General features: G+C 38.1%; 1 protein-coding gene and 2 pseudogenes across 1 annotated transcript; 2 read left to right on the forward strand and 1 right to left on the reverse strand.

Moving 5' to 3' along the window:
- Positions 1 to 2222: 2222 nt before the first annotated feature.
- Positions 2223 to 3766, reverse strand: LOC118003918 (annotated as a pseudogene).
- Positions 3767 to 27099: 23333 nt separating this feature from the next.
- Positions 27100 to 27585, forward strand: LOC118004076 (annotated as a pseudogene).
- A 15990-nt stretch (positions 27586 to 43575) lies between these two features.
- LOC118004320 (cytochrome c oxidase subunit NDUFA4-like) lies at positions 43576 to 44051 on the forward strand. The gene has a single exon (XM_034995636.1). The coding sequence runs from the start codon at positions 43650 to 43652 to the stop codon at positions 43896 to 43898; it is 249 nt and encodes an 82-aa protein (XP_034851527.1). The 5' UTR covers positions 43576 to 43649; the 3' UTR covers positions 43899 to 44051.
- The last annotated feature ends 27625 nt before the right edge of the window (positions 44052 to 71676 follow it).

Raw genomic sequence — 71676 nt, forward strand, 5'->3', positions numbered from 1 at the left:
GAAAGAAAGAAAGAAAGAAAGAAAGAAAGAAAGAAAGAAAGAAAGAAAAAGAAAGACAAACCCATACAATCATATCAATTAATGCACAAAACCCATTGTCAAAAATCCGACATCCGTTATTGATAAAAACTCTTAAACTAGGAATAGAAGGGAATTTCTTCATTGTTATAGACCAGGTACAAAAACCCTACAACTAACATTATATTTAATGGCGAGAAAATGAACATTTTCCCCCTATGAACCAGAAGAAGACAAGGTTGTACTCTCTCATCATTTCTACTCAACACTGTACTGGAAGACCAAACTAGTGAAATGAGGCAAGAAGACAAAAGAGGAATTAAATATATACAAAACTGGGAAGGAAAAACAAAATTGTCTTTGTTCACAGATGACATGGTTGCCTCTGTAGAAAATCTCAAAGAATTACCCCCCAAAATTAGTAGAACTAATAGCAAATTTGCAGAAGACAATGTTAATATACATAAGTCTCAAATGCCCTTCTATATGCCAGTAATGAACAAATGGAATTTGAAATTTATTTCTGTGCCAGTACCACACTGTCTTGATCATTACAGCTTTGTAATATAAATTGGAATCTGGAATTGTGATGCCGCCAGGTTTGCTTTTCTTTTTCAAGGTTGCTTTGGCTATTTGGGGTCTTCTGTGGTTCTATACAAATTTTAAGATTGTTTGTTCTAGCTCTTTGAAAAATGCTGTTGGTATATTGATAGGGATTGCATTAAATGTGTAGATTCCTTTGGGAAGTACAGACATTCTAACAGTTATTTGTTAATCCATTTATTTCTGTCATCTTCAAGTTCTTTTATCAGTGTTTTATAGTTCTCAGAGTACAGATCTCTTACCTCTTTGGTTAGGTTTATTCCAAAGTATCATGATTTTTAGTGGGATTCATTCCTTAATTTTTAGTGGGATTCATTCCTTAATTTAAAAAAGAATAATAAAATATTACCAAAAAAGTGAAGTACCTGGATATAAATCTAATAAAATATATACACAACTATATGTGAACAACTACAAAACTATGAAGAATAAAACTACATAAACCTACATAAATGGAGAAATATTCCATGTTTATAGGTTGGAACTCAATATTAAATGTCAATTCTTCCCAATATGATCTATAGAGGCAATATAATCTCAATAAAAATCCCAGAAAACTACTCTATAGATACATACAAACTAATTCAAAAGTTCATATGTAAAAGCAAGAGACCTAGAATAATCAACACATGCTAAAGAAGGACAAATTTGAAGGACTCACACTCTCAGTTTCAAGACTTACTATAAAACTACAGTAATCTGAAAAGAATGATATTGATGAAAAAAATAGATATATAGATCAATGGAACAGAATAGAGAGACCAGAAATAGACCCAAACATATAAAAATCAATTGGTCTTTGACAAGAAGCAAAGGGAACTCAACAAAGGTAGTCTTTTCAACAAATTGTCATAAAACCTACAACAAAACCACACACACCTTGATACAAACCTTATACCTTTCACAAAAATTAACTCAAAATGGATCTTAGGCCTATATGTAAATTAAAACTATAAAACTTACAGAAAAAAAAAAACGGGAAAAAATCTAGATGATCTTGAGTTTGACAATGAGTCTTTTTTTTATTGTGAAAAAATCTTTATTTTAAGAAAAAAATTTAGTTAACAAAAAAAATTGAACAGGTTTCACTTAGCAAAATACACCCAAAAGGAAATCACAGTACAAAGAAAGTTTTAAGTCAAGGCCTCACCAATTCCTACAGTATTAGTAATGTGTCTCGATTTTCAAAACTAACTTATATTTAAAAGCTTAAACTTAACCTAAAAGATTTTAAATGAAAACAAACTAGAATGAACAAACATAAGAAATGTTCTTCTTTGAATCAGGGATCTGCACCTTGAGTTTTCCAAAAAAGCACGTCTCCCCAGTGTGTTCACAGTGATGTGGTGTAAAAGATCCATTTAATGTACTTAAAACTACTTTAACTCAGATAACATCACTCTGAAGTACACTACCAAAATGTTAATTGAGAAAAGCTGAAAATAGTTTTAGTTTACTCAATATCACATGCTAGAAGAAAGTTTGCATGAGAAAACACTGAAGAGGTAATTTTTTTTTTTAAGATTTTATTTATTTATTTGAGAGAGAGAGAATAAGAGAGAACACATGAGACGGGGGCGGGTCAGAGGGAGAAGCAGACTCCCTGCCGAGCAGGGAGCCCGATGTGGGACTCGATCCAGGGACTCCAGGATCATGACCTGAGCCGAAGGCAGTCACTTAACCAACTGAGCCACCCAGGAGCCCGAGGTAATTTTTTAATACAGATTTCACAAACTCATGGTGTAAAATGGGTCCCACAGCTTCCTCTAGAGTAATAATTGCTTTTCACTGCTTGTTGGCTGCCTGTGAAAATGACTGCAGTAACTCAAATGCTCCTACAAAAGTAGTCATATCCACCCATGCTGTTCTGGCCTCCATAGCCAGCCCCATAACAGCCACTCAGACTGGCTCTCAAGGCCACTGTAAGTGGACTGGGCTGACACCCCCATGCCTTGCATCATCTGGCTGCTATATGCCCCATTGCTGGCCCCAGTTGTGGAATTCAGGAAAAGTTCTGTGTATCTGTGTTGCATGTTGGCCCGGTCTTTGGACATAGCTGCCACAGCTTCTTCGTGAGTGGCAAACTTGACATCGGCTTTGCCCATCACTCTTCCATCAGGGCCAATCTCAATATGGACTCTCACAGGGTTGAGTGGAGAGAAGAAGTTGTAAATGTCGTTCTCTGTGGCTTTGTATGGCATCCCTCTCATGTGGACGCAGTGTCCAGTGGTACTCTGGACAGTGAACTTGCTGTCTCCGTATCTGTGGTCATACATGCCTGAGAGACATTAACTGAGGTCTCTCCCGAACAGATCAGTGGTGAAGCCGTAGGCATTGCTGAGGCCACTGTACTCCTCATAGTCCCCATAGCCTGTACTATATGCACCAGACCTCATCCTCTCCAGGCCCGCTTGCTTGACAGTGCCAATATACCTCCTGGCTGTGCCGGGGCAGTCATAGGGCCCCGGCCGCTGTACAGACATGAATTTCAGAGTGGGATCTGAGTATGACCTAACTTCTTCCTGACTGCTCTTGAACACTTCAATATTCCTGTGCCCTATTCTCTCCTTGTGCTTCCCTAGGGCCTTCTCAGCTCACTCCTGGGAGGCAAACTGCACAAAGGCTTCTCCTGTAATCTTGCCCTCGGGGTCCACAGGCAATGTCATCCCATTTGGCACAATTTCCAACCCTGAGAAGAACTGAACAATTTCTTCCTTGGTGCATCCAAATGGGAGTCCTCGAAGCAGAATGAAGCCATCATTGGCAGTGTCGGCACTGTTTGGACCACTGTGCTTCAACACCCAATCCATCTCGGTTCTGTGGGATTTGAACACCTCAGTGTACTGGTGTCCCATGCTTTCCCTGTCTTTTTTAAGGGCCATTTTACATCATCTTCTGATTCAAGTTCAACAAAAGCCTCACCACTCTGCCTGCCTTCTCTAGTGTAGATGAAATGAACACCTGCAGCCCTATCATGAATTGTGCAGTCAGAAAGGAAATTCTGCACATCCTCAACAGAGCAGGACCAGGGCAGGCCATGGAGCTTGACCACAAAGCCTTCACCTCTCTCGGGGTCCAGCATCATGGACATTTGAGAGGACAGATGTCAAACAAGCTTGGGTGCAGCTTTTTGTGGCTCTAAAAGCAGGAGACAAAACTCAGACTGGCGCTCAGGACATGCACGCCCTTTTTTAAAAATTTTTTATTGAAATTCAATTTAGTGTATATATTTTGTTGGATAAACCCCTTTATTATGATATGGTGTCCTTCTCCATGTCTTATTATAGTCTTTGGTTTAAAATCTAGTTTGTCGGGGGGGGGGGGGCAGTTGGCTCAGTTAGTTAAGTATCCACCTCCTTATTTTGGCTCAGGCTGTCATCTCAGGGTCCTGGGATTGAGGCCCATATCAGGCTCCATGCTCAGCAGGGAGTCTGCTTGAGATTCTCTCTCTCCTTTTCCCTCTCCCCTGCCCCTCCCACCACTCACACACTCTCTCTCTAAAATAAATAAATAAATCTTCAAAAAAATAGATAAAATCTAGTTTGTCTGATATAAGGATGGCTACTACAGCTGTCTTTTGATGTCCATTAACATGATAAATCATTCTCTACCCCCTCACTTTCAATCTGGAGGTTTCTTTGGGTCTAAAATGGATCTCTTGTAAGCAGCATACTGATGGGTCTTATTTTTTTATCCATTCTGATACCCTATGTCTTTTGATTGGAGCATTTAGTCCATTTAGAGTAATTATTGAAAGATACGAATTACTGCCATTGTATTACCTGTAAAGTTGTTCCTGTAGACTGTCTCTGTTCCTTTCTGGTCTATTACTTTTGGGCTTTCTTTCCACTCAAAGTTTCCCTTTAATATTTCTTGCTGGGCTGGTTTAGTGTTCATGAATTCCTTTTAGCTTTTGTTTGTTTTGGAAACTCTTTATCTCTCCTATTCTGAATGACAGCCTTGCTGGATAAAGTATTCTTGGCAGCATATTTTTCCCATTTAGCATGTTGAATACATCATGACAGTCCTTTCTGCCCTGCCAGGTCTCTGTGGACAGGTTTGCTGCCAGCCTTATATGTTTACCCTTGTATGTTAAGGACCTCTTGTTTGGAGATGCTTTCAAGATTTTCTCTTTATCTTTGCAATTTGCAAGTTTCACTATAAATGTTTTAGACTTGACCTATTTTTGTTGATTTTGAGCGGATTTCTCTGTGCCTCTTGAACTTGAATGCCTGTTCCTCCCACATATTAGGGAAGTTCTCAGCTGTAATTTGCTCAAATAAATCTTCTGCCCCTTTTTCCCCACTCTCTTTTTCTGAGAACCCTATAATATGGTTATTATTTCACTTTATGGAATCTCTGAGTTCCCTAAGTCTACCTTCATGATCTAATAGTTTTCTTTCCATCTTCTTTTCAGCTTCATTATTTTCCATGATCTTATCTTCTATATCACTAATTTCTTCATCCTCATTTTTATAGCCTCCACTTGGGACTGCAACCCAGTAATAGCATTTCTAGCTCTAGCCTGACTAGATTTTAGTTCTTTTATTTCTGGATTCTCTGGTGTCTTCTATGCTTTTTTTAAGCCCAGCTAGTATTTTATAATTGTTGTTTTAAATTCTAGTTCAGACATCTAACATATCCATACTGATTAAATCCCCGTTATGAGTATTACCTCCTGTTGTTTCTTTTGGGGTGAATTTCTCATTATTTTGTCAAGGAAAGAAAAAGGAAAAAACACAGAAACAACAATAACAAAAAACAAAAATAAAACAAACCCTATATCCTGGGTGTGTTTTGGTTTGCCTGTTAAAAGAAACTAGATATGGACTCCGAGAAACAAACTGAGGGTTTTAGAGGGGAGAGGGGTGGGGGCATGGGTTAGCTCAGTGATGGGTATTAAGGAGGGCACGTATTGCATGGAGCACTGGGTGTTATACGCAAACAATGAATCATGGAACACTACATCAAAAACTAATGATGTAATGTATGGTGACTAATATAACATAATAAAATAAAATTTAAAAAATAAAAGAAACTAGATCTGAAAATGAAAGAAGAAATATATATAAATATATATAAAAAATACAATAAAAGGAAGCAAAAAATAAAAATATATATAAAGTATACATGAAAATTTAAAAAGACTTGAAAAATAAGAAAACTAAAAAAATAATAAGACTAAAGAACAGAAATGCAAAGGATGTTATATACTGTTTTCCCCTAGAGCTGAAGCTACGCAGCCCTCTATGATCATTAAACTTGGTGCTAACAAATTATTTTTGCTTGTCTTCTCGGGGAGGGGCCTATTGTGTTGATTCTCAGGTGGGCTTGCCCTAGTGGTGATGTGCCTCCAAACCAGCTCTGGACTCCACTAGGCGGTGCTGTTTTGCTCCTTGAAGTCTTTCAGCACTGATGGGTGGGATGAATATGGCAGTGCCCCACTCTCTAGCCCTGGAGTTGAAAATTTGTGCCCCCCCAGCTCTTCAATGAGCCATCACAGAAGAACAATCAATCACTGTTTTCTCCCTGGTTTCCCTCAGGACTCTGCTTACCCTGCCTGTGACCAAGTGTTTTTTTATCAGGCATACAACTGAGTTTCAAAACTCCAAATTTTAGGGACTCCCGCAGGAGGGACCAGCACTGTTCTGCCAGGAGAGTGTCTTGCCACACTTCTGCCTTTTGCTGGACCCATCCCAGGAAAGCAGTCACACGACTGCACAGCAGTTTGCAGTTTATGGCAACACAGAGCAGAAAGCTAGCACGTAGACTCACTGTTCTCAGTGGCTTCCCCACGCCTATGCCTGGGAACCCTGGCACACTTACACACCACCTGTACTTCTGACACCCTGAGGATCCTCACACCGTGCCATCACACCTGGGATTCCACCCCACTTTGCCACCTGATCACCTTTAAGCCAGGCATGTCCTCACCGTAGCAGACTTCCAAAAGTTCCAATTTTGCACTCCACTGCTTAAAATACTTTGCCTTAGCCTTCTTAAGCAGCTCCACCACTGTATCCTCAGCTATATCACTCCAGATTCAAGTCTCCGCAATCTCCTACCTTCCAAATGGTGGTTGCTTTTCTACTTGTAAACTTGCAACATTTGGTTTCTCAGAACTCTGATTGACTTCTCGGATGTTCAGAATGATTTGATAACTATCTAGTTGTATATGAGGAACAAGACAAATTTAGGGTCGCTCTACGCCTCTGCCATCTTAACTCCTCCTTGGCAATCAGTTTTTAGATATAATACTAACTGCATATTCCATGAAAAAAATTATAAAGTTGCAATTTGATAAAAATTTTTAAATTCTTTGTAAAATACAGTTAAAATCTGAAGACAAGCCAAAAATAAGAAGAAAATGTTTCAAAAATGCATAGCTGATAAAAAAAATGGTATACAAACTATACAAAGAACCTCTAAAACTCAACAGTAAGTAAGCAAACAACCCATTTTAAAATGGGCAAATGACCTGAACAGACATCTCAGTAAAGAAGATATGTAAATAGAAAATAAGCAAGTAAAAAGATATTAAACGTCAATTGTCTTTAGGAAACTGCAAACTGAACCAACAATGAGATACCACTCTGCACTTATTAGAATGCCTAATTTTTTTCTAAAAAAACTGAAAATACCAATTGCCAGTGAGTATGCACAACAGTCATGCATTATTGGTGGGAATGTGAAATAGTTCAGTCACTTTGGAAGACATTTTTCTAATTTTTTTACAAAGCTAAACATAGTTTTACCCTATGATGCAGCCATCATGTTTCTAGGTATTTATCCAACTGATTTGAAAACTATGTCCACACAAAACCCAACATGCAATCTTTATAGCTCTTTTATCTATGATAGCACAAAATGAGAAACAATCAAGATGTTCTTCAATAGGTAAATGAATAAGCAAATGTGGTACATCTATACAATTGAATTTTATTCAGGAAAAAAAAAAAGAAAGAAAGAAAGAAATGAGCTACTAAGCCACAAAAGACATGGAGGAAACTTGAGTACACATTGCTAAGTAAAGGAAGCCAGCATGAAAAAGCTGCATACTGAACTACTACTTCATTCATAAGGCATTCCATTAAAGGCAAAACTCTAAAGAGGCTAAAAAGATAATTGGTTGCCAGGAATTCTGAAAGAGGGAAGGGGAAGTTGAATTTGAGCAGCACAGTGTGGTTTTATGGTAGTGAACATACTCTTTGATACTGTAATATAGGATACATGATACTACACATTTGTTCATTTGTTTATTGAATACTGCAGCATAAAAAGTGAACCTTAATGAACACAAATTAAAAAAAATAATAATTTAGGAGGTCAAAGGATCCCAGGATTGAAAGCAAAAATGTGATAAAACAGCCTCACTATATGTATGAAATACATGAAATAACACCACTGAAGGGATTGAGGGGGTAGGATGGGGTAGGTGCTGACCTAAGTAACTTCAGAAATGTGTGGATTCTGTAAGACTAAGGTAAAAGAGCAAAAGAAACAGTCAACAGAACCTAAAGACAACCGACAGAATGGGAGAAGATATTTTCAAATGACATATCAGATAAAGGGCTAGTATCCAAAATCTATAAAGAACTTATCAAACTCAACACCCAAAGAACAAATGATCCAATCAAGAAATGGGCAGAAAACACGAACAGACATTTTTCCAAAGAAGACGTCCAAATGGCCAACAGACACATGAAAAAGTGCTCAACATCGCTAAGCATCAGGGAAATCAAATCAAAACCTCAATGAGATACCACCTCGCACCAGTCAGAATGGCTAAAATTAACAAGTCAGGAAATGACAGATGTTGGCAGGGATGCGGAGAAAGGGGAACCCTCCTACACTGTTGGTGGCAATGCAAGCTGGTGCAGCCACTCTGGAAAACAGTATGGAGGTTCCTCAAAAAGTTGAAAATAGAGCTACCATAAGACCCAGAAATTGCACTACTGGGTATTTAGCCCAAAGATACAAATGTAGGGATCTGAAGGGATAAGTGCACCCGATGTTTATAGCAGCAATGTCCACAATAGCCAAACTATGGAAAGAGCCAAGATGTCCACCAACAGATGAATGGATAAAGAAGACATGGTATAGATATACAATGGAATATTATGCAGCCATCAAAAGGAATGAAATCTTGCCATTTGCAATGATGTGGATGGAACTGGAGGGTATTATGCTGAGCGAAATAAGTCAATCAGAGAAAGACATGTATCATATGATCTCACTGATATGAGGAATTCTTTTTTTTTTTTTTTAAGATTTTATTGAGAGAGAGAACAAGCATATGGGAGAGGCAGAGCGAGACGGAGAAGCAGGATCCCCGCTGAGCAGGGAGCCCGATGCAGGGCTCGATCCCAGGACCCTGGGATCATGACCTGAGCCGAAGGCAGACACTTAACAACTGAGCCACCCAGGTGCCCTGATATGAGGAATTCTTAATCTCAGGAAACAAACTGAGGGTTGCTGGAGTGGTGGGGTGGGAGGGATGGGGTGGCTGGGTGGTAGACATTGGGAAGGGCGTGTGCTATGGTGAGCGCTGTGAATTGTGTAAGACTGTTGAATCACAGACCTGTACCTCTCAAACAAATAATACATTATATGTTAAAAAAAAAAAGAAGAAGAAGAAGATGGTAGGAAGGAAAAAATGAAGGGGGGGAATTGAAGGCAGAGATGAACCACAAGAGACTATGGACTCTGAGAAACAAACTGAGGGTTCTAGAGGGGAGGGGTGTGGGAGGATGGGTCAGCCTGGTGATGGGTATTAAAGAGGGCATGTTCTGCATGGAGGACTGGGTGTTATATGCAAACAATGAATCATGGAACACTACATCAAAAACTAATGATGTAATGTATGGTAATTAACATAACATAATTTAAAAAAAAGTTCAAGAATAAACCACTATTCTTTAAAAAAAAAGAGAGAAACTATACTCTCACTGATCCTATAGAAATGGATCAACAATAGCACTACACATGAATACTGAATTAAACAGCTAAGTAAAAAATGCTGAATGGTGATAGCCAGGGTCCTTACTGTAGGAGTGGGAATTTACAGATAAGCAAAGGAAAAGACTAGAATGAACCATGTAGTAATAGATTAGAATTGGAGACATGAGTAGGAATTCATGCTTGGGTTCATATAGATACACAGGATTCTGTATATGAATATCTATAGATACATATATAAATTATTATATACATATATATGTGTAAAAGACACACACTTATTTCCACGCTATGTCAGTTAAGAGGGCTAAAAGCAATGACACCCCAATAGCTGAGGTACACTGAACACCTAGATCTTGTTTTGTAATACCATTTCCCAATAAAGAAAGCCAGGGGCCCATGGGGAAATTGCTGATTCTAGAACTGAGGCAGGAAATATACAAGGTGAACCTGGAATATCTTGTAATGCCAGAAGGTAGCAAGTGCTCAAAACAAAAATAAAAAGCCAACTACGTGAGTATATGTGTATGTCAAAGGAACACAGGAATCCACTGAAAAAGTTGCCCAGTCTAATCATTAAAAAAAAAAAAATCAGACAGATTTCAACTGATGGATATGCTAGAAAATACAAGTAAACCTCAAAACTATCAGTGTCACCAAAAACAAAGGAAAGCCTAAGAAACTGTCAGAGTCAAGAAGAGCTTAGAGAGACATGATGAGAAAATGTAATGTGGTATCATGAATGGGATCCAGGATCACAAAAAAGACATTCAATAAAAACTAGGGAAATCTAAAAAAGTATGGACTTTTTAGTTGGTAATAATTTATTAATATTGATTCATTAACTGTAACAAATGTGCCATTCTAATGTAAGGTGCTTATAATAGGGAAAACTGGCTGGGGAATATTATGGAAACTTTCTGTACTATATTCACAATTTTTTATAAATCTCAAATTGTTATAAAATTAGAAGTATCTTAAAAGGTAAATAAATAAACCACCATGTAATTTCCTAAATTTTTGTTTATCTCTTACTGACCTGTGATATAACCAAACCTGCAAAGTCCTATTTTAGACCTTTTGAAGACCTCTCACAAACATTACCAATTTTGATACTCATTATCATCCTCTACCTAAAATAGCTATTATTGTTATTCTTATTTAATAGAGTAGGAGAATAAAGAGATTTTATGTGCTTTCCTTATGGGAATTCAACAAATAAGTCATAAAGATAGATTTCAGACTCTATCCATCCTCCTTTAATTACACCATTCTGTTACACACTTAGCCTAACACCAAATTACTGACATAGTCTTATGTGCATCATCAGTACCTTACACCAGGTTTTATTAAAAACAGACTCAATAAAGTATGTGTACAACAATCAATGCTTCATGTTTAGGTTTAAAGAAATTTATGACTGAAAGAAGATTCAGGAATAATCTTTGCAGCTTAAGCCATTTTACTTTGAGAGGAGGAAAATCAAACTCAGAAAGGTAAACTAACTTGTAACTTCATTGCACAACTAGTTAGTATCTGCACCAGAGCTGAAATTCCATTCTGATTTAAATCTCTGGTTCTTCCTCCAACAGTATGTGAGTTTACAGGATGTAATCCTGGAAAAAATTTCTTTATTTATGGTGAAAGACTTATGAAGCTAACTGCTATAAGAAGTGTAAGATTCTTAAAAGTTAAAGCCCCTAAGCAGATGTTGCCTGAAGAGCACGAAAATAAAAATTAATATAAACCAAGAAAGAACAGCTGTAGATAACTACTCCAGGGCATTAGGCTGAGCCATATGAAGTTGCTGGTTTTAAACATTTTTATCTGCAAAAGTGGTCAGTTTCATGTAGCTTAGCTATAGTTTCTGGCAGATGGATTAGCATAGGATAATGTAGTAAAACCCAAGGGTAAACCTGCCTATCATATTGTCTACATATTAAAATGGCACCAATTGTATGAACCTTTATGTATGTATTAAAAATGACATTTATATATTCATTTATTTAGTAAGTATTTATTGAGCATTTTCTATGTAAGATATTGAGGTTCATGTTTATATGATTAAAAAGATGAATAAGATATAACCCTTGGGCTGAAGGAGAATATTAATCTAGTGTGAAGACTAAAATATGGGCATCGACATAATAAAACAAAAGCTCCTCTTTACTAATCAAATTGCAAGAGGAACTATATTATATCCTTACATGTATATCTCATTTTAATATTTTAATAATCTTCAGATTAAACAAATATTTAATTTTCAAGCGAGGAAACTGAATTTCAGAAAAGTGCAAAGCTTCTGCACAGCAAAGGAAACAGTCAACAAAACAAAGAGGCAACCCACAGAATGGGAGAAGATATTTGCAAATGACACTACAGACAAAGGGCTGATTTCCAAGATCTATAAAGAATTTCTCAAACTCAACACCAAAAAACAAATAATCAAATCAAAAAAATGGGCAGAAGACATGAACAGACACTTCTCCAAAGAAGACATACAAATGGCTAACAGACACATGAAAAAATATTCATCATCATTAGCCATCAGGGAAATTCGATACAAAAACAATGAATCATGGATCACTACATCAAAGACTAATGATGTATTGTATGGTGACTAATATAACATAATAAAATAAAATTTAAAAAAAAACACACATTGAGATACCACCTTACACCAGTTAGAATGGCAAAAATTGACAAGGTAAGAAACAACAAATGTTGGAGAGGTTGTGGAGAAAGGGCAACCCTCTTACACTGTTGGTGGGAATGCAAGTTGGTACAGCCACTTTGGAAAACAGTGTGGAGGTTCCTCAAAAAGTTGAAAATAGAGCTACCCTATAACCTAGCAATTGTACTCCTGGGTAGTTACCCCAAAGACACAGATGTAGTGAAAAGAAGGGCCATATGCACCCCAATGTTCATAGCAGCAATGTCCGCAATAGCCAAACTGTGGAAAGAGCCGAGATGCTCTGCAACAGATGAATGGATAAAGAAGATGTGGTCCATATATACAATGGAATATTACTCAGCCATCAGAAAGGATGAATACCCAACTTTTACATCAACATGGATGGGACTGGAGGAGATTATGCTAAGTGAAATAAGTCAAGCAGAGAAAGTCAATTATCATATGGTTTCACTTATTTGTGGAACATAAGGAATAGCATGGAGGACATTAGGAGAAGGAAGGGAAAAGTGAGGGGGGCATCAGAGGGGGAGATGAACCATGAGAGACTATGGACTACAGGAAACAAACTGAGGGTTTCAGAGGAGAGAGGAGTGGGGGGATGGGTTAGCCCAGTGATGGGTATTAAGGAGGGCATGTATTGCATGGAGCAGTGGGTGTTATACGCAAACAGTGAATCAGGGAACACTACATCAAAAACTAATTATGTAATGTATGGTGACTAACATAACATAATAAAATTAAATTTAAAAAATTAAAAAGAAAAGAAAAATTAAAAAGCTTTCTGCAAGGAAGTTAAAGGCATGTGATAATGTACTCAGAGATTTAATAACTTTTAAATGAAATGTTCATGAAAGTTAACACAGCAGAATTAGACTCATTTTAAAATGGAACTACTTTGTTATGATTCTGAGATTTTTTTCATTAGTCTGTGATATGAGACTAAAAGTACAATTTCACACAACAAATTAAAACATCTTGGTACTCAAAAAAAAAAAAAAAAACAGTGCAAAGACTCAGGCAAGTCATGGAGTTTATAAATGCAGAGCCAGTGTCCAAGCTCAGGTCTACAGGCCTCTAAAGCCTTTTGTTGGAGAGGTTGATGAAAGGTAAGATGCATTCACACCACTGAGGAGAGTGTGAATTAGGAAACTGTTGGTCAATATCTATTCAATCTGAGCATATGCATACTCTGTGTTCCAGAAATCCCATGGTAAATTTTTCATGATAAAAATGTTTTCAAAGAATCAATTTTTGGCTCTGCTTATCCTCTTTAGTTTATCCTTGTTTTTTCATCATATTTTTGCTTTTGTTTTTATTACTTTTCTTTGGGTTTAATGTTATTCATTTATAAATGTCTTAAGTTGAATGCTTGCTAAAAGTTTTCAATTTTTCTTCCTAGCTAATTTAAGCATTTATAGTTAAATTTTTTTCCTCAAAGTAATATTTTGGTTGAATCCACAAGTTTTGATACATATTATTTTTGTTAGTATTCAGTTCTGAACATTTTCCAATTTATTTAGGAATTCTTCTTTGACTTCAGGTTAATGTAGAAATGTGTTTTTAAATCTCCAACTGTTCAGGGATGTATTTTCATTTAAGTTGTTGTTGATTTTTTTATTTAATTTCATCATGATCAAAGAATACAGGCTAAATGGAAAAGTCTGACACATAAGCAGTACAAAAACTCATGTCAGTGATCACCTTTGGCTGATTGGTATCAGGAAGAAAGAATAGCCATCTATGGAAACTAAAAAGGAGGTGTTAAAATAGGCAGAAAACTCAGAAGTTGTTTGCTAGATTATCCAACTTCTGAATCAGAAGTCATGAAGAGCTTCAGTCTTAGCTGGAGTTCTCCTAAAAAGCAGAGCCTGCAACCAAAACACAGATGCTTGTAGTTTATTTGGGAATGTGATCCCAAGGAGCAAGATACAGGAGAGGGAGAGTGAAAAAGGTAAATAAGAAAAGGCAATACAGAAACGTGTACCAGGTTGGCCACCCCCAGGGCCTGAATAAGGTTCCTATAGGGACCTTCACGGGATTCCTCAGAACCCTTGTGCACTATTGGTGGGAATGTAAATTGGTATAGTATTATGGAAAACAGTATGGAGATTCCTCAAAAATTAAAAATAAAACTACCATAAAATCCAGCAATCCCATTTCTGGGCATATATTCAAATGAAGGGAATTTAGGATCTAAAAGAGATAGCTGCACCCCCATGTTTACTGCAGCACTATTCACAATAGCCAAGATATGGAAACAACTTAAGTGTCCATTGATAGATGAATGGGTAATGAAAATGTGAGATAGATAGATATAGATATATATATATAAAATGGAATATTAATCAATCTTTTAAAAGAAGGAAGTCTTGCCATTTGTGAGAACATGGATAAAACTGGAGGACATTACACAAAGTGAAATAAGCCAGATACAGAAAGACAAATATTGTATGATCTCAGTCATGTGTAGAATCTTAAAAAGTCAAACTCAGAACCAGTGTAGAATGGCAGTTGTCAAGGGTTGGGGGAAGGGTGATGGGGAAATGGAGAAATATTGGTCAAAGGGTATAAACTTTCAGTTATAAGACGAAAAAGTTCTGGGGATCTAACAAAGACATTGGTGACTACTGTTAATAATACTGTACTGCAAACTCGAAATTTGCTAAGAGAGTAGGTCTTAACTTTTCTCATCACACAAAAAAGTTAACTATGTGAGGTGATGGATATGTTGATTAACTTGATTATGGTAATTGTTTTACAATGTATACATGTATTAAAACATCATATTGTATACCTTTAAAAATTACATTGTACAACCTAAATATGTACCACTTTTATTTGTCAATAATACTTCAATAAAGCTGGGGGGAAAAAACAAATACATAAAGCAAACAAGAACTCTTCCTTGCAAAATTGTTTCAGAATTGTCTGCCTTGGTTAACTAATGGGAAAATATTTATTGTTTATGCCCACCTTAGTCAAGGGTAGCCCTACACTTCCAGTTTGTACATGGATGCAGAGGAGATCCTATAGCATTAGGGGGTGGGGGGGGTGAAGGACAGAAGGTATTGGCCTGAGCCAAGACACTGTCCCATTGTACCTGCCAAAGTTTTGTCAAAAACCTCAAGATATCAGTCTCCAAAGCATTCCTAGGGTGAGGCATAGCTGAGAGGATATTGCAGTACCACAAAAGAGATGCCTAATATGCTCCTAAAGCTAACTAAATTTCACTTTGCTTTCCTTTGTCTGTTTTGGGATTATGATTTCTATGGCTCTTCTTAAGGAAAAAGGTTGGTTAACCTGAAGGATTCAAGTATTTCTGAGCCCTCTGACTATCTCCCTCTGGGAAATTCAGATGTAATCATGTCATCTTCCCATTTCTTTTGAAGTTTTCCATTTCTTTTGAAATAAAGACCAGAATCTTTTAGAGCCTTTCCACCTCAGCAAAGCTTCATTTTATGCCTATCTTCCTATCTCTCTGTGCTTTGGTCACACTGGTCTTTCTCTCTCAAAAGCCATGCTTCTTTCTCCTGAGGCCATTCATTCATACATGCTATTTTATCTGCCCCTTCTCCTATTTAACTTTATTCTCCTTCCAAATCTTATTTTACATGTCTAAGAATGACCTCCAAGAATTCATTTTTGTTTCCAAAGATTCTTTTAAGTCCTCCTGTTGTTACACATCCTCATGATATTTAACACCATTTGAAACTATGTTTATTTTCATGCTTATTTGACCCATGCTGATCTCATCCAGTAAACTGGAAACATCATGGAGGCATTAAATGGGTATGTAATTCACCATAATCTACCTAATGCCTGAACTTAGTTATATGCACCTCAAAGGAACAGAAATATTCATAGACTCAGAGATTTCTTAGAAAATAATCAGTGTCCTTCCCATCCTTACTGAGTATAGTCTCAAGTTCTTGGCCCTTATCATTCAGTAATCCTTTCTAGGAAACTTCACATGTTCAGACTACTTTCATTTTTGTTCCCTGGAACAAATTTTGTTGATTAGTTCCTACCTTGAAACCACCTTTCTCACTGTGTTTCCTCCATAGTTGGAATGTCCCTCTATTATCTTCCCATCAAAATTCTTCCACACTTTGAAGTCCAGCTCATGCTGCTCCTCTCAGACTCAGTAATTAATCTTCCCATAGAACTCCAGAATCCGATTTTATCTCTTTTGTGTTTTTTGGTTTTTGGTTTTTTGGATTTGTGTGTGTGTGTGTGTGTACCCATCTAATGGGTACATTTATTTTAGGACCTAGACCAGAGGTCTTCAGTCATCAGTATGCAACTGAAGTCCATAAGTGTATTTTCTTGAATCCAACACAACCACTCTTTGACAAATGCCAATAATAGTTAAGAATTGCAGAAATACCTGATATAGAAAAGTGGAGATAAATCAAATGTGATTTACTTATCTGAATTATATAAAATAAAATAAATAAAATAAAAAATAAAATCATCATAGTCAAGGTACCCAGTAGAAAAAAATAGAGTCTTCAACATGGAGAGATGTGTAGATTTCCAAAGCCTCACAGTTGTAGATGACAACATCTGTATGAGCAAGAATCACATGAGCACTCTTGGAATCAGAGCAGTCATCTTTCACCTAATCAGCATATGTGTCAAGGACCACCTCATCTTGGCCTGGAGCACCCATCAATCTCAAAGTTCTGCAATTCACAACATAAACATGGACTATATAATATATAGCCAAGCTCTCAAACACCATGCTCGCATTTTCCAGGTTCAGTCAGGATTGGTCTGATAACATTCCAGAACCCAGTGCTTCAGAAGTAGAAAAGATAGTGTGCCAGACCTCTCTGGCAAATATAACAGACTCTAGTCATTCTCTAGGTCCATATATTGCTTTGTTGCTATTATTACTATCTTTTTAATCTTCAATATCTAAAAATAAGAAGATAACACAAAAACCCAGATTTTCTATTTCTTTTAAAAATTCAGAAGGCAACAGTAGACAGAGCTTCCCTGATGGCTACAAAGAAGAAACTTACTCTTGAAAAGAAAAATGCATTCTCCCATTTTTCCTATTTCCCATCACTCATTATATTTCCATGGACAGCTGCATTCATTTCCATTACCTATCAGGATGATTAAAGCCTCTGTCTTTTTGAATCATGATCTAAATTATAAGCTTTTTGTGGGAAAGGGCCTTGCCTCACTTAGTTAAACTTTTCCAACATCCCCTAACACATGGTATTACCTACAAGCCCTGGTAAGAGCAGTAGACATGTAGTTCAAATCCCAGTTCTTCCTATTTATAGTTTTATGGTCAGGGGACTGTTTCTTCATTTGTCAAGTAGAAATAGATGTCATATCGATTTGATAAGGTTACTGTGAATTAGACAACATTTTGCAAAGTATCAGAAATATAGTAGGCACTCAAAAGATGCTCATTTATCATTTTTATTTTCACTTGATTGATTCACGCAAAGAAAAATGAAGCCTAGATCATCAGGCCAGCAAGAGACACATTAAACAGATGGCAAGGCAACAAGGAGATGAGGCATGAGAGAGCAATTTGAAGAAGTTCAGAATAGTGAAGTTTAATCAATATGGAGATGTGAGCACAAAAGGGCCTGGATGATGCTGAATACATTTTCCTCTCCAATAATGAGAACACAAGCCATCCCTGCAGGCTGCACAGATTTCCCAGTTTATTATACCAGGGCTATTCTCACACTATGCTGGCCTATAATTCACATGGCAAATGAAAGTAGGATCTGAGACAGGAACACAGAGCCTACTAAGGCTAGTGCACTCTTACAGGCCAGGTAGGTCAACCATCTACAAGATAAAGTAATAGACTCACATCCTTCATATCTGCTCCCGATGAGGACAGCAATTGCAAACACATAATAATAATTATTTATTAACACTCTTATAATATATGTTGTTTATGCTAAGATATAATGAGCACTTGCTATGAGTTAGACCCTCTGTTAAATGCTTTACATATTTTGCCACAACTAATTCTCAAGACTATAGAATAAGTTGGAATATGTACTATTATTAGCCACCTTTTATAAATAAGGAATCCAAGATTCATAGGAATTAAATAACTTGTTATTTCTCACATGGTTACTATGTTTGAAGTCACAGTTTGAATCAACAGCTGTCTAATTTCAGAGCCCTTGTTCTTAACTACAAAAGGAGAAGAAGAAAGAAAGAAAGAAAGAAAGAAAGAAAGAAAGAAAGAAAGAAGGAAGGAAAGAAAGAAGGAAAGAAAGAGGAAGAAGGAGGAGGAGAAAGGAGAGGAGGGGAGAGAGGGGAAGGATGGGGAGAAGAAAAGAAAAATTTCATTTTGCATGGGAAAAAGACCCAGGGCACCCAAGGTTAATTCTGGCTATCTATGGCTCATGTAAATTTTAAATAACATTTTCTAATTTTCAAGAATAGACAGTGAATATTCATAACTTTTAAGAACCAATAAAAAATATATTTTTTAAAAAACACTGTTGTCATTGATGCCATCAGCTGTGGTCATAACCATCATACTGCTCAGTTAATTATTTACTGTCCTTGACTGGTTTGTGATCTACTAAGGGAGAAAAGGCATAGATAAAAATAAATGGCTATATGACTATCTTCTCTTCCATTGATATTAATAGGTATACTGTTTTTGGTATCTGTTCTGTCCCCTTGCCCCTATAAAGGCTGATAAGAGAATCAGTTACCCTAAAGCCATCTAAAATTGAAATCCAGTGCTTTTGTCCCTCTCTGCAATACTCCCACCAGTGTTCCTCCAACTATAACATTAATACTGCCAGAGAATATACCACCTGCTAATGCAGGCTAGCTATCCCTGGAAAGCTCTGACTTCTAGAAAGCATTTTGTAAATTTGGAACAGAGCTTTGTCCCCAAACCTCCATACACTGATCCCTGCTGTTTTCTAGGGAAAACAGAGATCAAATCTCACTATACTGAAATGGAAAGAAGAGAAAATAAATAAGCTTAACAAACAAAAGGGAGAAAAAAAAAGTACAGGTAGAGAAACTAGAGCAATCCATATAAAACTTACTATCTTTTGCAAATCAACCAAAAGTACTGCATTATTAGTGTCCCTCTGTAGGCATTGGTTGGAGCAAGCAAACTGTTATTTACATAACCACTTTGAATTGTTCAGTTTGTTATACCTATCAAAACTGAGTCTGTAATTCTATGTTTTTGGCAGTTCTTCCCCAGTACAAGCCCAGATGTCCTCAACATTCAACAATGTTCCCTTCCTGAGCCAATCCTGTAGTGAGCACATCAGTGTGCATTAATTCAGTGATCAGTAAATATTTATTGAGCATTGTGCCAGGTACCATGATATGTGCTGGCAATGAAGCAGTTAAAAAACAAACGTCCAGGTAATGACAGAGTTTACATTCTAGAGGGATAGATTATAAGTAATAAATATTGAATTTGGTAAGTGTTACAACGGCAAATAAAGCATGCAAGGGGATTGAGAGTGACTAGGATAGAAATGCCATTTTACATACTATAATCAAGAACTTCCCTTTGGGGGTCTAGGAAGATGGCGGAGGAGTAGGAGACCTAAATTTCGTCTGGTCCCAGGAATTCAGCTAGATAGGGATCAAACCATTATGAACACCTACAAACTCAACAGGAGATTGAAGAAAAGAATAGCAGCAACTCTCTGAACAGAAAACCAACCACTTTCTGGAAGGTAGGACGTGTGGAGAAGTGAATCTGAGGTGATACTCAGGAAGACAGATGGCAGGGTGGGGGTCTCCGTAAGCCGCTACTGGCAAGTGATAGAGCAGGGCAAAAAACCAGCACTTTTAGAAGTCGGCTCCGCTGAGGGACATCGCTCCAGTGGCTAACCGAGGGGTAGGATCCTCGCTGGGACAGTGTGGTCTCAGGACCCTCGGGGTCACAGAAAGACCAGGGGTGCCTGAGTGCGGCAGAGCTCCCATGTATCATGGAGTGGGGAGGTCAGCTGCAGAGATGGAGCCGAGGAGTGGGCTCTCACCTCCGGGATGCCATAAACCGTGATCCACAGCACAGTTAGGCCACTGCTCTTCCAGCAGGGACCCAACAAGTGGCAGATCCGGGGAGACTCCCCTTCCTCCCCTGGGAGGAGCAGTGCGGGAGCACACCGCAGGGATCTGCTGGGTTTGGAGACTCCACACAGGGTGTGCACCAGAGATAGAAATGCTCGATCACTGACTAGGTGAGCACGGAGTGCGGCCGGAGACCAGGGAGATGGGAGTGACTGACTGCTTTTCTCTGGGGGTGCACTGAGGAGTGAGGCCCCCGAGATCTCAGTTCCTCCAGGGTGGAGGTCAAGAGGCCACCATTTTCACTCTCATCCTCCAAAGCTGTACAGAGAGCTCTCAGGGAACAAAAGCTCCGGAGAGCAAACCCGAGGAGACTACATAGCCTGGCCCCGGCAAGGGCGGGGCAATTCTGCCTCTGCAAAGACATTTGGGAACCATGGCAACAGGCCCCTCCCCCAGAAGATCAGCAAGAACAGCCAGCCAAGACCAAGTTTACCGATCAGTGAGAACAGCAGAACTCCAGCGTGAGGAGAATACTGCACATAGAATTCATGGCTTTTTTCTCATGATTCTTTAGTCTTTCAAAGTTAATTTTTTTTTAATTTTCTTTTACTTTTTTTTTTAATTTTTCTTTCTACCTTTTTCAACCAACATCTTATCAATCCCTTTTTTAAAAATCTTTTTTATTTTGCATCTTTAGAGTCATATTCTATCCTTCATAGTAGTTAACATTATTTTGGGGGTATATATATATAAGTTGCTCTCTTTAAAATTTTAGGATACAGTTCCTCCTAACAGATCAAAATATACCCTAAATCTCTAGTGTATGGCTTTATTCTAGTCTCCTGCCTGATCACATTCTCTCCATTTTTTTTTAAATCCTCTTCTTTCATTTTTCAAACAACTTCTTATCAATTCCTTTTAGAAAATCTTTTATACTTTTCATCTTTACAGTCATATTCCATCCCTTCATCATATTTACCCTTATGTTTGTACATACGTAAGCTTTTCTTTCTTTAAAATTTTGGGAGGCACTTTCTTCTAATAGACCAAAATACACCTAAAATCTAGTATGTGGCACTGATCTATACACCAGCCTGAATTTATTTGATCATATTCTGGGTTTTTGTTTTTTTTTTTGGTTTGTTTCTCTTTGTTTTCATCTTTTTCTTTTTTCTTCCTTTCCCTTTCTTTTCCCCTGGTTTCAGGTCTTTTCTGATTTGTTTAGTGTATATTTTCTGGGGACGTTGTTAACCTGTTAGCATTTTGTTCTCTCATTCATCTATTCTCCTCTGAACAAAATGACAAGATGGAAAAAATCACTTCAACAAAAAGAACAAGAGGCAGTACCAACTGGGCTTGAAAAAAGCATGGAAGTTATTAGAGAAACCCTTTCTGGAGAAATAAAAGAAATAAAATCTAACCAAGTCGAAATCAAAAAAGCTATTAGTGAGGTGCAATCCAAAATGGAGGCTCTAACTGCTAGGTTATATGAGGCAGAAGAGAGAATTAGTGATATAGAAGACCAAATGAAGGAAAATAAGGAAGCTGAGAAAAAGAGAGATAAACAACTACTGGATCACGAGGGCAGAATTCGAGAGATTAGTGATACCATAATACAAAACAGCATTAGAATAATTGGGATCCCAGAAGAAGAAGAAAGAGAGAGGGCACAGAAGGTATACTGGAGCAAATTATAGCAGAGAACTTCCCTAATTTGGGGAAGGAAACAGACATAAAAATCCAGGAGGCACAGAGAACCCCTCTCAAAATCAATAAAAATAGGTCAACACCCCAACAGCTACTAGTAAAACTTACGAGTCTCAGAGACAAAAAGAAAATCCTGAAAGCAGCTCAGGACAAGAGATCTGTAACCTACAATGGTAGAAACATTAGACTGGCAACAGACCTATCCACAGAGACCTGGCAGGCCAGAAAGGACTGGCAGGATATCTTCAGAGCACTAAATAAGAAAAATATGCAGCCAAGAATACTATATCCAGCTAGGCTGTCATTGAAAATAAAAGGAGAGATAAAAAACTTACAGGACAAACAAAAACTAAAGGAATTTGCAAACATGAAACTAGCCCTACAAGAAATCTTGAAAGGGATCCTCTAAGCAAAGAGAGAGCCTAAAAGTAACATAGACCAGAAAGGAACACAGACAATATACAGTAACAGTCACCTTACAGGCAATACAATGGCACTAAATTCATATCTTTCAACAGCTACCCTGAATGAAAATGGGCTAAATGCCCCAATCAAAAGACACAGGCTATCAGATTGGATAAAAAAAACAAGACCCATCAATATGCTGTCTGCAAGAGACTCATTTTAGACCCAAAGACACCCTGGATTGAAAGTGTGGGGGTAGAAAACCATTTACCATTACAATGGACACCAAAGGCAAATTAGATATTAAACCGAAGAGTATAATAAGAGAGAGGAAGGACACTATATCCTACTTAAAGGGTCTATCCAACAAGAAGATCTAACAATTGTAAATATCTATGCCCCTAACATAGGAGCAGCCAATTATATGAGCCAATTAATAACAAAAGCAAAGAAACACATTGACAACAATATAATAATACTGAGGGACATTAATAACCCCCTCATTGAAATGGACAGATCATCTAAGCAAAAGATCAACAAGGAAATAAAGACTTTAAATGACACACTGGACCAAATGGACTTCACAGACATATTCAGAACATTCCACCCCAAAGCAACAGAATACACATTCTTCTCTAGTGCCCATGGAACATTCTCCAGAATAGATCACATCCTAGGTCACAAATCAGATCTGAACCAGTACAAAAGACTGGAATCATTCCCTGCATATTTTCAGACCACAAAACTGTGAAACAAGAACTTAATCACAAGGGGAAAATTGGAAAGAACTCAAATACATGGAAGCTAAAGAGCATCCTACTAAAGGATGAATGGGTCAACCAGGAAATTAAAGAAGAATTTAAAAACTTCATGGAAACAAATGAAAATCTTCAAAATCTTCGGGATGCAGCAAAGGCAGTCATAAGAGGAGAGCATATAGCAATACAAGCCTTTCTCAAGAAACAAGAAAGGTCTCAACTACACAACCTAACTCTACACCTAAAGGAGCTGGAGAAAGAACAGCAAATAAAGCCTAAACCCAGCAGGAGAAGAGAAATAATCAAGATCAGAGCAGAAATCAATGAAATAGAAACCAAAACAACAGTAGAACAGATCAACGAAACTAGGAGCTGGTTCTTTGAAAGAATTAACAAGATTGATAAACCCCTGGCCAGACTTATCAAAAAGAGAAGAGAAATGACCCAAATCAACAAAATCATGAATGAAAGAGGAGAGATCACAATCAACACCGAACAAATACAAACAATTATAAGAACATATTATGAGCAACTCTATGCCAGCAAATTAGATAATCTGGAAGAAATGGATGCATTCCTAAGAGATGTATCAACTACCAAAACTGAACCAGGAAGAAACAGAAAACCTGAATAGACCTATAACCACTAAGGAAATTGATGCAGTCATCAAAAATCTCCCAAAAAACAAAAGCCCAGGGCCAGATGGCTTCCCAGGGGAATTCTACCAAACATTTCAAGAATAATTAATACCTATGCTTCTGAAACTGTTCCAAAAAATAGAAATGGAAGGAAAACTTCCCAACTCTTTTTAGGAGGCCATCATTACCTTGATCCCAAAACCAGACAAAGACCCCATCAAAAAGAAGAATTACAGACCAATATCCTTCGATGTAAAAATTCTCACCAAAATACTAGACAAGAGGATCCAACACTACATTAAAAGGATTATTTACCAAGACCAAGTGGGATTTATCCCTGGGTTGCAAGGTTGGTTCAACATTCACAAATCAATCAATGTGATACAATATATTAACAAAAGAAAGAACAAGAACCATATGATGCTCTCAAAAGATGCAGAAAAGGCATTTCACAAAATACAGCATCCTTTCTTGATCAAAACTCTTCAGAGTATAGGGATATAGGGTACATACCTCAATATCATAAAAGCCATCTATGAAAAACCTAGAGCTAATATCATTCTCAATGGGGAAAAACTGAGAGCTTTCCCCCTAAGGTCAGGAACACGGCAGGGATGTCCACTATCACCACTACTATTCAACATAGTATTAGAAGTTCTAGCCACAGCAATCAGACAACAAAAAGAAATAAAAGGCATCCGAATTGGCAAAGATGAAGTCAAACTCTCACTCTTTGCAGATGATATGATACTTTATGTGGAAAACCCAAAAGACACCACACCAAAACTGCTAGAACTCATACAGGAATTCAGTAAAGTAGCAGGATATAAAATCAATGCACAGAAGTCAGTGGCATTCCTATACACCAACAACAAGACAGAAGAAAGAGAAATTCAGGAGTCGATCCCATTTACAATTGCACCCAAAACCATAAGATACCTGGGAATAAATCTAACCAAAGAGGCAAAGGATCTGTACTCAGAAAACTATAAAATACTCATGAAAGAAATTGAGGAAGACACAAAGAAATGGAAAAACGTTCCATGCTCACAGATTCAAAGAACAAATATTGTGAAGATGTCAATGCTACCTAGAGCAATCTACACATTTAATGCAATCTCTATCAAAGTACCATCCACTTTTCTCAAAGAAATGGAATAAATAATCCTCAAATTTGTATGGAACCAGAAAAGACCCCAAATATCCAGAGGAATGTTGAAAAAGAAAAGCTAAGCTGGCAGCATCACAATTCCAGACTTCCAGCTCTATTACAAAGTTGTCACACCAAGACAGTCTGGTACTGGCACAAAAACAGACACACAGATCAATGGAACAGAATAGAGAGCCCAGAAATGGACCCTCAACTCTATGGTCAACTCATCTTCGACAAAGCAGGAAAGAATGTCCAATAGAAAAAAGACAGCCTCTTCAACAAATGGTGGTAGGAAAATTGGACAGCCAGATGCAGAAGAATGAACCTGGGCCATTTCCTTGCACCACACACAAAAGTAGACTCCAAATGGTTGAAAGACCTCAATGTGAGACAGGAGTCCATCAAAATCCTAAAGGAGAACACAGGCAGCAACCTCTTCAACCTCAGCTGCAGCAACTTCTTCCTAGAAGCATCACCAAAGGCAAGGGAAGCAAGGGCAAAAATGAACTATTGGGACTTCATCAAGATAATAAGCTTTTACACAGCAAAAGAAACAGTCAACAAAACCAAAGGACAACCGACAGAATGGGAGAAGATATTTGCAAATAACATATCAGATAAAGGGCTAGTATCCAAAATCTATAAAGAATTCATCAAACTCAACACCCAAAGAACAAAGAATCCAATCAAGAAATGGGCAGAAGACATGGACAGACATTTTTCCAAAGAAGACATCCAAATGACCAACAGACACGTGACAAAGTATTCAACATCACACAGAATGAGGGAAATCCAAATCAAAACCACACTGATATACCACCTCACACCAGTCAGAATGGCTAAAATTAACAAGTCAGGAAACAACAGATGTTGGCGGGGATGCAGAGAAAGGGGTACCGTCCTACACTGTTGGTGGGAATGCAAGCTGGTGCAGCCACTCTGGAAAACAGTATGGAGGTTCCTCAAAAAGTTGAAAATAGAGCTACCATATGACCCAGCAATTGCACTTCTGGGTATTTACCCCAAAGACTCAAATGTAGGGATATGAAGGGGTACGTGCACCCCAATGTTTATAGCAGCAATGTCCACAATAGCCAAACTATGGAAAGAGCCTACATGTCCACCGACAGATGAATGGATAAAGAAGATGTGGTATATATTTATAATGGAATATCATGCAGCCATCAAAAGGAATGAAATCTTGCCATTTGCAATGACGTGGATGAAACTGGAGGGTGTTATGCTAGCGACATAAGTCAATCAGAGAAAGACAAATATCATATGATCTCACTGATATGAGGAATTCTTAATCTCAGGAAACAAACTGAGGGTTGCTGGTGTGGTAGGGGGTGGGAGGGATGGGGTGGGTAGGTGATAGACATTGGGGAGGGTATGTGCTATGGTGAATGCTGTGAATTGTGCAAGAGTGTTGAATCTCAGATCTGTACCTCTGAAACAAATAATGCAATAGATGTTAAGAAAAAAAAAAGAAGAAAGCAGGAGGGGATGAAAAAAGGGGGGGAAATCGGAGGGGGAGAGGAACCATAAGAGACAATGGACTCTGAAAAACAAACTGAGGGTTCTAGAGGGGAGGGGTGTGGGGGCATGGGATAGCCTGGTGATGGGTTTTAAAGAGAGCATGTACTGTATGGAGCAGTGGGTGTTATACTCAAACAATGAATCATGGAACACTACATCAAAATCTAATGATGTAATGTATGGTGAGTAACATAACTTAATTAAAAAAAAAAAGAACTTCCCTTTGATGAGTCCACATTCAAGCAAAGACTTGCAAGAAGTAAGAGAGAAAAGCTCCATTAATCTCCAGATAGAGGGAATAGTCATACAGAGTTCCTGAGATAAAAGTGAGCTTGGAGTAGTCAAAAAGCAAGGAGGAGAAAGCCAAGGGGATAGGAGTGAAAGATAATAAGAGAAAGGTACCAGGGAGGGGGTGGGAACACATCATGTAAGGTCTTATAATCCATAGTCCAATATTTTAAATTTGAAACTGAGAAGCTACAGGAAGGTTTGAGCCTAGGTGAACTGCTCTGGCAGCTTAATAGAAATAACTCAAAAGAGAATGAATAAAAGTAGGGATTTCAGTTAAGAAGATATTAGTGGAGCCCTTTTACGAAGATGGCACTGAAGGCTAAGAAGGAAGCCCCTGCCCCTCCCAAAGCTGAAGCCAAAGCAAAGGCTTTGAAGGACAAGAAAGTGGTGTTGAAAGGCGTCCATAGTCACAAAAAAAAGAAGATCCGCACGTCACCCACATTCGGATGACCCAAGACACTGCGTCTGCGGAGGCAGCCTAAATATCCTCGAAAGAGCGCCCCCAGGAGAAACAAGCTTGATCACTATGCCATCATCAAGTTCCCCCTGACTACTGAGTCAGCCATGAAGAAAATAGAAGACAACAACACACTTGTGTTCACTGTGGATGTCAAGGCCAATAAGCACCAGATCAAACAGGCTGTGAAGAAGCTCTACGACACTGAAGTGGCCAAGGTCAACACCTTGATCAGGCCTGATGGAGAGAAGAAGGCATATGTTCAACTGGCTCCTGACTATGATGCTTTGGATGCTGTCAACAAAATTGGAATCATCTAAACTGAGCCCAGCTGGCTAAATCTAAATATAAATTTTTTCACCAAAAAAAAAAAAAAAAAAGGAAGATATTAGAGGAACCAAATAAAACTTGTGGTGACTTGAACCATAAGAGGAACACAGGAGGTGAGTTAGGGCTGCCTTAACAAAACACCACAGTCTGGGTGGTTAAACAACATAAATCCATTGTCTCACAGATCTGGAGGCTAGAAATCCAAGATCAAGGTGTTGGCAGGACTGGTTTCTTCTAAGGCTTCTCTCCTTGGCTTGCAAACAGCCATCTTCTTTTCCCTGTACCTTCACACAGTCCTTCTTCTGTGTGTATCTGTGTACTAATCTCCTCTTCTTATAAGGACAACAGTCATATTGAATTATGACCTCCCATGACCTCATTTTACCTTAATTACCTCTCTAAATAAGGCCCTATCTCCAAATACAGTCATATTCTGAGGTATTGTGGGTTAGGGCTTCAATATATGAATTTTGCAGGGCCACAATTCAGCCAATAACAGATGTAGAATGTCAGAAGAAGAGAAGTTTCCAGAATGCCCTTACATTTTTTTCTATCTTGAACATTAAAATTCCAGTTATCACTTATTAAAAAAGGGAGACCAAGGGAATGGGAGGTTTGAAGGTAAAAATCATCCAGGTGGCACACCTAGTAAGCTGTTGGATAGGACAGTGGAATTCAGAGAAAAGTCAAAGATAGTATTATATACTGGGATGTTTGTCAACAAATACATGACATTAAAACATGGGATGGTTGAAATCTCTTTAAGAGTGTATTTGGGTAGAGAATAAAATAAGTATGCAGATGGAGACCTCTGCCATTCCAATATACAAAATTCTAGTGTAAGACATTCGAATACAGTAAAGGAGACTGAGGAATGACCATTGAGATAGGAGGGCCCAGAAAGATGTATCTGTGAAGGATAGTGAATAAAATGTTTCAAGGAGGAAAGTATCAAATGTATCAAAGTGGGAAAATAAGACTAGTAACAATACTACTGGCTTTTTCCATATGAAGGTTATTAATGACTTTAACTAAAACAATATTGGTAACATGGTAGAGATGAAATCTTAATTCCTCACATATAATAGGTGGTTTCTGCATTACTTCTGCTATTTTACTCCCAGCATCTAGAGCTGATAAAGTGGACAGCAATTATCTGGATGTCAACCTGGATCCAGTTGTCTTCTGACTCTATGATTAGGACCTCCAATTCCTCCACTTGATTAATAACCTGATAGCTCACTTACCTCTTGCCACTTTATTCTTTCCATGAGATGAAGCCAACTTCACCTGGAGTTCTTTTCCAAATCAAATCAATCACCCCAAAACAAAAGTCTTCCACCCACTCAGACCAAGAATCCCAGCTGCCTACCTAGAAATGCTTGTTGCCATTTTAAACACTCTCTGCCAGCCAATATGTATTATTATCTGAGCTGATACTTCTGGGGAATTACCTAAAAGGCTTGCTGCCCCAAAATGATTCTAGATACAACAGAAGATTACTTATCTAGGAGGCTACCCACCAGAATAATTCAAGCCGCAAATTCTTCTAACAGAGATCTTATTTTTGCAATCAACCATTTTATAAATTAAAGCATTTTTAAAATTAAAGCATTCTTTTCCACACTGTATGGTATGTGAAAAGGTTATATCTACCAGGCCTGCTAATGGCATGGTGGTTATCTATTGCATGGATATGGTGGTGTGTTTCATAATAGATGGTAGCAAAGATTTCACACTGATGACACACTAATTGTGGTTACTGTTAGTCATTTTGTCCAGTTAAATTTATTTTTGAAAATAAATTGCAATCATGCAAGCATAAACAAACTATACGAATTCTGAACAAGCTGGGTTTATGGAATACAATCTGAAAAAAAAAAAAAAAAAAAAAGGCGTTATCCTTTTCTTCTCTACTGCCCAGTCATGCATCCTCTGTAGGCCTATCTTGTAACTGCTCCTCAGATGCCATTTGTAAATCACAAAGTATTCATCACTTAGTTAGCTATATGTCCAATAAGGTATAAGAATAAAATAAATATCTAGACTTAGAGTTGAAATTCCTGCCCTCTCCCAGCTTAGACCTGCTTTAAAGGTGTGTGTTTGATTTTATTTTCCACTTCTTCTGTGCTTTTACTCTTCTTTCCCTATTTACCAGTTTGCTTCAGTATTTCCAGGGTTGAACACAGGGGAGGTAGAAAAGTTTTAAAGGCAGAAAGATCTTAGCTTACTGGCCTACCATATGTTCATGTCTGTAGAGAATTCATTCTCTCATAAGATGCTTTCATAGGTTCTTTGGAGAAGCCCCTTGAATCAAATGCAGCAGTCTTTTCCTACAGTTCCCTAACATGGAAAATACACCCCCTTTCAACCTCTGGGTATACATGGAAATTTCCACAAATAATCTCTTTTATTTTTTTGTTGGTGTTCCACCATCCCTCCAAGGTGGTCATTGGACAATATCCCTTTAACATGGCCTGAGGTTCCATATCTCCCCTCTCCAACACACACACACGCACACACACCTTTGCTGCTCACAAAACATACTTTGACTCATTGTTGGTAGGAGCACAGCACAGGTACTTCTACAATGCAGCCACCAACCTTTGCTCTACTGTCAAACATGCAGCTCCAGCCACACTCTTTCACTTGGAGACCTCACAGACTCTGCATCTTAACAGACTCTAGGGGCACAGGATCAAGTTCTCCAAGTGGTGTCCTTGAAGCCCATTTCATTTGGCATAAAGGAAGAGCTACTGACACCATTGCTCATGAGTCTATAGAACTCATAGCACACTAACAACACTCTAGAAAGTTCAGCTTGAATCCTGGCCGCTCTTTTGGTCTCTCCAATGTCTTAAATAACTGAGGTGGGAGGTAAACAAAAAGCTGAGAAAACAGTTCTTGATGGTTTGCTTTCTAAATTCATTTGGGTAGTTTTGCACCTCAGTCTGGAATGTGGTAGTATTTGCCACCTATTTTCTTGAGCTTTTAGCTATTAATTACAGAAAAAATGTATTTTAATATCTTGCTACATTAGCATATAAATACATTGCATAATAAAAACATTTTCTTTGGGGAATTAATATATTTAAACTCTAGAAAAACTGTTCAGCCTAAAGAATCAGGTCAAAGATATTCTAGGTAAAGAAACTTCTGTTTGGCTTTAAAATGTGGCATGGTTATACAATGGAATACTGGTCAACAAAACCAAATGAAGTAGATACACACTCAGCAATAAAGATGAGTCACAAGAGCACTATGCTGACCAAAGGAAGCTAGACATAAAAGAGTACATATTTATGATTATATTTAGATGAAACTCTGGCAAAGAAAAATCTAAAATTTTAGTAAAGAAAGCATATCAGTGGTACCTTAGAAAATGTGGGGGGGTTCACTAGAATGGGACACAAAAATTTTAGAGGTGACAAAAATGTTTGTGGTGAATATATGGATGTGTGGGTGTATCAATTTGTCAAAACTCATCAAAACAGGGTGCCTGGGTGGCTCAGTTGGCTGGGCGACTGCCTTCGGCTCAGGTCATGATCCTGGAGTCCCAGGATCGAGTCCCGCATAGGGCTCCCTGCTTGGCAGGGAGCCTGCTTCTCCCTCTGACCCTCCCTCCTCTCATGTGCTCTCTCTCTCATTCTCTCTGTCTCAAATAAATAAATAAAATCTTTAAAAAAAAAAAAACTCATCAAAACATACACTTTAAATGGCTTTTTAAATTTTATTTAAATACATATAAAAATTAGATGTGAAAACTACACACCTGGACTGTACCATATTTCCCCTTATGGAACTGCTTTCATTGAATTGTTCTTTATTTTTATGTTGTGTTATAAAGCCCCCAAAAGATATAGTAATAAGTAGCCTCACCAACACAAGCTGTATTTTCTGGAGAGATGCTTTTGAGTGAGTTGTTCATCATTCCTTCCATGATGATAAACAGCAACAAAAGTATATTCATTAATATGTGAGCTACTTGCAAACAATGTGCTTATTTTCATCCTGTGGACACTAAATCACGTAAAAGATCATTTTTTCCTCTCTCACATTACTTCCACCAAACTCAAAACTTTGAAACCTCTGGGTCTCATGGCATGCTTTCTGTATATTAACACAGCTTTGTAGTTCTCTTATTTTTCCTCATGAAGATGAAAGTATCCTGTATTAGCATTGATTTATTATTGCCAAAAGGAATAAAGAAAGTAAAGTAAAAAGCAGATTCATGAAAACATCTGTCAACCAGGGAGAAAAGACTATAAAGGACTATAAAAGCAACCATACCAATAATTAAACTCCAAATGCTAAAGACCTGCCCAATCCCTTTAGAAACATACAAGACATAAAAATTTGTCATAGAATTCAGGCATACAAAAAAACAGAATCTGTCTTATGCCATGACTATTGCTAAGAAATCTGAGCCGTGGGGCCAAGGGGAGATAATCTAAGGAAATAATCCTACTAGGAAGACTCTGAATCTTGTCTTGCAAATCAAAGGAAAAAATTATGAGAAAGTAACTTCAATTTTATTAACTGGAAAAAGGATTAAAATGCCATTTCACCTTGTTTTTTAAAGTATTAATTAAAATATTGTGTGTGTGAGAGCCCACTAGTGTTGGTGTTGAAAATTAAAAAGTTAATGAAAACTAAATTATATAAACATTAGCTAAGAATAAAACAGTTGGTGGTTTATTAATGAGGAAAGAGTAACGTAAGAAGAGTATGCATACCACATACAGCTGCTTATTAGACAAGAAGGGTCTGAGATGAAAAACAGCATAACTATTTCAGTATTTTCTCCTTCTGGCAATTTCTGATTGTTATTGTGCTCATTCCTTTCACAGCTGCTCTCAAGTTCACTAGCCATCTTGTTGTGTTTTATCCTGTCAACATGTTTCTCACATACTCTTCCATCTCCCCTTCTCAAGCATTCCCAGTAGAATCCCATAGAACAAGTAACATTTTCTTCACATTTTCCTTTTATTTCTAGTTTGCTCCCAGCATGTCTTCACAGGGAGGAGGACAACATTGCTAAGACTTTCTCCAGCTTGAGTAAGGGAAACTGCTAAGCATGCTCCAATTTTTCTCTCTAGGTCCACAGGTAGTAAAGCCTTTATGTTCATTTACTGGCTCATTTGACAAGGAATAACTGAACATATTCTATGTGCTAACTGCTGTGTAACCAATGGTTGCAAAGTGAGTTCACAAACAAATACCTCAACAGTCCTCAGCATCATCTTGAAGTGGCCTTATCTGTGTCTCCATTTCACACAGGGAAAACCAACTGAGACTAAATGAGACAGAGTGACATTTCCAGCCTAAAGATTAAACTCTGATCTGTCAGGCTCTGCAGCATGACAGTTTAGAAGGACCCTTCTGTAACAATAAACTAATTCCTGGGTGTATTAAAACAGACTTCATAATAAATTACAAACATATCATGAAGTAAGGGGGGAAAAGGAAAGAAAGAAGGAAAAACAGCAGCAACAAAGAGCTAAAGCAAGATTTGAGAATAGTGGGCTGTAGGAGAATATGGAAGCTAGGTTACCTCAGGATAAATGCCCACATTAGTGCTGTGCTATCTTGAGCCCCCATGATGTACAGGATGAACTTGGGACTCCTCCACCTTAAGCCTAGACACTCAACGAGGACTAATGCAGTACTAAATCAGCAATGCCCACCAGTTTCCAATAGAAACAAATGCAATCCTCTGAAGGAAAACATCATCACCCTTGGGTGCACTCAGATTAAATTGAACCACGAAAATATTAACAAACACAAAAGGAAACAAACCACCAAATGATTCAGGAGAAACAACAAATAATAAATTTCTTTAGATGATCAAAGACCTCAGATAAGAAATTTAACAGTATGAAATTTAACAGTGCATTCAATGTTTAAAGAAAAAGTTAAGGTGAAATTAAGAACCTAGAAAGTAAAACTAAGCTACTCCAAAAAAAAAGGAAGAAGAAGTAGAAAAAGAACAAGAAAAAAAAAAGTAGCAGCAGCAGAGGTAGTATTGTAGGGTATTGTAGTACTGAAAGGTCAAAAAGGTGATAAGGAAGGACATACCCCCAGAGGCAGTGGAATGCCCATGATTGAGGCAGCAGAGTAGGTGGCAGGGGGTAGTGGGTAGCAAGGAAGGAGGGATTACCACAAAAGCCGCAGCAAGCCCAGTAGCCTATAGAATGTATTATAGTTCAGATATCCCATTGACAAATTCTTCCAACTTCTGTATATTTGAAAATGTCTATATCTCACTTTCATTTTTCAAAAAAAATTTCCTTGAATATAGAATTTTAAGTTAATAATTTTTTTTCAGCCTTGCAATGATGTCATCTTACTGTCCTCTGTCATTTAATTTTTCTTATAAGAAATCATATGTCATTCAGATTGTTGTTCCCTTATATGTGAAGTTTCATTTTTTCTGGCAGTTTTTTTTCCTTTTTTTTAAGATTTATTTATTTATTTGACAGAGACACAGCAAGAGAGGGAACACAAGCAGGGGGCAGTGGGAGAGGGAGAAGCAGGCCTCCCACTGAGCAGGGAGAAGGAGATGCTGTGTGGAACTAATGCCATAAGAACTTTAGGGCTATAGATAAATCTCAAGCCTATTTATGGCTAAAATTCTTACCATCTTTGTAGTTCTGAAAACAAGCAAAGTAAAAGTGGTCCTTGATAAGAAAGGCCCTTTGGTGACTGGCCTTAGCCAACTCAAAGACTCTGGAGATAAAAGCAGCTCATCCTAAGCCTCGAAAAAGACTCACAAATAATTTTCTATGGACACTAAGCATTTCAGAGTCAAATATGAACCCAGAAGAAAACAAGGCACCATGAGGAGAATCATCCCACAAAATGAATTAAAAATAAACCAGCAGAAACACTCACATGAACTTCAGAAAATTTTGATAATTTTTCAATTATCAACTATAAATTATTTCAAAGACATTTTACAGCAAGGATGTAAAGAAATTAAAACCCTTATAAGTAGTGAAGCCATTGTGGAAAATGTTTGGCAGTTCCTCAATAAATTAAACAGAGAACCAACAAATTATCTCATCTGCTTGACCAACTTTTCTTTCAGGAAGATGTGGGATTCAATCCCAGATCTGCTGCTTTTTAGATTTGTGATACTGACCCAATCAACTAATTTCTCTTAGGTTCACTTTTTCAATCTGTCAACTAGTTACAATATCAACCTTGTAGGAACTAGTGATAATTAGGGATTATATATGTGCCAGACATCTCCTAAAGTCCTAAGGACCAAGGGTAAGACAGCATAGGTGTTTAATAAACTAAAACATCAAATATATTTTACTTGCTTCCGTGTCTGTTTTCTTTGAGATCTCCTAGATTGTCTCTATAATTCTATTGCCAGTATCTGGAATATATTAGGTTTAATTGTATGTCTGTAACTATCAATAGGGATCTTCATAGTACAACTAAAATTCTGATTCATGAGACTATTATAGGCTATATTTTGTCATCAGTAAGACACCGAATGGAAACCAGCACTCATCAGTAGGACAACATCAAGCATTCCTCTAGTCAATAGGAATCCCTGTAATGGTCCAGCACATAGCTGTAATGCTCCAGTACACAGCTCTCAGGGAGGTATCTATTTCTCAGATGACTGCTCAGATACAAGGAGATTAAATTCACATCAGACAGGTTTATCACTTATCCGTTTAAAATTTGCTGGCTTAAAACAACAAATCTTCCCCCCACCCCTTTAATTCCACATTTTCTGTAGCTCAAGAATCTGGGTGCAATTTAGCTAGGTTTTCTTGCTCAGGATTTCTCCCAAGGCTGTGATCAAAGCTGCAATGCAGTCATCTCAAGACTTAACCTGGGGAGGATTCACTTATAAAGTCATTGGTTTGTTTGTCAGCAGAGTTCAGTTTCTCACAGGTTTCTGGACTGGGGGCACCAATTCCTTTCTGGCTACCGGCGTGACACTTCCCTCAGCTCCTGGCTATGTGGTCCTCTCTATACAACAGCTTATAACACAGCATCCAGGCTTCCATCAGAGCACAAAAGCAAGAGAGGGTGAACAAAAACAAACCAGGGTCTTTTTGTAACCTAATCCTGGAATCGGCATTCCATTAATTTTGCTATATTCTATCTGTTAGAGGTGAGTCACTAAGTCCAGCCAAAATTCAAGTGGAAGAAATTACACAGGGCATAAATAGCAAAAATAAAGCACTACTGGGATCCAGTTTGGGAGCTAAATTCTACCACAGGCACCATGGAAAGCAAAGTAGCTTAGATGTCTCATTTCAAACAAGAGTCTTATAACAAATCCGTAACTGTAACTTCCAGGTTTCCCTCAGGGGACAAGACAGTTACAAGTTACTATACTAAGGAAGTCTAAGGTATGGCATTTGCATGAGGCATTTATAATTCTTACGTAGTTTCTTACATTTTTTAAAAAACAATTTTATTGAGGTATGACTGCCATATAAAAAGCTGTAAATATTTAACATATATAATTTGATGTGAATGGATCTAAGTTATATAACCAGGAAGCCATCATCACAATCAACATCATAAAATTATCTGTCACCTCTAAAGCTTCCTCCTGCCCCTTTTGTTTTCTTTTCCTTTGTAGGAAAAACATGTAACATAAGATCTACCCTCTTAATGAATTTTTAAATATACAATACTGTTAATTATAGTCCCTATTTGTACAAATTTCAGGACTTATGTATTTTACATAACTGAAACTTTGGACCCTTGACCAATACCACCCCACTCCGTCCTCCCCTCAGCTGCTGGCAATCTCCATTCTACTCTCTGTTGCTATGTGTCTGACTATTTTGGATGCAATCCCTATTAAAATTCCAATGGCATTTGTTACAGAAATAGAAAAAATAATCCCAAAATTCATTTGGAACCACAAAAGACCGCACACAGCCAAAGTATTTTGAGCAAGAAGAACAATGCTGAAGATACCACATTCCCTGATTTCAAAACATATTACAAAGTTACAGTAAGCAAAGGAGTATAATAGTGGCATAAAAACAGACATATAAAACAAATGGAATAGAACAGAGAGCCCAGAAATAAACCCACACATATATAGTCAACTGACCTTTGACAAGGACACCAAGAATACATTATGAGGGAAAAGATAGTCTCTTCAAGAAATGATGTTGTTTCCACATGCAAAAGAATGAAAGTGGACTGTTACACCATACACGAAAATGAACTCAAACTGGATTAAAGACTTACATGTAAAACCTGAAATAATAAAATTCTTTGAAGAAACAGGGGAGAACATTTCTAAAGATTGGACCTAGACAATGATTTTTTGGATATAATACCAAAAGCAAAAGCAACAAAAGCACAAATAGACTAGTGAGACTAAATCAAATTAAAAGGCTTCTGCACAGCAAAGGAAGCAATTAACAAAATGAAAACACAACCTACAGAATGGGAGAAAATATCTGTAGACCATGTATCTAATAAGGGGTCAATACCCAAAATATATAAGGAACTTCTACAACTCTGTAACAACAACAACAACAACAACAAAAAAAAAACCTGATTTTAAAAATAAGCAAAAGAAGCCATCAAAAAAAAGAAAAGAAATCCTGCCATTTGCAACAACGTGGATGGAACCAGAGTGTATTATGCTAAGCGAAATAAGTCAGTCAGAGAAAGACAAGTATCATATGATCTCACTGATATGAGGAATTCTTAATCTCAGGAAACAAACTGAGGGTTGCTGGAGTGGTGGGGGTGGGAGGGATGGGGTGGCTGGGTGATAGACATTGGGGAGGGTAAGTGCTATTGTGAGCTTTGTGAACTGTGTAAGACTGATGAATCACAGACCTGTACCCCTGAAACGAATAATACATTATATGTTAATTTAAAAAAATTTTAAAAAAAGAAAAGAATCATTGCAGAAATCCTCACCCAGTAAATAAGGGTGAAGACAGAAGATCCTGTGATACAGAAGAGAAAAAAAAAATGTTTTTGAAGCAGAAGGAAAACCAGGAACAGGTATTATCTTGATTTTTTTTTTTTAAAAAAAAAGGAAAAAAAATAAGCTAAAGACCTGAATAGACATTTCTCCAAAGAAGATAAACAAATGACCAATCAGTATATGAAGAAGTGTTCATTCAGTTTACACTACATCAAAAACTAATGATGTACTCTATGTTGGCTAACTGAAAATAATAAAAAAATAAAAAATAAAAAGAAAAGGTGTTCAATATCACTAATCATTAAGAAAATGCAAATCAGGGGTGCCTGGGTGGCTCAGTCGTTAAGCGTCTGCCTTCGACTCAGGTCATGATCCCAGGGTCCTGGGACTGAGCCCCACATCCGGCTCCCTGCTCCACGGGAAGCCTGCTTCTCCCTCTCCCATTCCCCCTGCTTGTGTTCCCTGTCTCACTGTGTCTCTCTCTGTCAAATAAATAAATAAAATCTTTAAAAAAAAAAAAAAAGAAAGAAAATGCAAATCAAAATGACAAGGTGAGATCACTTCACACCTATTAGGACGGCTATTAAAAAAAAAAAAGGGACAAATGTTGCTGAAGAAGTGAAGAAAAGGGAACCCTTTTACATGGTTGGTGGGGATGTAAATGGGTGCAACCACTATAGAAATCAATATGGGGTTTCCTCAAAAAATTAAAAATTAAATTACCATTTGATCCAGCAATCCCACTTCTGGGTATGTATCCAAAAGAATTGAAATCTAGATCCCAACGAAATGTCTGTACTCCCATGTTCATTGAAGTATTATCCACAATGACCAAGTTATGGAAACAATCTAAATGTGTATCAATAGCCAAATGGATAAAGAAAATGTGGTATATACATACAGTGGAATATAATTCATCCTTTAAAAAGAAGGAAATCCTGTCATTTGCAACAATATAGTGTGGATGCACCTGGAGGGGATTCTGCTAAATAAATAAGCTAAACACATAAGAAAGACAAATGCTGCATGATCTCACTTATATGTGGAATCTAAAATACTTCAATTTTAATTGCAGCATTCAAACATTCCTAACACAGCAATGTAGTTTAGCAATATCACTGACATTCTACCTTTATCAGATTATCAGAACACAAAAAAGAAGTTTAAGAAAGGCCAAACTGTCTTTACCACAATATGAAGTTACTATTTTTTTAAGTCAAGAATGGCCAAATACTAGAGAATTTATATGGCTTTACCTAATATTATGTGTTTAATAAATATTTGGGTATCAAATTTAATTGAACTGAATTGAACTCACAAACACAAGGTTGGAATAGTTAGATATCAAACAAAGTGAATCTAGAAAACAGAACAGGAGAGGGGGCAAAGAAGATCTGGCCTAAGGATGATACCTCAGCTAGCACTGTGAACATATCGCACACTGAAGAGGACATGTATCACATTCAGAAAAAATAATTATTAAACAACTACTTATTACAGTGGCAGGTCCCATTTCAGTTCAGGTCACTTAAATAAAATTGTTTGAACACTGATAAGATACTAGGAAGTGTGGTAAGAGCTAGAAATAGACATGTATAAGCACGGTCCCTGATCTTAATAAACCCAGGTACTCACATTTACTGATGTCTACTATATGCAGACATTATCCTTGTAACTAAGGAGAAAAAGATGAATAAGATACCATCTCTGTATTCAGGGCAATTGTGAACAAATGGAAATAGACATAAAAATTATCATTTAATATACAAGGCAGAGAGCAGAAGAGATGAAGCTGAAGAGGCAAGAGGGGACCATATAATAGAGAGCTTTGTAAATCATTTCAAGGAAGTTGATAAAAAGTCCTGGAAGGTTTTCATCAGGGCAGTGGTGTGATAAGAAATACAATCCTTGCAGCTGTGTGCAAAATGGTATAAGGGAAGTAGGAGTGGAGACAGAAAGAAAAGTCTTTGCAGACAGGAAGAGGATCTGAATTAAGGCAATGGCAAAGAATGAATACTTTCTTCATTTCAGCTTCTGCTCACAGAGATACTCAAATCAATATATGCCACCCCCACCCCCATTCATTTGATATAAACAAACTTCACTGCCTTAGTTCTCTCCATGCTGCCCCCATCACTACTTCCCCATTCATGGCGAAGTCCCATCATATAATTCATTTAGATAGACATTTTGCCCAGTGCCTGGTAAACAGTAGATACTCAAGATATTTGTTTTGGCTTGATCACATGAATCAGGGAAGCTGCTACAGAGTGGACACATGCCTTGCCTCCTGTTTTATTGGCTTCCTCCTAACTTGGCAAAAGTCCGTGGCCTTGAAAAGAAGGGACTTAGGCTAAAAAAACACTGAGGAGCATCTGCGCTCTGTGTACATAGCACTGTTTTGAAATCTCCTGTCTCTGCTTCAAAGAGCTTGACAGCAGCCAGAACCAACTGTTTGGTTAATGAAACCTCAAAGGCTAAAGAAATACAATAATAAGCTATAACTTCCTTTCTAAATATTCACAATGTTCATAACTCAGAACTCCATTTCATTGCTTAGAAATCCTTTCATTATCCAGTTATTTAAGTACCTACTAGGTACTAGGGCAAGAAGATAAATCAAAGATAGCTCCTACCTTATGTGGGTGCACATTTTAATAAGAAAGAGATGAAAAATAGATGACAGATGAAAGATAGAGGATAGAAAGATAATAGACAAATAGATAACTGGTCAACATAATGAGTTCTAAGACAAAAAGTATAAAGAGTTTTGTCAGAGTAGAAGGAAAGGCTGTATCATCAACTTCTACCTGGGGCACAGGGGTGGCCTTACAGGAGAGGGGCTGTCAGAGCTGGGTATTGAAAGACAAAGAGAACAACAGGAGAAAATGGGAGGAAATTCCAAATTTGTTGAGTAAGAGGCAACACATCTATGTAAGTATACAAGAACACACGAGTGGAATTAAGGAGACTGCAGGCCAGACTGTAAGCAATGATCAATTAATCAAGGTAATGCCCTCCCTTCTTAAATTCCAGAGGCTTTCCCATGTGCTTATTATGAAGAAGAGATATTTTTGTTACGTACTTTCCATTTATAGTCATCCTGCATCTACATTGTACACTGTTTTAGTTGTTCCTGTATTTTCATCCTATTTCTGGCTCTTCATACTATTTGTTAGCTACTCAGAGTTCCCAAGAAAGAAGAATATAAAAAATTTTACCCTGTCTTTCTATCAAATAGTGTCTGAGAAATACCACATATTTTTCAGAGAAAATAAAATCTGTTGCTCTAGGTGAATAGTGCATTAAATGGGGAGCTAATACAGGAAGTTTTCATCATACGCTCAATAAAATCTTTTGTTTTTACTTCATGCAATGATCAACATTTCTTCATCCCTGGTGTAGAAGATGTAAGAAAATCTATGGCACAAATTTGGCCAACACAGCAAGACCCCGACTGTGTGGGCGGTACAGGATCTGCAACATAAGCTTCCAAATAGGTCTTTGAGTCAAGCTACAGATGGCATGACAGCTCCAGCACCATCAACTGACCAGCCATGTGCTGAATGTAAAGTGTAGATAACTGTCTCTGTAATGACCAGAGAGTCCTTCTTTGATATTCAAATGTACTACAGCCTACTTAGCAATATGGTCATCCAGTAATTTGTGAATATGACATAAAAATTTTGTTATTAAAAATTTCCAAATCACTAGTCATTATTTTATCACTATGAAAACAACTGAGAATTGTTCCAGGCACTTGGAAAGTAGAAAAATATTCAAGAATGCCAAAGATCCCATACTCCAAAGTGAGGAGATAGGACACACTGAGACTCCTGGTATTTGCCCCTCACCCACATACAAGGTACATAAGAGAAAGGTAAGGGAATTTTCCAGAGACTTTTTTCTTAACTCAATTAGCCAACATAAAGTACAATATTAGTTTCAGATGTAGTGTTCAATGATTCATCAGTTGCATATAACACCCAGTGTTCATCACATCACATGTCCTTGAAGGTTATCTGTACTTTAAGCATTTTCCCAAAGGGTAGCTGGGGGAAATTTGCCTGGAGTGGTTGGCAGACAGTACCCTGCACTGTCATTGATCATGCTATTTGTTGTATCTGTGGTTATCACCCCCTGGGAGAATCAAGTGGGTGGTGATTGACTTCTTCAAAGGAAAAGTTTAAGGGGAAAAAAAAAAACTAACTTAAAAAAAAGACAAAGTAAAACCACCCCTAAAAATGTGAGGGAAATGTGCAGGTATTAGAGTTGATAAGGCAATAGGCCCCATCAGGAGACTTGTGAGAAGAAAATAAAAATTGAGACTTTCAACTATAAACACATGAAGGTGAAAAGAGTGACAATGAGAGCATATGGAAATGATATCCTTTTATCAAGTTGTTGAATGTGGATTTTCCTTCATCCCATTGTTGCTTAGGATCTCAAGGTAGGGAAAATTTCAAGAATGTGAAGTGCCTACACACACCTCTTAGCGAGATGGCCGACCCCATATGCAGAACATGCTACGATTTTATGAAATCAGTTCTGCTGGTATTCACATACACATCCAAGCTGCATCACAGTAAGATCAAAGAGAATGGTAGCAAGTAAATAAATGTTCTGAGAGAGTTGTCAGTATGCTGTTGAGGGTGGGAGCGGTTCAAGGATACAAAGGAAGAGACTTCTTGAAAATGAGGGGGACTTCATGACACAGGGCTTAGCAGGTATTCTGGAATTTGAAGGACCTGGGGATTGATACCTGACGAAGGCCTGGAAAGTCCAAACATGAGAGGTGTTGGCTACAAGAGGGCTGCACTAAGAGGATTTACATTTCCCCTGAAAAGAGGTCAAAGGTATTAGATGAGAGGAGGCTTGGTATGCCCACTGACGCTAGAGGAGAAAAGTGACATAGCAGAGTGGTAAAATGCTGAAAGGCAGAGGACCAACAGGGATTCACACAGAACCAGCATAAAGAGGAAAGAGCAGGTGGGACTCTCCAAAGAACACACAAAGCATATGATGAAAAAAATGAAAACCAGTATTTCGTATCTTCCACATCTCACAGTCACTGTGTCAGTTGTCAATTCACTGCCTCTTACCCCAAATGCAACCCCTCAATGTCTTATGATAAACAACAAAATCCCTTTAAGCATTTCTCCTTTAAAGTGAGAACAAGGTTAAACTTTCTCACTCCAGGGTGCTGGAGGGACACTGCAAGAGGAAGGGGATATCCTTGCAATTCTACCAAGAGTCAGGGGTCGACGTTGTGGCTGTGAGGTCATCTAGTAGAGCACTGCCCCAGCCATGAGTGCAGAATGCAGTCACTCTGCAGCCTTGCAGCCTCATCAGGTAACAACCTTTTTGCCGCCTTCTGTACCTGGAAACCAGAACCTCACTCAGCCTACATGGTCTCAAGGCCTCCTGCCTATACCTGCACTGGGACTCCCACTACAAACCCACACTCCCAGCTGCTGATCTCCTGCCATCCTGCTTGCAGTCCACAAGGAAGGTTGCCTATTGTTTACTAGCAACTCCCCCCACCCCCCCAGCTCTAGACTAGCCAAGAAACTTCTCTACTATCCAGTAGGTTGAACCCCTTCCTAGTTTGTCCTTCCTTGGACACTCTCCCTCAGCCCTGGGGTACCATATATATCTTAGAGTTACACCTCTATTATACTTAATAGTTCTTTATGTTAAACTTCCCCTGTTGAACCTACTGCGTAGTTTCTATCTCCCGAATAGACCCAGAACACTATTGTCATCAGTACAATTCCATAATTACACAAATCAAGTAAAACCTTCTGCATCCACCTCTGCCCCCTTCCCAATCCCCTCCAACTCTGGAAAAGATGGATCAACTCAATGGGAGGATGTGGGAAGATGGTGGGAAGCAGAAGAGACAGGTGATGAAATGAAGAAAACAGCTCCCTGACTCACTACAGCCTGACTCAATATACCTGTAAAATTATCTTATTCTGAGATAGGGATTTCACAGAACTATTAGAATTGTTCTCTACTGGGACGTCCATTCATCCTCAGTGTAGGGCTTACTTAGTGCCGGGCCTTCCACGTTTGGTTTTTTCTTCTCCTGGACAGGAGGCCTCTGCAGCAACCATGTTATGCCAGATCATTGGTCAGGCCAAGAAGCATCCGAGCTTGATCCCCCTCTTCGTATTTATTGGGGCAGGAGGTACTGGAGCAGGGCTGTATGTCTTGCGCCTGGCATTGTTCAATCCAGATGTCAGTTGGGATAGGAAGAATAACCCAGAACCCTGGAACAAACCAGGTCCCAATGATCAATACAAGTTCTACTCAGTGAATGTAGATTACAGCAAACTGAAGAAAGAAGGTCCAGACTTCTAAATGAAATGTTTCACTATAAAGCTGCTTAGAATGAAGGTCTTCCAGAAGCCATCCGCACAATTTTCCACTTATCCAGGAAATATTTCCCCTCTAAATGCATGAAATCATGTTGGTGTATTGTGTTGGGGTTTACGCTGAGTAATAAATATCTGAAACTTGGGAAAAAAAAAAAAATTGTTCTCTACTAACCTGTAGGCTACTGTGTCATTTTTACCACTGTATCTTCCCAACTACTAGCAAAGAAGATTGTCAATTCTCAATAATATACTTTTTAATATTGTTGAAAGAATTGTTATGGTCAAGGACCTCAGAAGGTAAAAAGAAAAGGTAGCCAATATTTAGCCAGAGAAGAGCAACCTTACTCAGAAATATGAGTCTTAAATTGAATCAAATTCAAGCAAAATTTTTTTTTTAATTTCAATCCCAAAGTGAAAGAGGCCATTATATACTTTTTCTGAGTATGAAATTTATTAAGCAAAAGCCATCCCCTGAAAAAGGATCACAAAATTTTATTAGACAGGATACTCTCTGTTCTTAAGCCCCTTACTGAAATTTTAATCCCCTCTGCAGCATCTCTGTAGCTTATTTTCAAACAACCAGGAACAGGGAACCCATTCCCTCCCAAAAGGAGCTCATCCCAATCTCAGAGAGCGCAAATAATCAGAAAATGCTTTCTTTAATTCAGTCAGGGAAAACATTAAAAGGTAAAGTCCCTTTTCCTCATGACAGTCCTTAAATACTTAAAGGTGGTCATTATATCCCTGGAGATTTTTCTTCTGGTTCAAGAGCCAACATTTTATTTCTCATATGGCTTCGTTTAGTGTTTTCTCACTGTCCTAGTCACTCTCCTCTGAACACACACCAGTTATGTCTTTTTTCTATTTCCTTTACATGTCTTCCTCCATATGCAATAAAAACCTTATACTACAGTTGGCACAGTTTATAGCTGCATGCCAGAACAGCAAGACTATAGTCTCTGAGGCTCAGTATAATCTACTTCAGTGAGAGAAACCTAATCACTATTCCCACTCTACTCATGTTCCCTGGGCAAGCTCATTAGTTTGGGGTGGTTTTAATTACCACAAATACCATACCCTAGTGCCTGATCCATATCACCAGCTCAAGCCTCCTTCCAAGATCCTGATGCATTTACCATACTACCTGCTCATCATCACTCCTGGATATTCCAGACATGCCTCAAGCTCAACAGGCTGAACACTAAAATCTCCATTTTTCCCTAGGAACGTGCTCCTCCCCCTAGATTCTCCATCTCAGTTAAGAGTGCTACCGTCATCCCAGCCACACTATCTAAAAGACACCATGCACAGGCAAACATTAAACATACGTTTTCTCTTTGTCACTCTCTAAATATCTCTAATAAGTATTCCTTTTCACCCTCCCACACTGTTTCATTATCCATGATATTCTTCATATTGTTTCCTCTGTTTCTCCTATTAACCCTCTACCCCATTACTTCCTGATCTTCATTCAATCACCGAGGCATCATCTCTTCCATGGAGCCCAGGAGGAAAAAGTCATCACCTTGGCTGAATCCAAGATGCAACGACAGACAACTTGAGGGTTTATGGATACCACATCCTCTCCAAACCATCCTTCTCTGATATACAGAGTATCCACCTCTCTCACCTCACACTAAAATACTTTTTCATTTCTTTTTTGACCTTGGACAGATTCTTTTTCCCTTCTTTTTTCAAGCATTTCCTAAGACTTCTCTTAGGTTCCTTATCACTTCCTTTATCTGAAAAGATACCACCACTGACTTCACAAAATTTGTCTCCCACCTATTTTCTTGAAGCAAATAAAGTGCAACCATGGAAAACTATGTTCTCATTGGGATTCCTTCCTAATATCATGGGGACTGAGGTCCTGTACTACAGAGATTCCATAACACCTACTGTATGCATCAACTCATTTGGGCATAAAGGCAAGATTTAAAAATAACTCAGGGGGGGGGAACGGAGCAAGATGGTGGAGGAGTAGGAGACCTGGATTTCCTCTCCTCTCAGGAATTCAGCTGGATAGGGATCAAACCATTCTGAACACCTACAAACTCAACAGGAGATCGAAGAAAAGAAGAGCAACAACTCTCTCATCAGAAAAGTGACCACTTTCTGGAAGGTAGGACATGCGGAGAAATGATTCCGAGGCAATATTTGGGAGGATAGACGGCGGGGGAAGGGGCCTCCGTCTGCCGCTTCTGGCAGTTGATAGAGCCGCAGAGCACAAAATTGAAACTTTTAGAAGTCTGCTCCGCCGAGGGACGTCACTCTGGTGGCTAAGCGGTGGGTGGAACCCTCCGGGACACTGTGGTCTCAGGACCCTCGGGGTCACAGAAAGACCGGGGGTGCCTGAGTGTGGCAGAGCTCCCAGGTAATGGAGCAGGGAAGCTGGCTGCAGAGGCGGAGCCCAGGCGCGGGCTCTCAGCTCGGGGTTGCCCTAAACCGTGATCCGCGGCACAGTCAGGCCCCTGCTCCTCCAGCAGGGACCCAACAAGCAGCAGATCCGGGGAGACTCACCTTCCTCCCCCAGGAGGAGCCGCACGGGAGTGCATCACAAGGATCTGCTGGGTTTGGAGACTCCACCCGGGGTCAGGTGCCAGAGATAGAAACGCGCAGTCACAGGCCGGGTGAGCACGGAGTGCAGCCGGAGACGGGGAGATGGGAGTGACTGACAGCTTTTCTCTGGGGGCTCACTGAGGAGTGGGGCCCCGAGTTCTCGGCTCCTACGGGGCGGAGACTGGGAGGCCACCATTTTCACTCTCCGCCTCCAAAGCTGTACGGAAAGCTCACAGGGAACAAAAGCCCCAGAGAGCAAACCCGAGCAGATTACTTAGCCGGGACGGGGCAAGGGCGGGGCAATTCCGCCTCCGGCAGAGACATTTGGAAACCACGGCAACAGGCCCCTCCCCAGAAGATCAGCGAGAACAGCCAGCCAAGACCAAGTTTACCAATCAATGAGAATGGCAGAACTCCAGCGCTAAGGGAATACTGCACCTAGAATTCATGGCTTTTTTACCATGATTCTTTAGTCTTTCAAAGTTAATTTTTTTAACTGTCTTTTTTCTTTTTTTTTTCTTTTTGAATTTTTCTTTTTCCCTTTTTCAACCAACATCTTATCAATCCCTTTTTTTAAAAAAATATTTTTATTTTTCATTTTTAGAGTCATATTCTATCCCTTCATAGTAGTTACCCGTATTTTTGGCTTATATATATAAGTTGTTCTCTCTTTAAAATTTTGAGACAGTTTCTTCTAACAGATTAAAATATACCCTAAATCTCTACTATATGGTGTTTTCTATTCCCCTGCCTGATCACATCCTCTCCCTTTTTTTTGCTTTTTTCTTTTTTTAAATCCTCTTTCTTTTTTCAAACAACTTCTTATCAATTCCCTTTATAAAAATTTTATAATTCCATCCTTACAGTCATATTCCATCCCTTCATCATATCAACCCTTCTTTTTGTACATATATAAGTTTTTCTTTCTTTAAAATTTTGGGAGGCACTTTCTTCTAAAAGACCAAAATACACCCCAAATCTAGTGTGTGGCACTGATCTATATACCAGCCTGATCATATTTGATCACATTCTGGTTTTGTTGTTGTTGTTGTTGTTTTCTTTTGTTTTTGTTTTTATCTTTATCTTTATCTTTTTCTTTTTTTTCCTTCTCTTTTTTCTCTCTTTGCCCTTGTTATCCCACTACTTCAGGTCTTTTCTGATTTGTTTAGAGTATATTTTCTGGGGATGTTGTTACTCTGCTAGCATTTTGTTCTCTCATTAATCTATTCTCCTCTGCACAAAATGACAAGATGGAAAAAATCACCTCAACAAAAAGAACAAGAGGTAGTACCGACTGCCAGGGACCTACTCAATACGGACATTAGTACGATGTCAGATCTAGAGTTCAGAATCATCACTTTAAAAATACTAGCTGGGCTTGAAAAAAATATAGAAGTTATTAGAGAAACCCTTTCTGGAGAAGTAAAAGAGCTAAAATCCAACCAAGTAGAAATCAAAAAGGCTATTAATGAGGTGCAATAAAAAATGGGGGCGCTAACTGCTAGAATAAATGAGGCAGAAGAGAGAATCAGTAATATAGAAGATGAAATGATGGAAAATAAAGAAGCTGAAAAAAAGAGAGATAAACAACTACTGGATCACGAGGGCAGAATTCGAGAGATAAGCGATACCATAAGATGAAACAACATTAGAATAATTGGGATCCCAGAAGAAGAAGAAAGAGAGAGAGGGGCAGAAGGTATAATGGAGCAAATTATAGCAGAGAACTTCCCTAATTTGGGGAAAGAAACAGGCATGAAAATCCAGGAAGCACAGAGAACCCCGCTCAAAATCAATAAAAATAGGTCAACCCCCCGACATCTAGTAGTAAAACTTACGAGTCTCATAGACAAAGAGAAAATCCTTAAAGCAGCTTGGGAGAAGAGATATGTAACCTACAAGGGTAGAAACATTAGATTGGCAACAGACCTATCCACAGAGACTTGGCAGGCCAGAAAGGACTGGCAGGATATATTCAGAGCACTAAATGAGAAAAATATGCAGCCAAGAATACTCTATCCAGCTAGGCTGTCATTGAAAATTGAAGGAGAGATAAAAAGCTTCCAGGACAAACAAAAACTAAAGGAATTTGCAAACACAAAACCAGCCCTACAGGAAATCTTAAAAGGGGTCCTCTAAGCAAAGAGAGACCCTAAAAGCAACATAGACCAGAAAGGAACACAGACAATGTACGGTAACAGTCACCTTACAGGCAATACAATGGCACTAAATTCGTATCTTTCAATAGTTACCCTGAATGTAAATGGGCTAAATGCCCCAATCAAAAGACACAGGCTAAAAGACTGGATTAAAAAACAAGACCCATCAATATGCTGTCTGCAAGAGACTCATTTTAGACCCAAAGACACTCCCAGATTGAAAGTGAGGGGGTGGAAAACCATTTACCGTGCTAATGGACACCAAAAGAAAGCTGGGGTGGCAATCCTTATATCAGCCAAATTAGATTTTAACCCAAAGACTGTAATAAGAGATGAGGAAGGACACTATATCCTACTTAAAGGGTCTATCCAACAAGAAGATCTAACAATTGTAAATATCTATGCCCCTAACATGGGAGCAGCCAATTATATAAGGCAATTCATAACAAAAGCAAAGAAACACATCGACAACAATACAATAATAGTGGGGGGACTTTAACATCCCCCTCACTGAAATGGACAGATCATCTAAACAAAAGATCAACAAGGAAATAAAGACTTTAAATGACACACTGAAGCAAATGGACTTCGCAGACATATTCAGAACATTCCACCCCAAAGCAACGAAATACACATTCTTCTCTAGTGCCCATGGAACATTCTCCAGAATAGATCACATCCTAGGTCATAAATCAGGTCTCAACCGGTACCAAAAGATTGGGATCATTCCCTGCCTATTTTCAGACCACAATGCTTTGAAACTAGGACTCCATCACAAGAGGAAAGTCAGAAAGAACTCAAATACATGGAGGCTAAAGAGCATCCTACTGAAGAATGAATGGGTCAACCAGGAAATTAAAGAAGAATTAAAAAATTCATGGAAACCAATGAAAAGGAAAACACAACTGTTCAAAATTTTTGGGATGCAGCAAAGGCAGTCCTAAGAGGAAAGTATATAGCAATACAAGCCTTTCTGAAGAAACAAGAAAGGTCTCAAGTACACAACCTAACCCTACACCTAAAGGAGCTGGAGAAGGAACAGCAACTAAAGCCTAAACCCAGCAGGAGAAGAGAAATAATAAAGATCAGAGCAGAAATCAATGAAATAGAAACCAAAAGAATGGTAGAATAGATCAACGAAACTAGGAGCTGGTTCTTTGAAAGAATTAACAAGATTGATAAACCCCTGGCCAGATTTATCAAAAAGAAAAGAGAACAGACCCAAATCAACAAAATCGTGAATGAAAGAGGAGAAATCACAACCAACACCAAAGAAATACAATCAATTATAAGAACATATGATGAGCAACTCTATGCCAGCAAATTAGATAACCTGGAAGAAATGGAGGCATTCCTAGAGATGTATCAACTACCAAAACTGAACCAGGAAGAAAGAGAAAAACTGAACAGACATATAACCACTAAGGAAATTGAAGCAGTCATCAAAAGTCTCCCAAAACATAAAAGCCCAGGGCCAGATGGCTTCCCAGGGGAATTCTACCAAACATTTAAAGAATTAATACCTTTTCTTCTGAAAGTGTTCCAAAAAATAGAAATGGAAGGAAAACTTCCAAACTCATTCTATGAGGCCAGCATTACTTTGATCCCAAAACCAGACAAAGACCCTGTCAAAAAGGAGAATTACAGACCAATATCCCTGATGAACATGGATGCAAAAATTCTCACCAAAATATTAGCCAATAGGATCCAACAGTACATTAAAAGGATTATTCACCACGACCAAGTGGGATTTATGCCTGGGCTGCAAGGTTGGTTCAACATCCGCAAATCAATCGATGTGATACAATATATTAACAAAAGAAAGAACGAGAATCATATAATCCTCTCAATAGATGCAGAAAAAGCATTTCACAAAGTACAGCATCCTTTCTTCATCAAAACTTTTCAGAACATAGACATAGAGAGTACATACCTCAGTATCATAAAAGCCATCTATGAAAAACCTACACCGAATATCATTCTCAATGGGGAAAAACTGAGAGCTTTCCCCCTAAGGTCAGGAACATGGCAGGGATGTCCACTATCACCACTGCTATTCAACATAGTATTAGAAGTCCTAGCCACAGCAATCAGACAACAAAAAGAAATCAAAGGCATCCAAATCGGCAGAGAAGAAGTCAAACTCTCACTCTTTGCAGATGATATGATACTTTATGTGGAAAACCCAAAAGACTCCACCCCAAAACTGCTAGAACTCACAGGAATTCAGTAAAGTAGCAGGATATAAAAACAATGCACAGAAATCAGTGACATTCCCATACACCAACAACAAGACAGAAGAAAGAGAAATTCAGGAGTCGATCCCATTTACAATTGCACCCAAAACCATAAGATACCTAGGAATAAATCTAACCAAAGAGGCAAAGAATCTGTACTCAGAAAACTATAAAATACTCATGAAAGTAATTGAGGAAGACACAAAGAAATGGAAAAACATTCCATGCTCATGGATTGGAAGAACAAATATTGTGAAGATGTCAATGCTACCTAGAGCAATCTACACATTTAATGCAATCCTCATCAAAATACCATCCACTTTTTTCAAAGAAATGGAACAAATAACCCTAAAATTTGTATGGAACCAGAAAAGACCCCGCATAGCCAGAGGAATATTGAAAAAGAAAAGCAAAGCTGGCGGCATCACAATTCCAGACTTCCAGCTCTATTACAAAACTGTCATCATCAAGACAGTATGGTACTGGCACAAAAACAGGCACATAGATCAATGGAACAGAATAGAGAGCCCAGAAATGGACCCTCAACTCTATGGTCCACTAATCTTCGACAAAGCAGGAAAGAATGTCCAATGGAACAAAGACAGTCTCTTCAACAAATGGTGTTGGGAAAATTGGACAGCCACATGCAGAAGAATGAAACTGGACCATTTCCTTACACCACACACAAAAAGAGACTCCAAATGGTTGAAAGACCTCAATGTGAGACAAGAGTCCATCAACATCCTAAAGGAGAACACAGGCAGCAACCTCTTCGATCTCATCCACAGCAACTTTTTCCTAGAAACATCACCAAAGGCAAGGGAAGCAGGGGCAAAAATGAACTATTGGGACCTCATCAAGATAAAAAGCTTTTACACAGCAAAAGAAACAGTCAACAAAACCAAAAGACAACTGACAGAATGGGAGAAGATATTTGCAAATGACATATCAGAGAAAGGGCTAGTATCCAAAATCTATAAAGAACTCATCAAACTCAGCACCCAAAGAACAAAGAATCCAATCAAGAAATGGGCAGAAGACATGAACAGACATTTTTCCAAAGAAGACATCCAAATGGCCAACAGACACATGAAAAAGTGCTCAACATTGCTCGGCATCAGGGAAATCCAAATCAAAACCTCAATGAGATACCACCTCACACCAGTCAGAATGGCTAAAATTAACAAGTCAGGAAACGACAGATGTTGGCGGGGATGCGGAGAAAGGGGAACCCTCCTACACTGTTGGTGGGAATGCAAGCTGGTGCAGCCACTCTGGAAAACTGTATGGAGGTTCCTCAAAAAGTTGAAAATAGAGCTACCTTATGATCCAGCAATTGCACTACTGGGTATGTACCCCAAAGATACAAAAGTAGGGATCGAAGGGGTACGTGCACCCCGATGTTTAAAGCAGCAATGTCCACAATAGCCAAACTGTGGAAAGAACCAAGATGTCCATCGACAGACGAATGGATAAAGAAGATGTGGTGTATATATATACAATGGAATATTATGCAGCCATCAAAAGGAATGAGATCTTGCCATTTGCAACGACGTGGATGGAACTGGAGGGTATTATGTTGAGTGAAATAAGTCAAAAAGAGAAAGACATGTATCATATGATCTCACTGATATGAAGAATTCTTAATCTCAGGAAACAAACTGAGGGTTGCTGGAACGGGGGGTGGGGTGGGAGGGATGGGGTGACTGGGTGATAGACACTGGGGAGCATATGTGCTCTGGTAAGCGCTGTGAATTGTGCAAGACTGTTGAATCTCAGATCTGTACCTCTGAAACAAATAATGCAATATATGTTAAGAAAAAAAAAAAGAAGAAGGTAGCGGGAGGGGAAGAATGAAGCGGCTGAAATCAGAGGGGTAGACGAACCATGAGAGACAATGGACTCTGACAAACAAACAGGGTTCTAGGGGGGAGGGGGGTGGGAGGATGGGTTAGCCTGGTGGTGGGTATTGAGGAGGGCACATTCTGCATGGAGCAATGGGTGTTATGCACAAACAATGAATCATGGAACACTTCATCTAAAACTAATGATGTAATGTATGGGGATTAACATAAGAATAATAAATAAATAAATAAATAAATAAATAAATAAATAACTCAGAGACACATAGCAAGTAGATAGAAGCGCCCTTACAGATCAGTGATTCGAAGTTGGGCCCTCTCTTGACATCTCAGGGTCAGAGCATGGACTTCAGAAAGTGACTGGGTTAGTCTTGAGTTCACTGCTTTTAACTGTTTCCTAGGAGAGTTCTTTAACTTCTCTAAGATTCAGTTTTCTCATCTACAAAATTAGGATAATAATAGTACCTCCTAAAATTTTCATGGAGATTAAATATTATATAAAGTACTAGTGCAGAACTCAAAGGTATTAACTATCAGGAATACTCCAAATCAGGAAACTAATTGGGTATAAAGCTGTGACTTCATCTCAAATTTTCTTGTTAATATCCATACCATCTTTAGAAATATATGATCTATTTTGAGAAAAAAGATAAATGGCCAAAAAATGGCACTGACCCCTTTTGTTTTTCCTTCGCATGACTGCTTCAGCTACAATTTAAAAGACTCATCAAAATTTCCCAAGGAAATTGCCCAGTCAAAAACATAGTCTTGGGCTATAAAATATGGCACATACAGTCCATAGTCCATCAAACTCTGACATGGAATGAATCTTCAATGAACATAAAGCTCCTTCATGAGCCTTCCCTCCTGGATCTTGGTACCTTTAAGATGTAATTGTTAGAAGAAAATCCTGCTGATGTAGATCTTTCTTTATGTTAGATGGCTTCATATGTTTTGCCTCATACACAAAAAAATGGAGTTTGTATAACAGCAGTGCATTCCTTAGACTTCTCTGGTCTTTTCAACACTTTTATTCTCCTTATTTTTTCACAGTTTGATAGTTTATTTATTTAAGATATTTATTTAACACCTACTAAAAGCACTGTGCTAGGTATGGTTTAGGTAATAGCCACTGATCTGGAAGAGTCACAGCTAAATGGAGGATGGAAATTGATGTCATGAAAAAGTTGTGAAGGTTTTAATTGCTTATTTCATTCATTTTGGATATTACCACCAAATTAGCTACATTATCATTAAGGAATAGTTCTTTATTATTTGAAGTTATCCCTAGGAAACCCTAAGTAAAAATGTTAACTTAAAAACTGTTTATCACTTTTGAAATGTGTCATCTGACTTATTTCAATTCCATAAACACTTGCACACTCAAGCAAGGCACTGTGCTAAGCACTACACTTCTTTGAAGCCACACATTATGTGGAACAAGGACAGACTGAGAGTACTCTTGTTGGTATGATTAACACATAGTAAGCCCCAACACAGGTTTAAATAGCAGGAGAAAAATTCACACATGGCACTCAATAATTTTTCGATCTAATGATGGAAATGAAGACACACAAGTAACAGTAAAACAAGGTCAACTTACACAAGTACTAAATTATGGAATATGCAGGTAGGTATGGAAAGTTAAGCAGATGACCTTTGTTTGGATAATCAAAAAAGTTTTCCTAAAACAACTGACATTTTAAATGAGCTTCAAAGGTTGAAAAGAATAGACAGGTCCATGGAAATAAAAGTCCCTAGGCAAGAAGAATGGAATAAATATAAGCTTGTGATCTTGAAAGCACGTGGTAGTAGTGGATGGACAAGTGGGAGGAGATAACTCCTATCGAACACAGACCCTAGAGTTTAATACAATAGATCTATATTCTATTTGTCTTTAGGTTCCTGCAACCTCTCATGTATCTGGCACCTGCCCCAGAGTTACTGGTGAAGGGAAGGAAGAAAGTTTGGCCAGGAAGACAGGAAGGGAAGGAAGGAGAAAAAGAAGAAGAAAGAGAGGAAAGTAGGAACCAATCAGAATGGGTATCTCATAAATGTCTCATAAATGAATCCTGGTTTAATCAATGTGAAAAAGAAGAAAATGAGTATCTGAAAAATATGAACACTGAATATATGTAATGATTTTAAGGAATTGTTCAATTTTATGTGTGATAATAGTATTGTGATTATGTTTTAAGTCCTTATAGAGATTCTTTTGTATTAATAACCATTGACTATGATTAATGGGTATGTGGGGATACACAATATATTTTCTTATGCATAATTTGGAAATTTTATATAACAATCTTAACAAAAAAAGAACAAATGCCTTCAGAAGACTTGATTTTGGGATGCCTGGGTGGCCCACTCAGTTAAGCATCTGCCTTCAGCTCAGGCATGATCCCAGGGTTCTGGGATCAAGTCCCACATCTACCTTCTTGCTCAGCAGGGAGCCTGCTTCTCCCTCTGCCTGTCGCTCCCCCTGCTTGTACTCTCTCCCACACTCTCTCTCTGGCAAATAAATAAATAAAATCTTTTTAAAATAAATAAAAATAAAACAGCATTTACTTTAAAAAAAGACTTGATTTTAAAAGGTCTACAATAAGTTCTATAGTGAAATAAGAAGTTCTATAATAGATTTTTACCATGAAAACTCTCTCTTAAATAAATGATACCAGCAGACATTATCATTACCTGTAGTATTTAAGAATGCTTTCATATATTTTTACATGATTAACAATTAATTTTAGAAAATAAAATATACAATCTGAAGTTAATTGTTATGTCACCTTTCCCAAAATATTCTTCTATCTTCATTACATATATTTTAAATGTATAGGTAACTATATTCTATTTTGGCAATAGTTAATAACACTTTCTCAATGAAAATTCATTCAGTACTTTCTATATATGAAGCACCTGCACAATGTATTAATAAGGCATAGCTTCTACCCTTAAGGAACACATTATGCAGTGGAAGGGTGTAGTGTCCATTGGTCAGTTACAGATTTATTTTTTTTTTTTAAGATTTTATTTATTTATTTGGCAGAGAGAGATACAGCGAGAGAGGGAACACAGGGTAGCAAGAGAGGGAGAAGCAGGCTTCCATCTGAGCAGGGAGCCCGACGCAGGGCTCCATCCCAGGACCCCGAGATCATGACCTGAGCCGAAGTAGCCGCTTAACGACTGAGCCACCCAGGCGCCTCAGATTTATTTATTTTGATGGCTGGATTGAGCATGTCCCTAGCTTCTTAGAGCTGTAACCTGAAGAGATGGTATTCACAGAGGTCAGTTATCAGAATCAAATAAATGTCATCTCTTACTGAAACTCATAGCAGTCCATCAGTTATCTAGAGAAACTTCTGAAAGAATGTAGATGATAATTCCAATGTATAAAGTATAGTGATATATGACCATTAAAGAGTTATTTTAAGAGACATTTAGGATATTTCTTAGGTTGCTTTTATATGAAAGGTATGATTTTAGGTCTGCCAACTCAAATAGACATCCATTTCAAAGGCCAAAAATTAAATACCAAAGAATTCTACTTTCCTAATTTAATTTTGACAACATGGAAAAGTTTATGGTTTTAGTTCAAGTATCTATAGGGGACATTTTTTCATATTCTTTCTAAAAGAAAGAATAAAAATAAAGCCTATCAAAACCCTATTGTTCCATATCCTATACATAGAATTACAGCAAGTAATAGTATGTCCCTGACTCCCTGTCTGCATTTTTTACCCCCTAAGGAGAAAATAACCTGGAATAGTTTAGGTAAAAAAAAAATTGTCCTTCAGCTTGTTAATTTGGAGGCACCACATTTCAAAGTGATTCACTGCAGCCATAAATAAGGAATGTCACCGAAATAGTGAGATGGCCTGAACCACTTTAGAAATTAATGGCCTGACTGTGATATACTGGCGCCTCTTTCACGCATCTATAATTGGAGTGCCAATTTATTTCCAATCATTTCAAGCACTGTAATTATAGAGCATCATCGTTGCCTGTTTAACATTCATATGGGAAGCTGTCATATGAATGTTGGCCAGAGACCAATATTTTGCAACTGAGATACATGAACAAAAAGTAAAGAAATACGAAAAGGTCTGGTTTGTTTTTCAAGGCCTGAACTTTGGCCAAGGTGGGCAGAATTAAATGAGGCAGTGGAGCTGCTGACGGATTTTTAAGTCCTAAAAGTTGCTTTTAAACACATCATCATTCAAGATGAGAAGAAAAACAAGAATAACAACAGACGATTCTTGCTGCCCCGATACAATGATGACATTTCAGTAGGCATTCCTCAAGCATCTACTATGTGCCAGGCATTCTGCTAACACTGGAGATACTGAGATAAAAATGAAACAACACCCACACACATATATTCAGAATGATGTTAACATACTGAGAGCCAGTTATGTACTGCACACCAGGAGGGTATTTTTAAAAGGTATCTTATGGATACTATTGTTTTCATTTCAAATCTGCCAATGCAAAGGCACAGACTACATTAAAGGAGTATTTACAAAATTTTCTCATAATTCTGGGAACCAAAAATAACTTGAAACTTCAAATTCACACTAAGTGTTGAGGAAGAAAATATTCAGACCAACCTATGAGCCCTGCTGCAGGGTTAGTCATCCTCTGCATCTGCTGCCCACTGTCTTACCTCTGCTCTGCTAAGGCACTAACATCATATTACCTCCACAAACTCTAGAGCAAGGCAAGCAACACTTCTTGATCACTGGAGTATCCTTAATGCCCATCACATCTAGGGAATCAATAACTGTTTTGTGAAAACTGAAATAATTAATACATAAATGAAATTCCCTTTCATAACACTACTCACATTTGTCAGTTTCTTTCCATCCCATTTTCTACCACTTAGACCAGATCTTCAGCCTAACTGCTCTCTGTTCTCTACTTGGATCCTAGTGAAGGATTAAATCTTCTCCAACACTGGTATGCATGCCACAAAACTTTCTCCAAAGCTTTTGATTATTCTTCATTGCATGGAAAATAAAATATCTCCTTAGACTGGTATTCAGAGCCCTTCACCATTTATTTGTGATCTACCTCTGTAAACTTATTCCTACTATCATGGAATGCTGTTCTGTAAAAAGCAATTAATAACATGATTTTTGAGTTGTGGTATTCACAAAATTTGAACTGCAATTCATCAAATATTTAGCACCAATTGAAGTGCTAGTTTCTATATTCATTATGAAAGGTATAACATGGGAATTTTATGGATACATAAAAGTTATGATAACTGCTTTAACAGTGAGTTAAAAAATAATTAAATCAGTAAGAAAAGAGAAGGCTTATGTGAGAGACTAGGAAACAGAAAAGGTTGCCGGAAGATAGGCAGAGGGGGAATAAAAGAATTTTAACCAAACTGCATAGCCAAAGCTCTCACTCCTCCCTAGGAACCGTGAAATTGACTAAGTGCTTGGCCCAATCTGACAACTGAGAAGATAGTACAATCTTCCTTTTGAACTTGGCTGGTAATCATCAATCTGTGTGAGCTTTTCATAGCCAAACCATTAACATTGACTAGGTAGGGTAGATTTATAAGGGTAATTGGAACAGTGATTGCTGATATCAATTTACATGAGGAATTTTATTATTACTATTAGTAAAGCACAATGGCAATTATGAAGTGTGATTAATCTAAGTCTATAATTGAACTAATACTCATAATCTAATTAGAAAAGAAAAGTCTGAAGTTATAAATTTGCTAGGAGAAGGGAAAAGAAATGAAACTAACATCTAGCCCCCAGTATGTGCCCCAAACTGTACTGGATACTTTGTATGTTATTTCAACTTTAACCTCAAAAAACCCCTAAAATCATCATTATTAGCAGAAATGAGTAGAAGAGCTCAGTAAAGTTAAATAATTTGCCCAACATCCATCAGCCAGTGGATTCAAAGCTGGTATTTGAGCCCAGGTCTCTCAGACTCAAAAGTTTTTTGTCTTTCATTTCACTAAACGTTGGGAGAAAATGAAAAACAACTGAGAAAAGAAGACATGAAGTAAAATTTGGACATCTCACATGCTCATGCAATAGTAAGTTTGAGAAGTAAGGCATTTTATAGAGTGGAACCTTGAAAGAAACCCTTTCACATGGACCATGCATCCATTGGCACTGCCCCATCATGTGAACCATGGATCTATAGACACTACCGCTTCTTGTGGACTATTCATCTATTAACACTACCGCTGAAGCTTCCAACTGTTCCACTGTGACAACTGGCCACTCTGAATGCATTTCAGTAAAGATGAGCGACCAGTGCAGAAGTGGCATTTTTACGATTAGATGTGGATGTGAATGTGTCTATGGATAAAACAAGTAAACACACAACTGTTGAAAATCAGACTTTTAAATACTTCTGTCCTTTAATCTGTCTTCCTCAAGGTTTTGAATTCCTAATATATGAAGATTAGATATTCTTGTAGATATTCTAATTTTCCAAAACAGAGAATTAATAGAGCACTGAGCAGTTTTGGGCACAAAGACAGATTGTAAAAACAGAAAAATAAATTGTCATTACTTATGTAAAAAAATAAAGTGTTAAAAAGTGATAGGTCCTGTGTCCACTAGAAAAATTCTATTTGAAACAATCCTTATTTTGAAAGTACCATAAGATTGGGAGACAGGGAATACCCTTAACTGATATTCCACAAAGATGTCTATTATGTCTCTCATGCCATATTGTTAACATGATAAGATAATATGGGAGGATAAACAAATGACCAGATTTAGACTGTTAATTAATATATTTATATCCAAGTGAATTACAAATATATCTGTCTATTTCTTTGCTGGTCAATTTTTTTTTAATCAACCACTGGAAAAAAAATCAGAAGACAAGATTATCAAATCAAATCAAATTAGGAGGATGCTACTAAGGACAATAGAATCAAATATCTCAGTAGCTTTGTAAGACAAGCCAAATTACCATGATAAAATTTAATGAAGATAAGTGTAAACAATCCACTGAGACTCAAAATCAAATACACAAGTATATGATGATTAAGATATTAAGTAATTGCCATTTGTGTATAAAAGGCCTGGACAAAAGCTGACAGTAAGCTCAATATGAGTCAATATTGTGACATCAAAACACCTAATTTAATCTTAGATTACAGTACTAGAAGTGCAGTATCCAAAAAAAGAGATAAAAGTCTCCCTGTGCTCTGTGCTGATCCATGCAAAGTATTATTTCCACCTATGGACAAAAGATTAAGTGAGGCACATTGAAAACAGCACCTAGCAGTAAGATCGAAGGACAAATAATTGAAGAATGCCTAAGAAAATTACTAAAGCTTTCATACTAGAAACACTGCTACATGGAAGCCAAGATACCCTGTGGCAGAGAGCAGACTAAAAATATGAAGTAAAATTTGGACATCTCACATTCTCATGCAACAGTAAATTTTAAGAATAAAGCATTTTATAGAGAGAAACCTTGAAACGAACCATTTCATGTGGACTGTGCATCCACTAGCAAGAGCAAGGAACACATTTCAATGAATTCTACTGAGAGGTAGTGAATTCCTAGGCATCAGCACAGCTGTACATTCCTGGTTTCCCACACATGGGCAGGGCCTGCCCTACTAACCTGATCCCACAGTGCAGAGCAGTCCAGAATAAACCCTTTCTGCAGGAAGGCAGGAGGTTCCTGCATTCTAGAGCTTCCTCACCCCATTCTCAGGCCTGTTCTAACATCTCAGCTTCTCAGTACTACTTCTCTGGAGGCAAAGGAAGTCTAGGCAGCTTTTCCTAAGGTGTGGGATTTTTGCTAGCCTGTTCTCAGGTTCATGCATAAATCTATTTTCCTCAGCCCATTGTTTCTCAAAGCCTCCTAGATCATATTGGCCCCAACTTTCCCCAAGAGGCCCAGGATTATATTCAAGGAAGCAAGATACCAGCCTGTGTTTTAGATTCCCTGCAAACCTATCAGAGAATTGTTACCCACCTTCCCCAACCCTTTTCCAAGTCTTGAAACTCAGTCCCCTAAACTATATATTCCTATCCCCACCCCACTCCTGGCTCCACCCTCCACATACCAGAAACATTTTCTACTTCCTGTGTGACAGGAACTTGCATGTGTCAAATCTTTCCCTTTTTAAATCTATGATCTTATTTGTTTAAAAAAACTAACAAACAAACCAACAAACAAAACCTCTGTACACTAGAATTCCTAGCTTGGCCTTTCAATTTACCTCAACTTTGGAAAATTGAAAGAGGGGAGAATTTTTTTCTATCAACAAAACCTGGTTCTTAGAAGAAAAATAAAGCAGGCAAGTGAAAACAAATACACACACACACACACACACACACACACACATATATATATATTTTGTTTTTAGTCTATCTTCCCATTGAGGATTTTAAAACTCAAGCCTAAGCAATACTCTTGATTGTGTTCTATCTTTGCAGTAAACCAATGAATTCTATTGAATGAATGGGTAAACAGCAATATGAAAGTAGAAAGTAGACATTACTAGTAATACATTACTAGAAATACTTGATAAATATTTATATTATGGAAAGGGGTTGAATTCTATCAAATGTTTGCCTCTACATATATTGAAGTGATCATAAGGCTTTTGTCCTTTACATCAAGTTAAATTACATTAAATCATTTTTGAGACATTAAGCCAACTTTACATTCCTGAAATGAATTCCAGGTGACCATGATGTATTATCTTTTTTATGTATTACAAATCTCAATTTGTTATTTATTTTAGAATTTTTGCCTCTGTGTTCATTTTTTCCTAATTCTCACAACACAATATAAGTTTAGTTTTTTTATTTCCCTTTCATAGATGAGGGCTCTGAAGTTTGTGGGGGTTATTAAACAATTTACTCAAGGTCACAGAGCGAGCAAATGCAGTATTTGGATTTTAATTCAGATTGGTCTAATTGCAGGATCTTTCCACTGTATTACACATTAGCCAGCATTTTTCTGTTTCCAAAAAGGTCAAGGATGAATCAAGTACAGATTCTATACCTGAGTATACACTCACATCATGCCCAAATTCTATTTTATTCAGGTATTCTTACAGGATGACAGTACTTGTCAAATAAATTGAAAGGCAGAATGGTTAATACTGGAGCAGAGACACTGGACTTTTGAATTCTGGCTCTGTCCCTAACTAGCCATGAGATATTAGCCTCACTGAGCCTCAATTTCCTCATCTAAAAAAAAATGAATCTAAAAATTCTAGTTTCTAGTCCAGAATATAAGGAGCTTGGAAGTCATCCCTCCATCTTAACAACAAATAAAAAGCTGAACAAACTGAAAAATCGGAAAAGTGAGGTTACAGGGCAAACCACTGCCCCCAAACTTGGAAAGACAGTCAGGTGGTTAGAGTATCACAACTTACTGGAATAGAAACCCTTAAGCAGCAACCTTCACTGGAACCAACAACAGTCAAGAAAACCTGAATTATAACTGATGAATTGGTGGAGACTCAGTGTAGATAAATTCTGGGGGGGGGGGGGGGGCAGAGGTGGTGGTGGTCTTAATTCATTCAGGCTGTTATAATAAAATATTACATAATTGGTAGATTTTAAACAAAACAAATTTATTTCTCATAATTCTGGAGTCTAGAAATCCAAGAACAGGGTGCCAGCATGATTAGGTTCTGGTGAGAAATCTCTTCTGTGTTTCAGACTACCAACTTCTTGCTATGTCCTCACATGGAGGAAGGGGCTAAGAAGCAATCTGTGGTATTTATTAGAAGAGCCCTAAACTTATTCATGATGGATCCACACTCATGGCCTATTTAACCTCCCAAATACCTGATCTCCTACCACCATCACATTGGGCACTGGGATTCCAACTTATGAATGGCGGGGGGGGGGGGGGGGGGGCATAAACATTCAGACCAGAGCAGGGGTGAGTCATGGAGAGGGACAAACTTGTGAGTTTTACCAGGTTCTCAGAGAAAATTCTGAGAATTTAAAAATCAGAGAAAATTCCTCTCCTCCTTTAGGAAGAGGGAGGGAAACAGTTACCATTTTGAAACATGCCAGAGCATTCAGTTCTTCTTTACAAGGCCTACTCTTGAAAAAAACTTTTACCAGATTCTCAACTATTGGGGTTTTATCAGAGCCTAACTGAACTGAGGCAAAAGAAATACTCAACCCCAGCCAGTCTAACCTTCCATGGGAGGGAAGGGAAATAGTCCCACTGAGCCAACTCTGGCTATCCTAACCCAACTAGGAATGGGGGGAAAACTGAAAAGCACTTTTGTGGATTACAGCTAAGGAGTACAGACTCATTAAGAGACTGAGACTTAAGAGTATAGACTGCTTCCCCTTCCCCCACACCTTACCATCACATTACTAAAGGACAATTACTAGAGTTCTTTTTATCCAATACGTTGGGCTTGGCTTTCAATAAAAAGTTACAAGATATACTAAAAGGCAAAAAGACACAGTTTGAAGAGAAAGAGCAAGCATCAGAATCAGACACACAGAGCAGGGATGTTGAAATTACCTGACCAGGAATGTAAAACAACTTTGATTGATATACAATGGCCCTAATGGATAAAGTAGACAACATGCAATAACAGATGGGAAATGCAAGCAGAGAAATAGAAATTTTAAGATGAATGAAAAAGAAATGCTGGAGATTAAAAACACTGTAACAGAAATGAAAAATGACTTCGATGGGATCATTCACTAAGCATAACAGAGGAAAGAATCTCTACTTTGAGAATATGTCAACAAAAACGGCCAAAACAGAAAAGCAAAGTAAAAGACTGGGGTGGGGGGGGGGGGGGGGAAGGCTAAAACATCCAAAAACTGTGGGACAAATACAAAAGGTATAACATATGCATAACTGGAAAGAGAGAAAGAAACCAAAGAAATATTTGAAGGAATAATGACTGAGAATTTCCCCCAAGTTAATGTGAGACACCAAACCGCACATGAAGAAGCTCAGAGAATGCCAAGTAGAATAAATGAAAACAGAAGAACAAAACACTACACCTAAGCATATCATTTCAAACAATAGAAAATCAGAGATAAAGAAAAATCTTGGGGGCACCTGGGTGGCTCAGTCATTAAGCATCTGCCTTCGGCTCAGGTCACGATCCCAGGGTCCTGGGATCGAGCCCCCATCAGGTTTCCTGCTCCCTGCTTCTCCCTCTCCCACACCCCCTGCTTGTGTTCCCTCTCTCGATGTGTCTCTCTCTGTCAAATAAATAAATAAAATCTAAAAAAAAAAAAATGTATGCATGAAGACTGGAGTGAAATTTCTAAAAGTTTTGAGGAAAAAAACATGTGTAATTACATATACTGTGAAATTATTCTTCAAAAGTGAAAGAAAAATAAAGTCTTTCTCAAATAAACAAAATTTGAAGGAATTTGTCACCAGTAGACCTGCACTGTAGGAAATGTCAAAAGTAGTTCTTCAGAGTGAAGAAAACTGATAGAGGTCAGAAATGCAGATGTACATTAAAAAAGAAAGAAAGAAAGAAAGAAAGAAACTCATTGAAGAAGGAATAAGTGAAGATAAAATAATTTTTATTTTTCTCACTCTTAACTGATGTAACAGATAATAAAAAAATAGTAACAATATACTTGATTATATAATATGCTTATGTATAAATGAAATGAATGGTAGCAATGATATAAGGGACAAGAGGAAAGAGTTAGGAATATTTTGTTATTATAATATACATGCACTACCTGTCAATCAGTATAGTGTTGTTCATTTGAAAGTGAACTTGGATCAATTGTAAATATCAACTGCAAACTCTAGGGCAATCATTAAAAAGATAAAAAGTGGCTCTGACATCTCACATCACTGGTAGGAAACATTGGCAGTTGAGCTTTCAGAAGACCAGGTTCACAGTTGATAAAAGAGCTAGCCAAAAAAATGAGACTTACAACTGTTTGACAATGCTTTTGAAACAGAAGATGACCATTGTGTTGGAGCATTGTGATCAAAGAGGAAAACAGTAAAACATGAGCTTTGGAAAGTCATTTCAGTCTGCTCCCAAACTTAAATAGTTTCAAGCCTCTGGCTGTCAGGCTGAATAATGTGAAAAAGTCTGGTGATGAAGCACAGATATTTTAAGTCCTTAAAATATCTTAATTTCATAGTCCCTTGTCCCATATAATATACAGAAGAAGCACCAAAACTGAAGCCAAGATCTGAATGGCATTATTTACAATAATGAAGATAAGGAGGCAACCCAAGTGTCCATCAATAGACGAATGGATAAAGAGGATGTGGTGTATACATGCAATGGAATGTTACTCAGCCATAAAAAGGATGAGATCTTGCCATTTGTAACAGTATGGATGGACCTAGAGGGTATTATGCTAAGTGAAATAAATCAGACAAAAACAAATACCATAAGATTTCTCTTATATGTGGAATCTAAAAGACAAAACAAATGAATAAACAAAGAACAGAAACAGACCCATAAATAGAACTGATGGTTGCCAGAGGGGGGAGGGCTAGAGGAATGAGTAAAATGGGTAAATGGGAGTGGAGATACAGGCTTCAAGTTATGGAATGAGTAAGTCAAGGGGATAAAAGGGACAGCAGAGGGAATATAGTCAATGGCATAGTAATAGTGTTGTATGGTGAGAGATGATAGTTACACTTGTGAGTATACCATGATGTATAGACTGGTTTCATCACCATGTTATATACCTGAAACTAAAATAATATTGTGTATCAACTAGATATCAATTAAAAAGAATATATGTGGGGGGCACCTGGGTGGCTCAGTTGGATGAGCGTCTGACTCTTGGTTTCAGCTCAGGTTGTGATCTCATGGGTCATGGAATCAAGTCCTGAGTCAGGCTCCATGCTCAGCAGGGAGTCTGCTTGAAGATTCTCTCCCACTGCCCCTCCCCCCACTCTTTCCTTCCCTCCCTCTCTCTTTCTCTAATAAATAAATAAATATTTTTAAAAGAAGAATATTCATTGGGAAAATGCAACCCAAAACTCTTTACACCTACTAGAATGACTATAATTAAAGAAATGGATTGTAAGAAATCCATAGTGTTGGTGAGGATGTGGAGAATTTTAAACCCTTGTACACTGCTGTTGGGAATGTAAAATGCTGCAGCTGTTATGTAGAACAGTTTTTCCTCAAAAAGATAAATAATTACAATATGATACAGCAATTTCACTCCTAGGTATATAACCAAAGGAACTGAAAACAGGAACTCGAATTATTTGTATGCCAGTGTTCACTACAGCATTATTCACAATAGCCAAAAGGTGGAAACAACTCGGCTGTCCATTCACAGATGAATGGATAAATAAAATGGATATATACACAATGAAATATTATTCTACTCTAAAAAGGAATAAAGTTCTGATACATGTTACAACATGAATGAACCTTGAAAACATTATGCTAAGTGCACTAAACCAGACAAAAAAGAACAAATATTATATGTGAATTATAATGGTGAGTTATTAATGAATACAATTTCTGGGGTTATGAAAAAGTTTTAGAAATAGATAGTGGTGATGGTTACACAAAATTGTGAATATAGCTAATGCCAATGAATTATTGTACACTTAGTAGTTGAAATGGCAAATTTTAAGTTATATATATTTTACCACAATTTAAAAGATTAGTAATGTGTAATATACCAAAAGCCATTGAAGTGCATACTTTAAATGGGTGAATTGCATGGTATGTGAATTATATCTCAATAAAGCTATTTAACACCCCCCCCCAAAAAGGTAAAAAGTATAACATGCTAAAAAAGGCAAAAATAAAATTATATAAAAATGCTCAATTAAAACCACAAAAGGAACAAAGAGAGTAAAAAACAAAGTAGGGATAATAAACAAGAACAATGAATATAGAGCCTAACAAATATGGCTGATATTAACCCAGCTATACCAATAATCACCCTATATGTCAATGGTCCTAATACACTATTGAAAAGGAGATTGTCTAAGTAGATCAAAAAAACAAGGCTCAACTATATGTTGTCTATAAGAAACCCACTTTACATATAAAGGCACATATAAATTGGGGCACCTGGGTGGCTCATCAGTTGAGCAGCTGGCTCTTCATTTCAGCTGAGGTCATGATCTCAGGGTCCTGAGATCAAGCCTGGCGTTGGGTTCCAGGCTCAGTGGAGAGTCTGCTTCAAGATTCTCTCTCTCCCTCTGCTCCCTTCCCCCGATCTCTCTCAAATAAAGAAGCCTTTAAAAAAAAAAGACACATGTAAATTAAAAGTATTAAGATGGAAAATGATACATCATGTGAACACTAATAATCTAAAGAAAACTGAAGTAGCTATATTAATTTCAGAGAGAGCATCCTTCAGAGAAAAAAAAAAGCTATCAGGAATAAAGAGGGACATTACAAAATGATAAATGGGGTCAATTCTCAAAAAAAAAAAAACCAATTCTTAATGTGTACAAACTTAAAAAGAGACTGCCCAAAACCATGATGTAAAAACTGGTAGAACTGCAAGGAAATATAGACGAATCCACTATTACAGTTGGAAATATTACCCTCTACCAGAAATGGTGAGTGACTGCTGAGATCCAGCAGTCAGTAAATCAATAGGGGTATAGGTGAATTCAACAATACCTTCAATCAACTAGTTGTAATTGATACCTATAAACTACTTTATGTAACAATACCAAAATACACATTCTTCTCAAGCATGCATGGAACATTCACCAAGATGGATGACATACTGATTCATAAAAAAAAAAAAAAAGCACCTTAACAAATTTAAAATAGAAATCAAACAATATATACTCTTCTTCCAACGAAGACATCCAAATGGCCAACAGACATATGAAAAAGTGCTCAACATCGCTCGGCATCGGGGAAATCCAAATCAAAACCTCAATGAGATACCACCTTACACCAGTCAGAATGGCTAAAATTAACAAGTCAGGAAATGACAGATGTTGGGGGGAATGGGGAGAAAGGGGAACCCTCCTGCACTGTTGATGGGAATGCAAGCTGGTGCAGACACTCTGAAAAACAGTATGGAGGTTCTTCAAAAGTTGAAAATAGAGCTACCATACGATCCAGCAATTGCACTACTGGGTATTTACCCCAAAGATACAAATGTAGGGATCCAAAGGGGTACGTGCACCCGGATGTTTATAGCAGCAATGTCCACAATAGCCAAACTATGGAAAGAGCCAAGATGTCCATTGACAGATGAATGGATAAAGAAGATGTGGTATAGATATACAATGGAATATTATGCAGCCATCAAAAGGAATGAAATCTTGCCATTTGCAATGACATGGATGGAACTGGAGGGTATTATGCTGAGCAAAATAAGTGAATCAGAAAAAGATATGTATCGGGGCGGAGCAAGATGGCGGAGGAGTAGGAGACCTGGATTTCCTCTCCTCTCAGGAATTCAGCTGGATAGGGATCAAACCATTCTGAACACCTACAAACCCAACAGGAGATCGAAGAAAAGAAGAGCAACAACTCTCTCATCAGAAAAGCGACCACTTTCTGGAAGGTAGGACGTGCGGAGAAGTGAATCCGCGGCGATATTCAGGAGGACAGACGGCGGGGGAGGGGCCTCCGTCGGCCGCTTCTGGCAAGTGATAGAGCCATGGAGCACAAAGTCGGAACTTTTAGAAGTCGGCTCCGCTGAGGGACGTCACTCCGGTGGCTAAGCGGGGGGTGGAACCCTCTGGGACAGTGTGGTCTCAGGACCCTCGGGGTCACAGAAAGACCGGGGGTGCCTGAGGGCGGCAGAGCTCCCAGGTAACGGAGCAGGGAAGCCGGCTGCAGAGGTGGAGCCCAGGCGCGGGCTCTCAGCTCGGGGTGGCCATAAACCGTGATCCGCGGCACAGTCAGGCCCCTGCTCCTCCAGCACGGACCCAACAAGCAGCAGATCTGGGGAGACTCACCTTCCTCCCCCGGGAGGAGCCGCGCGGGAGTGCACTGCAGGGATCTGCTGGGTTTGGAGACTCCACCTGGGGTCGGGTGCCAGAGATAGAGGCGCGCGGTCACAGGCTGGGTGAGCACGGGGTGCGGCCTGAGACCTGGGAGACGGGAGTGTCTCATGGCTTTTCTCTGGGGGATCACTGAGAAGCGGGGCCCTGAGTTCTCGGCTCCTCCGGGGCGGAGATTGGGAGGCCGCCATTTTCACTCTCCGCCTCCAAAGCTGTACGGAAAGCTCACAGGGAACAAAAGCCCCAGAGAGCAAACCCGAGCAGATTACTTAGCTGGGAGGGGGCAAGGGCGGGGCAATTCCGCCTCCGGCAGAGACATTTGGAAACCACAGCAACAGGCCCCTCCCCAGAAGATCAGCGAGAACAGCCAGCCAAGACCAAGTTTACCGATCAATGAGAACGGCAGAACTCCAGCGCTAGGGGACTACTGCACATAGAATTCACGGCTTTTTTACCATGATTCCTTAGTCTTTTAAAGTTAATTTTTTTAACTGTCTTTTTGTCTTTTTATTTCTTTTTGAATTTTTCTTTTTCCCTTTTTCAAACAACATCTTATCAATCCCTTTTTTTAAAAAAAAAACATTTTATTTTTCATTTTTAGAGTCATATTCTATCACTTCATAGTAGTTACCCGTATTTTTGGCTTCTATATATAAGTTGTTCTCTCTTTAAAATTTTGAGATAGTTTCTTCTAATAGATTAAAATATACCCTAAATCTCTAGTATATGGTGTTTTCTATTCCCCTGCCTGATCACATCCTCTCCCCTTTTTTTTTGTTTTTCTTTTTTCTTTTTTTAAATCCTCTTCTTTCTTTTTTCAAACAACTTCTTATCAATTTCTTTTATAAAATTTTTTATAATTTCCATTTTTACAGTCATTTCCCATCCTTTCATCATATCAACCCTTATTTTTGTACATATATAAGTTTTTCTTTCTTTAAAATTTTGGGAGACACTTTCTTCTAAAAGACCAAAATACACCCCAAATCTAGTGTGTGACACTGATCTATATACCATATAGATCATATTTGATCACATTCTGGTTTTTCTTTTGTTGTTGTTGTTTTGTTTTGTTTGTTTTTGTTTTTATCTTTATCTTTTTCTTTTTTTTCTTTTTCTTTTTTCTCTCTTTCCCCTTGTTATCCCACTACTTCAGGTCTTTTCTGATTTGTTTAGAGTATATTTTCTGGGGACGTGGTTACTCTGCTAGCATTTTGTTCTCTCATTAATCTATTCTCCTCTGCACAAAATGACAAGACGGAAAAAATCACCTCAACAAAAAGAACAAGAGGCAGTACCGACTGCCAGGGACCTACTCAATACGGACATTAGTACAATGTCAGATCTAGAGTTCAGAATCATCACTTTAAAGATACTAGCTGGGCTTGAAAAAAATATGGAAGTTATTAGAGAAACTCTTTCTGGAAAAGTAAAAGAGCTAAAATCCAACCAAGTAGAAATCAAAAAGGATATTAATGAGGTGCAATCAAAAATGGGGGCGCTAACTGCTAGAATAAATGAGGCAGAAGAGAGAATCAGTAATATAGAAGATGAAATGATGGAAAATAAAGAAGCTGAGAAAAAGAGAGATAAACAACTACTGGATCATGAGGGCAGAATTCGAGAGATAAGCGATACCATAAGACGAAACAACATTAGAATAATTGGGATCCCAGAAGAAGAAGAAAGAGAGAGAGCGGCAGAAGGTATAATGGAGCAAATTATAGCAGAGAACTTCCCTAATTTGGGGAAGGAAACAGGCATGAAAATCCAGGAAGCACAGAGAACCCCTCTCAAAATAAATAAAAATAGGTCAACTCCCCGACATCTAATAGTAAAACTTACGAGTCTCATAGACAAAGAGAAAATACTGAAAGCAGCTCGGGAGAAGAGATATGTAACCTACAAGGGTAGAAACATTAGATTGGCAACAGACCTATCCACAGAGACCTGGCAGGCCAGAAAGGACTGGCAGGATATATTCAGGCACTAAATGAGAAAAATATGCAGCCAAGAATACTCTATCCAGCTAGGCTGTCATTGAAAATTGAAGGAGAGATAAAAAGCTTCCAGGACAAACAAAAACTAAAGGAATTTGCAAACACAAAACCAGCCCTACAGGAAATCTTGAAAGGGGTCCTCTAAGCAAAGAGAGAGCTTAAAAGCAACATAGACCAGAAAGGAACACAGACAATCTACGGTAACAGTCACCTTACAGGCAATACAATGGCACTAAATTCCTATCTTTCAATAGTTACCTTGAATGTAAAAGGGCTAAATGCCCCAATCAAAGACACAGGCTAACAGACTGGATTAAAAAACAAGACCCATCGATATACTGTCTGCAAGAGGCTCATTTTAGAACCAAAGACACCCCCAGATTGAAAGTGAGGGGGTGGGAAACCATTTACCATGCTAATGGACACCAAAAGAAAGCTGGGGTGGCAATCCTTATATCAGACAAATTAGATTTTAACCCAAAGACTGTAATAAGAGATGAGGAAGGACACTATATCGTACTTAAAGGATCTATCCAACAAGAAGATCTAACAATTGTAAATATCTATGCCCCTAACATGGGAGCAGCCAATTATATAAGGCAATTAATAACAAAAGCAAAGAAACACATCGACAACAATACAATAATAGTGGGGGACTTTAACATCCCCCTCTCTGAAATGGACAGATCATCTAAGCAAAAGATCAACAAGGAAATAAAGACTTTAAAGGACACACTGGACCAAATGGACTTCACAGACCTATTCAGAACATTCCACCCCAAAGCAACGGAATACACATTCTTCTCTAGTGCCCATGGAACATTCTCCAGAATAGATTACATCCTAGGTCATAAATCAGGTCTCAACCGGTACCAGAAGATTGGGATCATTCCCTGCCTATTTTCAGACCACAATGCTGTGAAACTAGAACTCAATCACAAGAGGAAAGTCGGAAAGAACTCAAATACATGGAGGCTAAAGAGCATCCTACTGAAGAAT

This window comes from Mirounga leonina, unplaced genomic scaffold (assembly GCF_011800145.1).
Source record: "Mirounga leonina isolate KUSES-001 unplaced genomic scaffold, KU_Mleo_1.0 Mir_92, whole genome shotgun sequence".
Classification (NCBI taxonomy): domain Eukaryota; kingdom Metazoa; phylum Chordata; class Mammalia; order Carnivora; family Phocidae; genus Mirounga; species Mirounga leonina.

Bases quoted from the DNA above. Each gene is read 5' to 3' on its own strand.
- LOC118004320 (XM_034995636.1), top strand. From the start codon at position 43,650: ATGTTATGCCAGATCATTGGTCAGGCCAAGAAGCATCCGAGCTTGATC.